At 43.1% G+C, this 71,908-nt stretch overlaps 4 protein-coding genes and 2 pseudogenes across 4 annotated transcripts; 3 read left to right on the top strand and 3 right to left on the bottom strand.

Moving 5' to 3' along the window:
- Positions 1–1,941: 1,941 nt before the first annotated feature.
- On the bottom strand, positions 1,942–5,940 carry LOC113916086 (annotated as a pseudogene).
- Positions 5,941–8,939: 2,999 nt separating this feature from the next.
- LOC113918055 (olfactory receptor 10H3-like) lies at positions 8,940–9,896 on the top strand. The gene has a single exon (XM_027586214.2). It carries the CDS (start codon positions 8,967–8,969, stop codon positions 9,894–9,896), a length of 930 nt encoding a protein of 309 aa, XP_027442015.1. The 5' UTR covers positions 8,940–8,966.
- A 7,099-nt stretch (positions 9,897–16,995) lies between these two features.
- LOC113916087 lies at positions 16,996–20,949 on the bottom strand (annotated as a pseudogene).
- A 9,366-nt stretch (positions 20,950–30,315) lies between these two features.
- LOC113918097 (olfactory receptor 10H3-like) lies at positions 30,316–31,356 on the top strand. Its single transcript, XM_027586287.1, has one exon. It carries the CDS (start codon positions 30,316–30,318, stop codon positions 31,354–31,356), a length of 1,041 nt encoding a protein of 346 aa, XP_027442088.1.
- A 13,090-nt stretch (positions 31,357–44,446) lies between these two features.
- On the top strand, positions 44,447–45,613 carry LOC113917964 (olfactory receptor 10H1-like). Its single transcript, XM_035722667.1, has one exon. It carries the CDS (start codon positions 44,447–44,449, stop codon positions 45,611–45,613), a length of 1,167 nt encoding a protein of 388 aa, XP_035578560.1.
- Positions 45,614–55,578: 9,965 nt separating this feature from the next.
- Positions 55,579–56,587, bottom strand: LOC113917937 (olfactory receptor 10H1). Its single transcript, XM_035722609.1, has one exon. The coding sequence runs from the start codon at positions 56,524–56,526 to the stop codon at positions 55,579–55,581; it is 948 nt and encodes a 315-aa protein (XP_035578502.1). The 5' UTR covers positions 56,527–56,587.
- Between the last annotated feature and the right edge of the window lie 15,321 nt (positions 56,588–71,908).

Here is a 71,908-nt window from a genome sequence, read left to right as displayed (position 1 = left end):
CTCAAGTCCTTGGGGTCAGGGCAAGGTCAGAGGGAAGGCAGGAGCTGAGCAGCCCAGAGTGGGAATCCAGAGCTCTGCCCTGGGATCAAGGCAGCTGGAAGGCTTCCCAGAATAAGGGTAATTTAGAGCTGGGTCTTGGAGACTGGTTTCTCTTGGTCATCAGAAGTGTTTAGAGTCTTCTGACCAAACTGGATAGCTCTACTTCTCCTCTTGGTGGATTTACCCTGTCTCTTTTCTCATGGTAATCCAGCCAGAGAATCCACCTTAGTATGTGCATCCTTGGGCTCTAAAAAAAACATTTGGTCTTTGTCCAGTTTCTGAGACACAGCCCCTAAGCCCCTGTCTCAGGAGTGAGAATAGTGGCTTCTGTATGTCAATGGAATGAGTGGGGCCTGGGGGCCCTACCTCTCCCTCTGGTCAAGTTCTTCCCTACCCCTGTTGTCCTGGTGGTCCAAGCCAAAGAATCCACATTAACATATGCTTCTCTGTGAGATGATCAAACTAATATTTGGTCTCTTGTGTGTTTACTGACAAGAGAGTTACTACAAGAGAGTTTACTCTCTCTTTTTTGCTGACCCTCTGATGAGAGTCTTTGTATACTCACAAGATGACTGGTGGCTGTGGGTTTAATGTTACAACACATCTTCTGCCTCCAGCTCCAATATCTGGCCTCACCTTTGAGTAATAGTTTAGATCCACAGAAGGCCCCCTTCCTGGATCCTCAGACATATGCTTTTCCAAACCCCAGCATGGGAGTCAGACAGACATAATTTTCCATGGGACCCCTTCACTCATGTATTCTGTGACCTCCACCAACATTTCTCATCTGCATAGTAAGGATACCCATACCCTTGACCTCCCTTTGTGCCATCTTGAGATATCATTGTGCCTACAACACAGCCCCCGGAGAGATTCAAGTAAAATACAGGAAGGAGAAATTGATGTTCTTCTGAAAGTAATGTGGGGAAAAGGAGAAGGATTTCCACAGATGTCAGATAGCAACATGTTTTACCATCTTTTATGTTCTAACCCAAGCATGAACTCTCTCCCCCTTCCAGCCATCATTTCTCTCTGTCTGCACCCTTCTCCTTCTGGTCCTTTCCTCTCTCTTTCTCCCTTTCCTTTCCCTTCTCATTGGAAAATTGCCCTGTTACCAACATCCTTCTCCTTCCTCATTCCTTTCCCAGATTTTCACCATATCCAATTTTAGGCAACTTTCTGTTCAGATCAGTTTAAAGGTCTCCCATCCCATTAGTCCATTCTCTCTCTTCTATCTCTCTCCCTCTCTCTCCCCCTCTCTCTCTCTTCTTCACCTTCTAAACTCTCAAGATAGAAAGCCTCCCTTAGGGTCTATCCTTTCTAAAGCAGAGAGCAATTATAAATAGTAAACCATCTTCTTGGAGACAAATAGTTCATTTTCTTTTGTGCATTTGTTATAATTTAAAAGATAATACTATAAGACACTGGATACAATGCTTGATAAGAGAAGGATCAGGCTTTGGGCATTTATTATTATGCTTTTTTTTTATTATCCTTATGGTGGAGGAGGGGAAAGTCTTCTGTTGCTTGTCCAATCAAGAATAACCCTGTGCATAGGTGCCCAGACATACCCACATGATGCTGCCCTCCCGCCATTAGGTAGGTAACATGTTCTCTGATGGAGGTAAGAGGATGGACTTCATCACACAGGGTCAAGAACAAGAGATCATGATCACTAGATCCCATGCAAGGGGGGAAACAAATTGGAGAAAAACAAATACCAAGCATGCATCCATCACCTATGGATGTGTGTATTTTCATATCCTTGAAAACCTACAAGTCTTATAGAGACAGATGTTGTTATTCCCAGCCCTCCTGGTGGTCCAAGCCAAAGAGTCCACATAAACACATGTTTCTATGTGATATAATCAAACTAATATTTGGTCTCTTGTGTGTCTTTGTTTACTGACCAACTGATGAGCGTCTCTCCTTACCACCAAACTGACCATAAGAGCTTAGGGGACTGAATTTTCTCTGGAAGTTTTTTGTTATGGTGTTCTTGAGCTCCTTATTCCTGAGGCTGAAAATGATCGGGCTGAGAAAGGGAGTGACGACTGTATAGGTAGTGACCATCAGAGTGTTATGGTCCATAGAAGGGGGGGCCCTTGGGCTTGAGGTAGATAACGGAGGCAAAACCCTAGTGTATAATGACCACAGTGAGGTGGGACACGCATGTGGAGAAGGTCTTGTGCCTGCCCTCAGCTGAGGGGATCCTCAATATGGTGGCCACAATGAAGACATAGGAGAGGACAATGAGGAATAAACAGCCCATCAGAGATGTGACACACACCAGGACCACAGCCAAGGTGAGAGAGGATGTCTCCTTCACATAGGCCAACTTTAGGAGGGAGAGCACTTGGTAGATAAAATGGTGAATCACGTTAGACTCACAGAAGGTGAGGTGAAAAACTATCAGGGTCACCATCATCCCCATGACTGAGACCAGCCCAGCGCCTGGACACGAGATGGCACAACCATGGGGACTCATGAGCACATTGCACCTCAGGGAGAGGCAGATGGCCACATAGCAGTCATTGCCCATGATCATGAACAGAAAGGGGTGCTATATGTTCTCACAGCACTATGCCCTCATTTATTCATTCATATAGTCAAGAAATGTTATTCAAGGCTTATTTTATATGGAAATATTCTAGGTACTCGAATCCAGCAATAACCAATGCCTAGGGCTCTGCTCTGTCCTTTTCATGGTCCACTGAGGGAAGCTGTCATATAATCAAAGCTGACATCACAGAGTGGTCAGTCGTGTGTTGGGGACAGCCTAGGGATCTGCAGAAGCTAAGTGTGGGTCTCAGACCCAGCCTGGGATTTAGAGACTTTGAAATTGGTGATGTCTACAGGGATACCTGAAGGGTGAGTAGGTATGATTCAGGGGGTGAGGCAGGGAGATGGAAGAGGGATTTCTAGACAGAGGGGACAACAAGTACAAAGGCTCAGGGTGAGAGAGGCATAGTGCATTTGGGACAATGGTATGTTCAGTGCACCAGGGAGAGCTGGAAGTCGTTAGTGTGGTTCTGGATTAAAGGCAGACAGACAGGTGAGTAGAGCGAGAGCATGCAAGACCATGGTGTGCACTTGAGGAGTTTGTTCTAAGGGCAATGGGGACCCCTAAATGTTTTTTAAATACATAGAGGAAAGAGCTGTATTCCATTACGTGAAAGTATTCATGGATGTTTCCATTTGGGGCTTCCTATGAGGGTGTTCTTATGACATCTAGTACATGTCCTTTGGTGGATTGATACTTATGTGTTCTGCTGGGTCTATAGTTAGGTGTGTAAAAATACCAACTCATAGGGAATACCTGTGTTCAGCTTGAATAGATACTGCCAAACAGTTTTCCAAACTGGTTGTACCAAGAGGTACATTTTAAGCACAAGCAGCATGGTCAGATACCTGTTTGTAGAGACCCCCTCTAGTTGATGTGATGAAAGCAGCTGCTGAGGGCGGGTGGGAACGGCAGACTCAGGAAGAGATGGGGAGAGGTGCATGAGGGCATCCTGGATGGGGTGAAGTGGCAAACTGAGGTTGATTTCAGGCATAGAATGGGCAGTGTTGCTGATTGGACAAAGGGAGACAAAGTGAACTATTTCTACTTCTAACACTCAAGACACCAAATGTGTGAGTTCTTTCCACACCAACGACCAATTCTCCGACTACCCAGACACCACCTTGGTGTCCTATAATTCAATTTTGATACTTACTCCCTGGAGATGCCAGTCACAAGTGTTGGGTGCCAGGGTACCTGCACTTCTTTCCAATGTGGTTACAAAGGTGAGGGTTTCCACATTCCCCCTTTCAGTTTGGGTACTTTCCTAGAATAACTCACAAAAATCAGGAAAATGCAACACTTACTCTTCCCAGTTTATTATGAAAGAACAACTCAGGAACAGCCAAATAAAAGAGATGAATCCTACAAGGTATGGAGGAAGGAGCAAGGAACTCCCATGCCCTCTCTGGACATGCCACCATTCTAGCACCGCCATGTGTTCACCAGCTGGGAAGTTCTCTGAATCCCATTGTTTAAGGAGTTTTTATGGGGGTTTGATTACACAGACATGATTGATTAAATCTTTCATCCTTATTGAGCATCAATCTGTAGCTCCTCTCCCCTCCCTGGAGGTTGCAATTCTCTAATCACCCCTTGGAAGTTCTGGTGAGCAGCCCCTTTCCTAAAACTATATAGGAGTCCTAAGCCACCACTCATCTCATTAACATACAGAAGCCACTATTCTCACTCCTGAGACGGGGGCCTAAGGGCTGTGTCTCAGGAACTGGGCAAAGACCAAATGTGTTATTAGAGCCCAGGTATGCAAATACTAACGTGGATTCTCTGGCTGGATCACCATGACAACAGAGATAGGTAAGTCAACCAAGGGAAGAAGTGGGGCTATCCAGTTTGGTCAGAAGACTCTGAACACTTCTGATGACCAAGAGAAACCAGTCTCCAAGACCCAGCTCTAAATTACCCTTATTCTGGGAAGCCTTCCAGCTGCCTTGATCCCAGGGCAGAGCCCTGGATTCCCACTCTCAACTGCTCGGCTGCTCAGCTCCTGCCTTCCCTCTGAACTTGCCCTGACCCCAAGGACTTGAGGGCATCTAATTTTGCCCTGTCTCCCCCAAGACTGGGAACCCCTAGTCCTCAGCAGGGGCTGGGACTCTCTGGGCAGAGAGAGAAGCAGGAAGCCTTGGTTGTGTTGCGTTATTGGAGGAAGGAGTAGAGGCTTCAGGTCCCTGGAGGCCCTCTGATGATCCTCTTGGTCTCTCCAGACCCTGAGGGCAGCCTTGCAGGTTGGTGTCCCAGGGAAGCCCTGGGGAGCAGCCTGCTGGGAAGCTGCAGCAGGGATAAAGCACACAGCATCAGTTCCAGGTGCCCCGAGGTCTGGCCCCACACCTGCCCCTGTGTGCTGTTGACAGCCACGGGCAGGAGAGCTTCTTCTGCCCTCCCCTGCTGGCTGCTTCCTGGAAGAGGCTGTGCAGGCTGAGGGGGACCAGGAAGGACAGGGTAGGTAGCAATCCTTGGACAACTGTAGAGAGCAAGACCCAGACTAGGGATGGGGACAAGGCCTGGGAGAAGGGTCTTAAGACAGGCTCTTAGCCTTGGGCAGCTGCTGGGGATCTCAGGTTGCCCATTCTGGGTCATGGGTTCTCTCTCAGCCTAGTACCCTTTGTTGCTTCTAAGTCCGCATTCTTGTTTGGGGCTCCTACTGCCCCCTGAAATGTTTGTACATGACTGGAGGACCTTTTGGTTGTCAGAGCTCATGGGGAGGGAGGGAATGCTACTGGCATCTGGTGGGTGGGGGCCAGGGTTGCTGCTAAAGATTGTACAGTCTGGTGTTCTTGTGGTGCATTTGTTCCAGTTGCTGAACCAATATGGATACATTATTATTAACTCAGCCCACAGGTTAAATTAGGGCTCACTGTCTGTGTTGCACATTCTTTGGGTTTCACAGATGTATAGTGACTTGTACACACCATTACAGAATCATGCAGAATACTTCAGGTGCTCTAATTTTCATGTGCCCAAATGGATTATGCTACAGTGTACATCTTTTGCTTCTTTCACTCAAGATCATTTTACAGTTTCATTTACGCTACTGTGTGTGCATCAAACTCTTGTCTGGAGCTCCAGTAGTTTCATCCAGCCCTTGTGACCTGTCTCTTCCCACTTATGGACAAGCAACTTTTCCCATTCTTCACCGCCAGCAATGCTACAAAACATCCCCTGACATGTTCCCCTATAAATACCTGTAGGCAGTGGAGATAGATGCTGGAGCACATGTGCTGGTGCACAGAGCACAGGAACTCTTAATTTTCACCCTCTAATTCTCACAGGCAGTGCATGAATATTGCTTTCTCCCCATACCTGATCAGCACTGGGAACATCCTAATTTGGGGCATTGAATAGGTAGACACTGAATTTCCACTGCATTTCCCTTTCTCTCCCTCCCTCTCACTTTTTTTTTCTTTTTAGCATGTTTTCTTTCTTTTTTTTTAAAGATTTTATTTATTTATTTGAGAGAGAGAGAATGAGAGATAGAGAGCATGAGAGGGAGGAGGGTCAGAGGGAGAAGCAGACTCCCCGCTAAGCAGGGAGGCAGATGCGACCCTCGATCCCAGGACTCCAGGATCATGACCTGAGCTGAAGGCAGTCGCCTAACCAACTGAGCCACCTAGGCACCCTCTTTTTAGCATGTTTTCATTTGCCTGTGCTACACCCTCTGTGAGTTCTCTGCTCACACCTTTGCTCATTTCTGTAGTGAGCTTTCTACTTGTTGTAGATGGAACTGGTTTCTTGTTTATTCTACATCTTATTCCCTGGTCAGTTGTGGACAATGAAAATGATCTTTCCCCACCTTTCCATCTCCCCTTAACTGGATCCAGGACATCATTTTTTTTTATTTTATTATGTTATGTTAGTCACCATACAATACTTCATTAATTTTTGATGTGGTGATCCACGATCCATTGTTTTCGTATAACACCCAGTGCTCCATGCAGTACGTGCCCTCCTTGATACCCATCACTGGGCTAACCAATTCCCCCTCCCCCTCCCCTCTAAAACCCTTTTTGTGTCTCAGAGTCCATAGTCTCTCATGGTTCATCTCCCCCTCCGATTCCCCCCCCATTTTTCCCTTCCTTCCCCTAATGTCCTCCCTGCTATTCCTTATGTTCCACAAATAAGTGAAACCATATGATAATTGACTTTCTCTGCTTGACTTATTTCACTTAGCATAATCTCCTCCAGTCCCATCCATGTTGATGTAAAAGTTGAGTATTCATCCTTTCTGATGGCTGAGTAATATTCCATTGTATATACGGACCACATCTTCTTTATCCATTCATCTGTTGAAGGGCATCTTGGCTCTTTCCACAGTTTGGCTATTGCGGACATTGCTGCTATGAACATTGGGGCACATATGGCCCTTCTTTTCACTACATCTGTGTCTTTGGGGTAAATACCCAGAAGTGCGATTGCTGGGTCAAGTGTAGCTCTATTTTTAAAACAGGACATCATTTTTTGACAAACACTTTTCGTGTTGCTATTTTCATTCTTTCAAAATCACCTAATGTTTGTGCTTCTGAAGTTTGCTTAAGAAGTCCTTCTCCACTCCTATATCAACAAAATTCTTCTCCTACACCTTCTCCTATTAACTTCCCAGTGTCCTATTTTGTATTTATGTCTTGAATTCTGGAATCCACCTTTGTGTGTGGTCTTGGACAGATATTCAGATTGACTTTCCTTCATAAAAGGAAAGTTTTCCTACCACAAACTCCTAAATAATCCACCATTTCCTTTTGATTTGTGCTCCCACCTTTATCACATGTTGAGCTGTGAATCATGGGGGGTTATTTTCTGAGGCATCCAATCAATTTGATCAGTGTCTGTGTCTGTTCCAGATTCACACTTAAAAAAGACTATGATGTCTATGATGAGTCTCCTCCCTGCCAGAGCATTTCTTTCCTATTGACTCCATTTTAGGAAGATTAGTATAGTTTTGCACTGACCTCATTTTTCAGAAGAAATTTGAGGAAACTTTTATGAGATGTACAGCTGATTCACTGGAAGTGTAAATGCAGTCAACCTGATGCTATAATTTGAGGAAGAAGTATTATCATTACCATATTCTCTGACCTCAACTGAGAATGTAGACTGTTCTCCATGTATTCAAATTGCCTTCTACATTTTTATTAATGGTAAAAATTTCTGATTTGCAGGTATTGCATGTTTTTGATTGATTCCTAGATATTTTCTAACAGAGGGTTCCAAAGTGTGCTATGAGTTCCCTAGGGTCCCAGTGACCCTTCTGGGGGAACCATCAGGTCTTCACTTTTCCAATGAAGGTGAGGATGTATTTTTGTCATATGCTTCAACTAAAACCACATACTGCCACAGGCTGAATGAAGAAGCAGCTACAAGCATCATCTTGTCTCCCACCCAGCCAGCATGGGACAAATATGCTAAAATGTAAAAAAAAAAAAAAAATGCCATTCTTGTCACTAAATGTTCATTTTGTAAAAGTAGTTACTTTCCTAAAAATATGTTGCTTACAAAGACATTGAATAGGTTGACTCTTCTGAATGTATCCAAAACTGAATATTGTCAGAGAACCTCAGTGTTCCTTTCTAATATGGTGAACATGGGGAGTGATAATGCACCAAACAAAAGCCCATTAGAGGCTCAAATTTTCTTGCGTGTAAAGAAATCGCCAGACCAAAATGTTAGAAAGCTGTATCTTTACATTTTGTGTCACTCTTGGGAATGGTATCTTACTTTTTACTTCAAATTCATAATTTGAGCGATTACTACTGGTGTAATTCTATGAGAAATACTGGTTTTGGAAGTGGATCTTCTGCATCTCTGTGCTCTCTCTCGCTGTGGTATGTTCTGACTTCATTCTTTGCTTTTTCTGGGTGCACAAGCCGGTCTCTTCCTGTCAAATCCTCACATACCTTCTTTCTTTCTTTTTTTTTTTTTAAGATTTTATTTATTTATTTGAGAGAGAGAATGAGAGAGAGAGAGTATGAGAGGGGATTGGGTCAGAGGGAGAAGCAGACTTCCCGCTGAGCAGGGAGACTGATGCGGGACTCGATCCCAGGACTCCAGGATCATGACCTGAGCTGAAGGTAGTCGCTTAACCAACTGAGCCACCCAGGCGCCCATCATATACCTTCTTTCTTTTTCTTTCCTCAGAGCACCGCTCAGGGCTTTCAAGTTCCATGCTAAAGAACAGCAGAAACAGTGAGTATCCTTGTCATTTTCCAAATCCTAACACACTGCATTTAAAGTTCTTCCATTTTGTAGATTTTTTAGGGTATATTGTTACATAGATTCATGATCTTTATTCTGGTCACCTTCATTCCCTGTGATCTGAGCAGATGCAGCATTGGAGGCTGGTCAGAACTATAGCATGGTGTCTGAATTCATCCTCGTGGGCTTCTCCAACTTCCCACAGCATCTCCTGCCTGCCTTCTTCCTGCTGTACCTGCTGATGTACCTGTTCACTCTGCTGGGGAACCTGATCATCATGGCCACTGTGTGGAGTGAGCGCAGCCTGCACACACCCATGTACCTCTTCCTGTGTGCCCTGTCCACCTCCGAGATTCTGTTCACTGTTGCTGTCACCCCTCGAATGCTGGTTGACATGCTCTCTAGCCACCGCTCCATCACCTTTGTGGCCTGTGCCAGCCAGATGTTCTTCTCCTTCACATTTGGCTTCACCCACTCCTTCCTGCTCATGATCATGGGCTATGACCGCTACGTGGCCATCTGCCACCCCCTGCGCTACAACGTGCTCATGAGCACCCACACCTGTGCCCGTCTAGTATCCTGGACCTGGGCTGGTGGCTCAGTCATGGGGATGATGGTGACCCTGATAGTTTTTCACCTCACCTTCTGTGGGTCAAACATGATCCAGCATTTTGGCTGCCATGTGTTTTCCCTCCTAAAGTTGTCCTGTGGGAAGGAGACATCCTCTGTCACCTTGGGTGTGATCCTGGTGTGTGTCACAGCTCTGATGGGCTGTTTATTCTTCATCATTCTCTCTTATGTCTTCATTGTGGCTGCTATATTGAGGATCCCCTCAGCTGAGGGCAGGCACAAGACCTTCTCCACATGTGTGTCCCACCTCACTGTGGTCATTGTGCACTACGGTTTTGCCTCCATTATCTACCTCAAGCCGAAGGGCCCCCATTCTATGGACAGTAACACTCTGATGACCACCACCTATACAGTCTTCACTCCCTTTCTCAGCCCAATCATTTTCAGCCTCAGGAATAAGGAGCTCAAGAATGCCATAAAGAAAAGCTTCCAGAGAAAATTCAGTCCCCTAAGCACCTGATGGCTAGCTTTGTGGTGAGGAAATATGATAGCAGGGCTAGGAATAATACCGACTCTCTCCATAGGACTGCTGTAGAGATTCAATATATGAGAATACTAAACAGGTATTGTTGGATGCATCCATAGGTGTTGGATGCATGGTAGGTGTTTGTTTTTCTTCAATGTGTTTGCCTCCCTCTTACATAGCCTCTAGTGATCACCATCTCTAGTTCTTGACCCCATGTGATGAAGTCCATCCCATTACCTCTGTCTAAGAATGTGTTATCTACCTATGGGTTGGTGGGGCACATCACAAGAACGTGTCTGTACACTCATACACAGCGCTCTTCTTGCATGGACAAGGAAGGCAGACCCTCCCCTCCTCCACCATAAGAATAACAGGAGTAAGCATCATAATGAATGCCATCATCATTGGGGCTTTTCTTACCAGGCACTGTGTCCAGCGTTGTATAAGTATTATTTTTAATTATGACAAATGCACAAGAGAAAATAAATTATTCGTCTCCAAGAAGATGACTGACTCTTTATAGTTCCTGCTGTCTTGGGTGGTGTTGACCTTAAGGAAGTTTCTATGTTGATCTGAGTTGAGTGAAGGATGTCTGAATGTGAAGTAAAAGAGAAAGAGGGAGGGAGGGAGGGAGGGAGAGGGAAAGAGTGGAAGGAAGAGAGCGTTCAGTGTTTGGATAAGAACATACAGAATATTAAAAGTGTGTTGCTGTCTGACATCTTATGGAAATCCCTTTCCCTTTTCCCCACATTACTTTCCTTTTTTTTTATTAATTTTATTTTATTATGTTAGTCACCACACATTACATCATTAGTTTTTGATGCAGTGTTCCATGATTCATTATTTTCATATAATACCCAGTGCTCCGTGCAATACATGCCCTCCTTAATACCCATCACCAGGCCAACCCATCCTCCCACCTCCCTCCCGTCTGAAACCCTCAGTTTGTTTCCCAGAATCCATAGTCTCTCACTGTTTTTCTCCCCCTCCGATTTCCTCCCCTTCACTTTCCCCTTCCTTCCCCTAATGTCCTCCATGCTGTTCCTTATGTTCCACATATAAGTGAAACCATATGATAATTGTCTTTCTCTGCTTGACTTATTTCCCTTAGCATAATTCCCTCCAGTTCCATCCATGTCGATGCAAGTGGTGGGTATTCATCTTTTCTGAAAAGGATGAGTAATATTCCATTGAATATATGGACCACATCTTCTTTATCCACCACATTACTTTGGGTAAAACATCAAGTTCTCATTCCTATGTTTATTTGACTCTATCTAGGGGATGTGTTGTAGGGTAAGTGCTATCTCAAGATGGCAGAAGAGAGGTCAAGGGTATGCGTACTATTATTATGCAGATGAGAAATGTTGGTGGAGGTCACACAACACGTGAATGAAGGGGGTCACAGGGAACATTAGGCTTGTCTGATTCCTATGCTTGGGGTTTGGAAAAGCATATGTCTGCACATCTGGGAAGGAGTCCTTCAGTGGATCTAAACTATTACTCAAAGATGAGGCCAGATACTGGAGCTGGAGAGAGAAGATGCTTTGTAATATTAAACCCACAGCCACCAGTCATCTCGTGAACATACAAGGACTCTCATCAGAGGGTCAGTAAACAAAGACACACCAAATATTAGTTTAATTATATTTCAGAAAGGCATATGTTAATGTGGATTCTTTGGCTTGGACCACCAGGACAACAGGGGTAGGGAAGAACTTGACCACAGGGAGAAGTAGGGTCCCCAGCCACCACTCATCTCATTAACATAGAGAAGCCACTATTATCACTCCTGAGACAGGGGCTTAGGGGCTGATGTTTTGTATGGTGACTAACATAACATAATAAAACTAAAAAACAAATAAAGTTTCCTTCTGAAATAAAATAAATAAATAAAAAATATAAAAGGGAAAAAAATTTTTTAAAGTTTTTCTCAACCTGATACCAACTGAGACTTTCTTAGCTAACTGAGAATATATACTGCAAAACTAGCAAATAGTATATGAAGTGGTGAACTATCGATGCTTTCATTTAGAATCAGAAAACATGACAAGGTTACTCACTGTCTCTGCTGGTCATTAGCAGGGAACTGAAAGTCTGGAGTGGTACTTGAGAATGTCAAGGAAAGAAAGAATATCGGGACAGAAATGGAAGAGATGTGGTCATCTACCTAGAAAAGTAATAGAATGAAAGTAAAATATTTTTGAGCAAAGACACAATACAAGCTGCAGAAGACTAGATCAATTTCCCAAACTCATAGCATTGCCCATAGAATTAAACACATAATACCCATGAAAACGTAGATTTTTTAACTTTTATTTTATTTTATTATGTTATGTTAGTCACCATATAGTACATCATTAGTTTTTGATGTAGTGATCCACGACTCATTGTTTTCGTATAACACCCAGTGCTCCATGCTGTACATGCCCTCCTTAATACCCACCACTGGGCCAACGCATCCCCCCACGCCCCTCCCCTCCAAAACCCTCAGTCTGTTTCTCAGAGTCCGTAGTCTCTCATGGTTCATCTCTCCCTCCGATTCCCACTCCCTTCATTTTTCCCTTCCTTCTCCTAATGTCCTCCATGCTATTCCTTATGTTCCACAAATAAGTGAAACCATATGATAATTGACTTTCTCTGCTTGACTTATTTCACTTAGCATAATCTTCTCCAGTCCCATCCATGTTGGTATAAAAGTTGGGTGTTCATCCTTTCTGATGGCTGAGTAATATTCCGTTGTATATATGGACCACATCTTCTTTATCCATTCATCTGTTGAAGGGCATCTTGGCTCTTTCCACAGTTTGGTTATTGCAGACATTGCTGCTATGAACATTGGGGTGCATATGGTATAAGGAAATACACCGTCTTTTCACTACATCTGTGTCTTTGGGGTAAATACCCGGTAGTGTAATTGCTGGGTCATAGGGTAGCTCTATCTTTAGTTTTTTCAGGCACCTCCACACTGTTTTCCAAAGTGTCTGTACCAACTTGCATTCCCACCAACAGTGTAAGAGGGTTCCCCTTTCTCCACAACCTCTCCAAAACATTTGTTGTTTCTTGCCTTGTCAATTTTTGCCCTTCTAACTGGTGTAAGGTGGTATCTTAATGTGGTTTTGATTTGAATTTCCCTGATGGCCAATGATGATGAACACTTTTTCATGTGTCTGTTAGCCATTTGTATGTCTTCTTTGGAGAAGTGTCTGTTCATGTCTTCTGCCCGTTTTTTTACTTGATTATTTGTTTTTTGGGTGTTGAGTTTGAGAAGTTCTTTATAGATCTTGGAAATCAGCGCTTTGTAGGGTCATTTGCAAATATCTTCTCCCATTCTGTGGGTTGCCTTTGTTTTGTTGACTGTTTCCTTTGCTGTGCAGAAGCTTTTTATCTTGACGTATTGTATGGTGACTAACACAACATAATAAAATTAAAAAAAAGTAGTCTCTTATGGTTTGTCTCCCTCTCTGGTTTCATCTTGTTTTATTTTTTCCTCTCTTGCCCTATGATCCTCTGTTTTGTTTCTCAAATTCCTCATATCAGTGAGATCATATGATAATTGTCTTTCTCTGATTGACTTATTTCACTCAGCTTAATACCCTCTAGTTCCATCCATGTCATTGCAAATGGCAAGATTTCATTTTTTTGATAGCTGCATAATATTCCATTGTGTATGTATATATGTGTGTATATATATATATATATACACCACATCTTCTTTATCCATTCATCTGTTGATGGACATCTAGGCTCTTTCCATAGTTTGGCTGTTGTGGACATTGCTGCTATAAACATTGGGGTTCATGTGTATCTTTGGAGTAAATACCCAGCAGTGCAACTGCTCGATCATAGGGTAGTTCTATTTTCAACTTTTTGCGGAACCTCCATACTGTTTTCCAGAGTGGCTGCACCACCTGCATTCTCACCGACAGTGTAGGAGGGTTCCCCTTTCTCTGCATCCTTGCCAACATCTGTCTTTTCCTGACTTGTTAATTTTAGCCATTCTATACACCAAAAACAAGACAGAAGAAAGAGAAATTAAGGAGTCAATCCCATTTACAGTAGCACCCAAAACCACAAGATACCTAGGAAAAAATCTAACCAAAGAGGCAAAGAATCTGTACTCAGAAAACTATGCAACACTTATGAAAGAAATTGAGGAAGACACAAAGAAATGGAAAAACTTTCCAAGCTCATGGATTGGAAGAACAAATATTGGGAAAAAAAATCTGTGCTGCCTAGAGCAATCTACACATTTAATGCAATCCCTATCAAAATACCATCCACTTTTTTCAAAGAAATGGAACAAATAATTCTAAAATTTGTATGGATCCAGAAAAGACCCCGAATACCCAAAGCAATGTTGAAAAAGAAAAGCAAAGCTGGTGGCATCACAATTCCGGACTTCAAGCTCTATTACAAAGCTGTCGTCATCAAGACAAAATGGTACTGGCACAAAAACAGACACATAGATCAATGGAACAGAATAGAGAGCCCAGAAATGGACCCTCAACTCTATGGTCAACTAATCTTTGACAAAGCAGGAAAGAATGTCCAATGGAAAAAAGACAGTCTCTTCAACAAAATGTGTTGAGAAACTTGGACAGCCACATGCAGAAGAATGAAATTGGACCATTTTCTTATACCATACACAAAATTAAACTCAAAATAGATAAAAGACCTAAATGTGAAACAGGAATCCATCAAAATCCTTGAGGAGAACATAGGCAGCAACCTCATCGACCTCAGCCTCAGCACCTTCTTCCTACAAACATCACCAAAGACAAGGGAAGTAATGGCAAAAATGAATTACTGGGACTTCATGAGGCTAAAAAGCTTTTGCACAGCAAAGGAAACAGTCAACAAAACCAAAGACAACCAAAAGAATAAGAGAAGATATTTGCAAATGACATATCAGATAAAGGGCTAGCATCAAAAATCTTTAAAGAACTTATCAAACTCAACACCCAAAGAACAAATAATCCAATCAAGAAATGGGAAGAAGACATGAAGAGACATTTCTGCAAAGAAGACATACAAATGACCAACAGACACATGAAAAAGTGCTCAACATCACCGGCATAAGAGAAATCCAAATCAAAACTTCAGTGAGGTACCACCTCACACCAGTCAGAATGGCTAAAAAGATGGTTTTAAGACAAGGAAAAGACAGAGGAAAACCACCATGGACTTTCACTGTATACCTATTTATTTCCCCAGACTAGAAATTGCCCACTGCTAATTGAAATATGGGGAGGAAGCAATCCTTGTGGACTGCTGGAAAGAACCAAGAATGGAGAAGCATAAATTTCACATGCTCTGTGCACCAGGTCATGGTCTCCTGAGCATCAATCTCGATTGCTCACACTTGTCTAAAGGGGGCATGTCAGAGGATATTTAGGTAGCATTACCTGTAGTGGGGAAATGGACAAGCTGCTTGGGAAACGAAACTGGGAAAAGGGAGGTCGCATGGGCTGGATGCAAACACTAGAGTCTAGGTAGGAGTTCAATGCACACACAGCAGTGTAAATGAACCTATAAAATGGTCTTGAGTGAATGAAGCAAAAGCAGATGAACACTCTAGCATAATTCCACTGGGCACATGAAAATTAGAGCACCTTGAAACTATTCTGGTTGATGCTGTAACAGTGCATACATGTCATTATACATTTTCAAAACCCAAGATGTGCAATACAGACTGAGAACCCTAATTTAACCTGTGGGCTTAGTTAATAATAACGTAACCATATTGGTTCACCAACTGGAACAAATGCACCACAAGAATACCAGATTGTACAACCATTAGCAGCAACCCTGGCCTCAACCCACCAGATGCCAGTAGCATCCCCCCCCTCCTCATGAGCTCTGACAGGCAAAAAGATCCTCCAGGCATGTACAAACATTTCAGGTTGAGGGGCAGAATCAGCCCCAAGCAAGAATGTAGACTTAGAAGCTGCAAAGGGCACTAGGTTGGGTGAAGAACCCATGACTCAGAATGGGCAACCTGAGAAGACCCCCAGCAGCTGCCCAAGGCTAAGAACCTGTCTTATGACCTTCTCCCAGGCCCTATCTTCATACCCAGTCTGGGTCTTGCTCCCCATAACTGTTCGAGTATTGCCACCTACCCTGTCCCTCCTGGTCCCCCTCAGCCTGGGCTACCTCTTCCAGGAAGCAGCCAGCAGGGGAGGGCAGAAGAAGCTCTCCTGCCCATGGCTGTCAACAGCACACAGGGGCAGGTGTGGGGCCAGACCTCGGGGCGCCTGGAACTGATGCTGTGTGCTTTATCCCTGCTGCAGCTTCCCAGCAGGCTGCTCCCCAGGGCTTCCCTGGGACACCAACCTGCAAGGCTGCCCTCAGGGTCTGGAGATGCCAGGAGGATCATCACAGGGCCTTTAGGGACCTGAAGCCTCTACTCCTTCCTCCAATAACCCAACACAACCAAGGCTTCCTGCTTCTCTCTCTGCCCAGAGAGCCCCAGTCCCTGCTGAGGACTAGGAGCTCCCAGTCCTGGGGGAGACAGGGCAAGAGTAGATGCCCTCAAGTCCTTGGGATCAGGGCAAGGTCAGAGGGAAGACAGGAGCTGAACAGCTGAGCAGTAGAGAGTGGGAATCCAGGGCTCTGCCCTGGGATCAAGGCAGCTGGAAGACTTCCCAGAATAAGGGTAATTTAGAGCTGGGTCTTGGAGATGGGTTTCTCTTGGTCATCAGAAGTGTTCAGAGTCTTCTGACCAAACTGGATAACCCCACTTCTCCTCTTGATCGATTTACCCTGTCTCTGTTGTCATGATGATCCAGCCAGAGAATCCACCTGAGGATGTCATCCTTGGGCTCTAATAAAACATTTGGTCTTTGTCCAGTTCCTGAGACACAGCCTCTAAGCCCCTGTCTCAGGAGTGAGAATAGTGCCTTCTGTATGTTAATGAGATAAGTGGTGCCTGGGGGCCCCACCTCTCCCTGTGGCCAAGTTCTTCCCTACCCCTGTTGTCCTGGTGGTCCAAGCCAAAGAATCCAAATTAACATATGCCTCTCTGTAATATAATCAAACTAATATTTGGCCTCTTATGTGTCTTTGTTTACTGACCATCTAATGAGAGTCTTTACCACCATACTGGCCAATAGGAGCTTAGGGGACTGAATTTTCTCTGGAAGCTTTTCTTTATGGCATTCTTGAGCTCCTTATTCCTGAGGCTGAAAATGATCGGGCTGAGAAAGGGGGTGAAGACTATATAGGTGGTGGTCATCAGAGTGTTACTATCCATAGAATGGCGGCCCTTGGGCTTGAGGTAGATCATGGAGGCAAAACCATAGTGTACAATGACCACAGTGAGGTGGGACACACATGTGGAGAAGGTCTTGTGCCTGCCCTCAGCAGAGGGGATCTTCAGTATGGTGACCACAATGAAGACATAGGAGAGGATGATGAGGAATAAACAGCCCATCAGAGCTGTGACACACACCAGGGACCACACCCAAGGTGACAGAGGATGTCTCCTCCCCACAGGACAACTTTAAGAGGGAAAGTGCATGGCATAAAAATGGTGTATCACATTAGACTCACAGAAGATGAGGTGAAAAACTATTCAGTACCACCATCATCCCCATGACTGAGCCACCAGCCCAGGACCAGGACATTGGATGGGCACAGGTGTGGGTGCTCATGAGCACGTTGTACCTCAAAGAGTGGCAGATGGCCACATAGCAGTCATTGCCCATGATCATGAACAGAAAGGAGTGCTATATGTTCTCGCAGCACTATGCCCTCAATTATTCATTCATTTAGTGAAGAAATGTTATTCAAGACTTATTTTATATGGAAATATTCAAGGTGCTTGAATCCAGCAATGACCAAGGTCTAGGGCCCTGCTCTTTCCTTTTCATGGTCCACTGAGAGAAGCTGTCATATAACCAAAGATGACAGCACAGAGTGGTCAGTGGTGTGTTGGGGACAGCCTAGGGATCTGCAGAAGCTAGGTGTGGGTCTCACACCCAGCCTGGTATTTTGAGACTTTGAAATTGGTGATGTCTACAGGGAGACCTGAAGTGTGAAGTCTGATTCAGGTGAGGCAGGCAGTTGGAAGAGCGGTGTCCAGACAGAGGGGACAGCAAGTACAAAGCCTCAGGGTGACAAAGGCATAGTGCATTTGGGACAATGGTATGTTCAGTGCACAGGGAGAGTTGGAAGTCACTACTGCAGTTCTGGAATTAAAGGCAGATGGGTAAAAAAAAAGAAGAAAAAGAAAAAAAGGGACACCTGGGTGGCTCAGTTGGTTAAGTGTCTGCCTTTGGCTCAGGCCATGATCCCAGGGTCCTGGGATCGAGTCCCACATCAGGGTCTCTGCTCACTGGGGAGCCTGCTTCTCTCTGCCTGCCACTTCCCTTGCTTGTTCTCTCTCTCTCTCTGACAAATAAATAAATAAAATTAAAAAAAAAATACAGGCAGACAGGTGAGTAGGGCAAGAGCATGCAAGACCATGGCATCCACTTGAAGAGTTTATTCTAAGGGCAGTGGGAACTCCTAAATGTTTTTTAAATACATAGAGGAAAGAGCTGTATTCCATTATGTGAAAGTATTCATGGATGTTTCCATTTGGGGCTTCCTATGAGGGTGTTCTTATGACATCTAGTATATGTCCTTTGGTGGATTGATACTTATGTGTTCTGTTGGGTCTATAGTTAGGTGTGTAAATACTGACCCATTGGGAATAGATATTTGAATAGATACTACCAAACAGTTTCCCAAACTGGTTGTACCAAGAGGTACATTTTAAGCACAAGCAGCATGGTCAGATTCCTGTTTGTAGAGACCCCCTCTGGCTGGTGTGATGGAAGCAGCTGCTGAGGGCAGGTGGGATGAGCAGACTGAGGAAGAGATGGGGAGAGGTGCATGAGGGCACCCTGGATGGGGTGAAGTGGCAAACTGAGGTTGATTTCAGACATAGAATGGACAGTGTTGCTGATTGGACTGAGGGAGACGGGAAGTGAAATTTCTACTTCTAATGCTCAAAACACCAAATATGTGAGTTCTTTCCACACCAATGACCAATTCTCCAACTACCCAGACACTATCTTGGTGTCCTATAATTCTGTTCAGTTCTGATACTTACTACCTGGAGATGCCAGTCACAAGTATTGGGTGCCCAGTGTACCTGCACTTCTTTCTGACGTGGCTACAAAGGTGAGGGTTTCCACATTCCCCCTTTCAGTTTGGGTACTTTCCTAGAATAACTCACAAAAATCAGGAAAATGCAACACTTACTCTTCCCAGTTTATTATGAAAGAACAACTCAGGAACAGCCAAATAAAAGAGATGAATCCTACAAGGTATGGAGGAAGGAGCAAGGAACTCCCATGCCCTCTCTGGACATGCCACGGTCCTAGCACCACCATGTGTTCACCAGCTGGGAAGTTCTCTGAATCCCACTGTTTAAGGAGTTTTTATGGGGGTTTGATTACACAGACATGATTGATTAAATCTTTCATCCTTATTGAGCATCAATCTGTAGCTCCTCTCCCCTCCCTGGAGGTTGCAATTCTCTAATCACCCCTTGGAAGTTCTGGTGAGCAGCCCCCTTCCTAAAACTATATAGGAGTCCGAAGCCACCACTCATCTCATTAACATACAGAAGCCACTATTCTCACTCCTGAGATGGGGGCCTAAGGGCTGTGTCTCAGGAACTGGGCAAAGACCAAATGTGTTATTAGAGCCCAGGTATGCAAATACTAACGTGGATTCTCTGGCTGGATCACCATGACAACAGAGATAGGGTAAGTCAACCAAGGGAAGAAGTGGGGCTATCCAGTTTGGTCAGAAGACTCTGAACACTTCTGATGACCGGAGCGCCTGGGTGGCTCAGTTGGTTAAGCGACTGCCTTCGGCTCAGGTCATGATCCTGGAGTCCCGGGATCGAGTCCCACATCGGGCTCCCTGCTCAGCAGGGAGTCTGCTTCTCCCTCTGACCCTCTTCCCTCTCGTGCTCTCTGTCTCTCATTCTCCTCTCTCTCAAATGAATAAATAAAATCTTAAAAAAAAAAAAAAAAAGAACACTTCTGATGACCAAGAGAAACCAGTCTCCAAGACCCAGCTCTAAATTACCCTTATTCTGGGAAGCCTTCCAGCTGCCTTGATCCCAGGGCAGAGCCCTGGATTCCCATTCTGGGGTGCTCAGCTCCTGCCTTCCCTCTGACCTTGCCGTGACCCCAAGGACTTGAGGGCATCTAATCTTGCCCTGTCTCCCCCAAGACTGGGAGCCCCTAGTCCTCAGCAGGGTCTGTGGCTCTCTGGGCAGAGAAAGAATCAGGGAGCCTTGGTTGTGTTGGAGTGTTGGAGGAAGGAGTAGAGGCTTCAGGTCCCTGGAGGCCCTCTGATGATCCTGCTGGCCTCTCCAGACCCTGAGGGCAGCCTTGCAGGTTGGTGTCCCGGGAGGCCCTGGGGAGCAGCCTTCTGTTTGCTCAGGAGCACATGTCCGGTGCACAGAGCAAGTGAAGTCTTGGTTCTCACCAGCAGGGATAAAGCACACAGCATCAGTTCCAGGAGCCCTGAGGTCTGGCCCCACACCTGCCCCTGTATGCTGTTGACAGCCTCAGGAAGGAGAGCTTCTTCTGCCCTCCCCTGCTGGGTGCTTCCTGAAAGAGGCTGCCCAGGCTGAGGGGGACCAAAAGGGACGGGGTAGGTGGCAGTACTCGGACAGTTGAGGGGAGCAAGGCCCAGGCTGGGGACGGGGACAGGGCCTGGGAGAAGGTCGTAAGACAGGCTCTTAGCCTTGGGCAGCTGCTGGGGGTCTTCTCAGGTTGCCCATTCTGGGTCTTGGGTTCTCAGCCATCCTAGTGCCCTTTGCAGCTTCTAAGTCTGCATTCTTGTTTGGGGCTGATTCTGCCCCTCAACCCAAAATGTTTGTACATCCCTGGAGGACCTTTTTGTTGTCGGAGCTCATGGGGAGGGAGGGGATGCTACTGGCATCAGGTGAGTCGAGGCCAGGGTTGCTGCTAATGATTGTACAATCTGGTATTCTTGTGGTGCGTTTGGTCCAGTTGGTGAACCAATATGGATACATTTTTTTTCACCGTTCAAAATTTATTTGGGTACAGATCCTTTGCCTCTTTGGTTAAATTTATTCCTAGGTATCTTATGGTTATGGGTGCAATTGTAAATGGGATCGACTCCTTGATTTGTCTCTCTTCTGTCTTGTTGTTGGTGTATAGGAATGCCACTGATTTCTGTGCATTGATTTTATAGCCTGCTACTTGACTGAATTCCTGTATGAGTTCTAGCAGTTTTGGGGTGGAGTCTTTTGGGTTTTCCACATACAGTATCATATCATCTGCAAAGAGTGAGAGTTTGACTTCCTCTTTGCCGATTTGGATGCCTTTGATTTCTTTTTGTTGTCTGATTGCTGTGGCTAGGACTTCTAATACTATGTTGAATAGCAGTGGTGAGAGAGGACTTCCCTGCCGCGTTCCTGACCTTAGGGGGAAAGCTCTCAGCTTTTCCCCATTGAGAATGATATTCGCTGTAGGTTTTTCGTAGACGGCTTTTATGATATTGAGGTATGTACCCTCTATCCCTATACTCTGAAGAGTTTTGATCAAGAAAGGATGCTGTACTTTGTCAAATGCTTTTTCTGCATCTATTGAGAGGATCATATGATTCTTGTTCTTTCCTTTGTTAATGTATTGTATCACGTTGATTGATTTGTGGATGTTGAACCATCCTTGCAGCCCAGGGATAAATCCCACTTGGTCGTGGTGAATAATCCTTTTAATGTACTGTTGGATCCTATTGGCTAGTATTTTGGTGAGAATTTTTGCATCCATGTTCATCAAGGATATTGGTCTGTAATTCTCCTTTTTGATGGGATCTTTGTCTGGTTTTGGGATCAAGGTAATGTTGGCCTCATAAAATGAGTTTGGAAGTTTCCCTTCCATTTCTATTTTTTGGAACAGTTTCAGGAGAATAGGTATTAATTCTTCTTTAAATGTCTGATAGAATTCCCCTGGGAAGCCATCTGGCCCTGGGCTTTTGTTTCTTGGGAGATTTTGGATGACTGCTTCAATTTGCTTAGTGGTTATAGGTCTGTTCAGGTTTTCTATTTCTTCCTGGTTCAGTTTTGGTAGTTGATACATCTCTAGGAATGCACCCATTTCTTCCAGGTTATCTAATTTGCTGGCATAGAGTTGCTCGTAATATGTTCTTATAATGGTTTGTATTTCTTTGGTGTTGGTTGTGATCTCTCCTCTTTCATTCATGATTTTGTTGATTTGGGTCATTTCTCTTTTCTTTTTGATCAGTCTGGCCAGGGGTTTATCAATCTTGTTAATTCTTTCAAAGAACCAGCTCCTAGTTTCGTTGATCTGTTCTACTGTTCTTTTGGTTTCTAGTTCATTGATTTCTGCTCTGATCTTTATGATTTCTCTTCTCCTGCTGAGTTTAGGCTTTATTTGCTGTTTTTTCTCCAGCTCCTTTAGGTGTAGGGTTAGATTGTGTATTTGAGACCTTTCTTGTTTCTTGAGAAAGGCTTGTATTGCTATATACTTTCCTCTCAGGACTGCCTTTGCTGTATCCCAACGATTTTGGACAGTTGTGTTTTCATTTTCATTGGTTTCCATGAATTTTTTTAATTCTTCTTTAATTTCCTGGTTGACCCATTCGTTCTTTAGTAGGATGCTCTTTAGCCTCCATGTATTTGAGTTCTTTCCGACTTTCCTCTTGTGATTGAGTTCTAGTTTCAAAGCATTGTGGTCTGAAAATATGCAGGGAATTATCCCAATCTTTTGGTACCGGTTGAGACCTGATTTGTGACCTAGGATGTGATCAATTCTGGAGAATGTTCCATGGGCACTAGAGAAGAATGTGTATTCCGTTGCTTTGGGATGGAATGTTCTGAATATGTCTGTGAAGTCCATTTGGTCCAGTGTGTCATTTGAAGTCTTTCTTTCCTTGTTGATCTTTTGCTTAGATGATCTGTCCATTTCAGTCAGGGGGGTGTTAAAGTCCCCCACTAGTATTGTATTGTTGTCAATGTGTTTCTTTGCTTTTGTTATTAATTGCCTTATATAATTGGCTGCTCCCATGTTCGGGGCATAGATATTTACAATTGTTAGATCTTCCTGTTGGATAGACCCTTTAAGTAGGATATAGTGTCCTTCCTCATCTCTTATTACAGTCTTTGTTTTAAAATCTAGTTTGTCTGATATAAGGATTGCCACCCCAGCTTTCTTTTGGTGTCCATTAGCATGGTAAATGGTTTTCCACCCCCTCACTTTCAATCTGGGGGTGTCTTTGGGTCTAAAATGAGTCTCTTGCAGACAGCATATGGATGGGTCTTGTTTTTTAATCCAATCTGATAGCCTGTGTCTTTTGATTGGGGCATTGAGCCCATTTACATTCAGGGTAACTATTGAAAGGTATGAATTTAGTGCCATTGGATTGCCTGTAAGGTGACTGTTACTGTATGTTGTCTGTGTTCCTTTCTGATCTTTGCTGCTTATAGGCTCTCTCTTTGCTTAGAGGACCCCTTTCAATATTTCTTGGAGGGCTGGTTTCATGTTTGCAAATTCCTTTAGTTTTTGTTTGTTCTGGAAGCTTTTTATCTCTCCTTCTATTTTCAATGATAGCCTAGCTGGATATAGTATTCTTGGCTGCATATTTTTCTCGTTTAGTTCTCTGAAGGTATCTTGCCAGTCCTTTCTGGCCTGCCAGGTCTCTGTGGATAGGTCTATTGCCAATCTAATATTTGTACCATTGTAGGTTACATATCTCTTCTCCCGAGCTGCTTTCAGGATTTTCTCTTTGTCTCTGAGACTCGTAAGTTTTACTCTTAGATGTCGGGGTGTTGACCTATTTTTATTGATTTTGAGAGGAATTCTCTGTGTCTCCTGGATTTTGATGCCTGTTTCCTTCCTCACATTAGGGAAGTTCTCTGCTATTATTTGCTCCAATATACCTTCTGCCCCTCTCTCTCTTTCTTCTTCTTCTGGGATCCCAATTATTCTAATGTTGTTTCATCTTATCGAATCACTTATCTCTCGAATTCTGCCCTCGTGATCCTGTAGTTGTTTCTCCCTCTTTTTCTCAGCCTCTTTACTTTTCATCATTTGGTCTTCTATATCACTGATTCTCTCTTCTGCCTCATTTATCCTAGCAGTTAGGGCCCCCATTTTTTATTGCACCTCATCAATAGCCTTTTTGATTTTGACTTGGTTAGATTTTAGTTCTTTTATTTCTCCAGAAAGGGTTTCTCTAATAACTTCCACGCTTTTTTCAAGCCCAGCTAGTATCTTTAAAGTCATGATTCTGAACTCTAGGTCCGACATCATACTAATGTCCGTATTGAGTAGGTCCCTGGCTGACGGTACTACCTCTTGTTCTTTTTGCTGAGGTGATTTTTTTCGTCTTGTCATTTTGTCCAGAGGAGACTAGATGAATGAGAGAACAAAATGCTAACAGGTTAACAACGTCCCCAGCAAATATACTGTATACAAATCAGAAAAGACCTGAAACCAGGGGAAAAGAAAGGGAAAGAAAGAAAAAAGAAAGAGAAAAAAAAATTTAAAAAAGATAAAAACAAAAACAGAACAATACAAAAAAGAGCAGAATGTGATCAAATATGATCAGGCTAGTGCATAGATCAGTGCCACACACTAGATTTTGGGCGTATTTTGGTCTGTTAGAAAAAAGTGCCTCCTAAAATTTTAAAGGAAGAAAGACATATGTACAAAATAAGGGTTGATACAATGAAGGGATAGAAGATGACTGTAAAGATAAAAATTATAAAAGATTTTATAAAAGGACTTGATAAGATAAGAAGTTGTTTGAAAAAAGAAAGAAGATTTAAAAAAGAAAAAAGGGAGAGAATGTGATCAGGCAGGAGACTAGAACAGAGCCATACACTAGTGATTTAGGGTATATTTTGATCTGTTAGAAGAAACTGTATCTCAAAATTTTAAAGAGAGAACAACTTATATATATATGCCAAAAATAAGGGTAACTACTATGAAGGGATAAAATATGACTCTAAAAATGAAAAATAAAAAAATGTTTTGTTTTTTTTTTAAAAAAGAGATTGATAAGATGTTGGTTGAAAAAGGGAAAAAGAAAAAGAAGAAAAAAAAACAGTTAACAAAAATTAACTTTGATGAACTAATGAATCATGGTAAAAAAAAGCCCTGAATTCTATGTGCAGTATTCCCCTAGCACTGGAGTTCTCCCGTTCTCCTTGATCGGTAAACTTGGTCTTGGCTTGCTGGCTGTTCGTGCTGATATTCTGGGGGAGGGGCCTGTTGCTGTGGTTTCCAAATGTCTTTGCCCGAGGCTGAATTGCCCCGCCCTTGTCAGTCCGGGCTAAGCAAGCTGCTCGGGTTTGATCTCAGGAGCTTTTGTTCCCTGCAAGCCCTCCGTACAGCCTTGGAGGACCAGGGCAAAAATGGTGGTCTCCCAATCTCCACCCGGAGGAGCTGAGAATTCGGGGCCCCACTCCTCAGTGCGCCCCCAGAGAAAAGCAGTCACTCCCTTGTCCCCGGTCTCCGGCCGCACTCCGTGCTCACCCGGCCTGTGACCGAGCGTTGCTATCTCTGGCACCCGACCCCGTGTGGAGTCTCCAAACCCAGCAGATCCGTGCGGTTCGTTCCAGCGCCGCTCCTCCCCGGGAAGGAAGGGGAGTCTCCCCGGATCTGCCGCCTGTTGGGTCCCTGCTGGAGGAGCAGTGGCCCGACTGGGCCGCAGATCACAGTTTATGGCAACCCCGAGCTGAGAGCCCGCGCCTCGGCTCCGTCTCTGCAGCCGGCTTCCCCGCTCCGGTACCTGGGAGCTCTGCCGCACTCAGGCTCCCCCGGTCTTTCTGTGACCCCAAGGGTCCTGAGACCCCACTGTCCCGCGAGGGTTCCATCCCCGCTTAGCCACTGCAGCGACGTCCCTCAGCGGAGCCGACTTCTAAAAGGTCCGATTTTGTGCTCCGCGGCTCTATCACTTGCCAGAAGCGGCCGACGGAGGCCCCTCCCCCGCCGTCTATCCTCCCGAATATCGCCTCGGATTCACTTCTCCGCACGTCCTACCTTCCAGTAAGTGGTCGCTTCTCTGTTCAGAGAGTTGTTGCTACTCTCCTCTTTGATCTCCTGTTGAGTTCGTAGGTGTTCAGAATGGTTTGATCCCTATTCAGCTGAATTCCTGAGACCAGATGAAATCTGGGTCTCCTACTCCTCCGCCATCTTGCCTGCATCAATCCTGAGGAATTCTTAATCTCAGGAAACAAACTGAGGGTTGCTGCAGTGGTGGGGAGTGGGAGGGATGGGGTGGCTGCGTGATAGACATTGGGTAGTGTATGTGCTATGGTGAGCGCTGTGATTTTTTTTTTAATTTTTTTATTGTTATGTTAATCACCATATATTACATCATTAGTTTTTGGTGCAGTGTTCCATGATTCATTGTTTGTTCATAACACCCAGTGCTCCATGCAGAACGTGCCCTCCTCAATACCCATCACCAGGCTAACCCATCCCCCTACCCCCCTCCCCTCTAGAACCCTCAGTTTGTTTTTCAGAGTCCATCATCTCTCATGGTTCGTCTCCCCCTCTGACATACTCCCCTTTTCTTCCTCTCCTGTTATCTTCTTCTTTTTCTTTTTTCTTAAAATATGTTGCATTATTTGTTTCAGAAGTACAGATCTGTGATTCAACAGTCTTGCACAATTCACAGTGGTGAGCGCTGTGAATTGTGCAAGACTGTTGAATCACAGATCCGTACCTCTGAAACAAATAATACATTATATGTTAAAAAAGAAGAAGAAGAAGAAGGTAGCAGGAAGGGAAGAATGAAGGGGGGCAAATCGGAGGGGGAGGTGAACCCTGAGAGACGATGGACTCTGAAAAGGAAACTGAGGGTTCTAGAGGGGAGGGGGGTGGGAGGATGGATTAGCCTAGTGATGGGTATTAAAGAGGGCACGTTCTGCATGGAGCACTGTTATACACAAACAATGCATCATGGAACACTACATCAAAAACTGATGATGTAATATATGGTGATTAACATAACATAATAATAATAAAAAAAGACCTTCTCAAACTCAACACCCAAAAAACAAATAATCAAGTCAAAAAATGGGCAGAAGACATGAACAGACACTTCTCAAAAGAGGTTTCTCCTTCTGAATGTAACTGGCTTCTTATTTCTTCTAGATAGTATTTCCTGGCCAATTTTCAGCAAAGTATAGGTGCTTTTCCCAAATTCCACCTGCCTGTTCATGGATCCTTGATATCCTTGTTGAACAAAATCCTTGGGGAACTTTTCGTGTCTGTTTCCTTTCCTGATCAGTTAACTTTTATCTCCAGAGAATGGCATCAGCACTTACAGAAGATACACTTATGAAATTCAAATATTCCTTTATACATAAAACATACATATACACATCTTGTGTATTTTTTAAGTTGTTATTTCAATCTCCCTAGTTAACACATGATGTAATATTAGTTTCAGGTGTTCAATATACTAATTCAACACTTCCATACAACACCCGGTGTTCATCACAACAAGTGCACTCCTCAATCCAATCACCTATTTCTCCCACCCCCCGACCCCTCTCCCCTCTGGTAACCAACAGTTTTTTCTCTATAGTTAAGAGTCTCTTTCTTGGTTTGCCTCTCACTCTCTCTTTTTTTCCCTCTGCTTCTTTGTTTGTTTCTTAAATTCCATATATGAGTGAAATTGTGTGCTATTTGTCTTGCCTAACTGGCTTATTTCACTTAGCATAATACTCTCTAACTCCATCCATGTTGTTGCAAATAGCAAGATTTCATTCTTTTCGATGGCTGAATAATATTCCATTGTGTATATAAACCACATCTTCTTTATCCAACACTTGAACTGTTTCCATAATTTGGCTATTGCAGATAATGCTGCTATAAACACCGGGGTGCATGCAGCCCTTTGAATCAGTATTTTTGTGTTCTTTAGATAAATATGTAGTAGTACAATTGCTGGATATAGAGTAGTTTCATTTTTAACTTTTGAGAAATCTCCATACTGTTTTCCAAAGTGGCTGCACCAGTTTGCCTTCCCACCAACAATGTAAAAGGGTTCCCTTTTCTCCACATCACTTTAATATTTGTGCTGTTGAGCTTTGGTTAAGAAGTCCTTCTTCACTCTAAGATCGCACAGTTATTCTCCTACACCTTCTATTAACTTTATATTTCATCTTGTGTGTGAAATCCATCCACTTTGGGTGTTGTTTTAGGCAGGAATTCAGATTTGCACCGCTTCATAAAATCACCAGTTTTCCCACCACAAACCTGTAAACAATCCATTTTTTTCCGTTTGACTTGTGCTACCCGCTTTATCACATATTGGGTTTAGAGTCAGGCAGGGATATTTTCTGAGATATCCAACCAGCGTGATCCATGTATCATCCATATCATACACATCTGTTCCATTGTCACACTTTTTTAAATGATTCCAAGCCTATAGTGAGTCTCAGTGCAGGGAGGGAGATCGCTATCTCTCTGTGTACTCTATTTTTAGAAGACCAGTATAGCTTTATGCTGACTTTATTTTTCAGAAAGAAGTTTAAGAAAGTTCTTAAGTTTAACTCTTAAATTGTAAATGGAGTTGCACTGACTATAATTTGGGAAAGAACTGACATAATTGCTCTATTAGCTCATCCCATCCAAGAGAGCACATTGGTTTCCATATTTTCCGTGTATCCAGACCATCGTCTGCATATCTACCCGAGGTTAAAATTTCTGTCCTTGGAGATATTACATGTGTTTGGTTCATTCCTAGATATTTTAAATCAGAGGCTTTCAAAGTGTGAGATGAGGATCCCTGGGGTCCTGGAGACCCTTTTGGGGGGCCATCAGGTCCTCACTTTTCCAATGAAGGTGAGGATGTATTTTTGTCATATGCTTCAACTAAAACCACATATTGCCACAAGGCTGAATGAAGAAGCAGATACAAGTATCATCTTGTCTTCCATCTAGCCAGAATTGGACAAATTTGCTAAAATGTAAAACAAAACCACACCTCTCACTAAATGAGTTTTTTTTTATCTATTTTATTATGTTTTGTTAGTCACCATACAATACATCATTAGTTTTTGATGTGGTGATCCACGATCCAGTGTTTTCATATAACACCCAGTGCTCCATGCAGTACGTGCCCTCCTTAATACCCATCACTGGGCTAACCCATCCCCCCACCCCCTCCCCTCTAAAACCCTCATTTTGTTACTCAGAGTCCATAGTCTCTCATGGTTCATCTCCCCCTCCGATTTCCCCCCTTTATTTTTCCCTTCCTTCTCCTAATGTCCTCCATGCTTATGTTCCACAAATAAGTGAAACCATATGATAATTGGCTTTCTCTGCTTGACTTATTTCACTGAGCATAATCTCCTCCAGTCCCACCCATGTTGATGCAAAATTGGGTATTCATCCTTTCTGATGGCTGAGTAATATTCCATTGTATATATGGACCACATCTTCTTTATCCATTCATCTGTTGAAGGGCATCTCAGCTCTTTCCACAGTTTGGCTATTGTGGACATTGCTACTAAATGAGTTTTTTAAAATGCAGTTACTTTCCTAAAATGTTCCTTATGTTAACAGGAGTTGATTGTTCCTTTAGGTTGTATCAAAGGTTGATTATTGTCCTTTTAAATGTGTTAATAACTAAATATTTTCAAAGAATCTCAGTTTTAATTGTTAATATGGTAAGAATGGAGAGTTATAGCTCTCTCAAACAAACGCCCTCTAGGGGACTCAATAGGTTTCTAGTGTAAAGAAATGCTGAGGCCAAAATGCATGAACACTATCTCATTATAGTTTGTGTCACTATCGGTAATGTTATCTTTTGTTTTCCTTAAATTCTATCTTTAACATGATTATTATAGGTGCAATTCTATGGGAAATACTGTGAGTTTGGGAAGTTGATCTAGTCTTCCGCAATTTGCATTCTGTCTTTGCTCAAATATGTTCCACCTTCATTCATTTACCTTTCTAGGTAGATGATCACATCTCTTCCCTTTCGATCCTGATATTCCTTCTTTCTATATCTTTCCTCAAGCACCACTCCTGGCTTTCTGTTCCCTGCTAATGAGCAGCAGAGAAAGTGAGTAACCTTGGCTTTTCCTGATTCTAAAACAATGCACCCCTGCTTTCCCACTTCGTGTACTATTTCCTAGTTTTGCAGCATATATTCTTAGTCAGCTAAGAAAGTCCTAGTCAATTTTATGTTGAGAAGAAGCTTTTCAAAAACCTTTAATATATGTGCATATATCATTATGCTGTATATCTAAAATAATGCAATGTTATATATCAACTATATATCAATTTTTAAAATCATAAATAGGAATTGAACTTTAGTAATCCAGGACTGCTGCCTAGATTGATATAATTGTATGACATTTTCTTTTTAGTTTATTCATGCAACTAACCACATGATAGGTTTTCAGATGCTGAACTACGCTTCTCCTTCATGGATTAAGCCATGTACTTTCATTCCTTTTCTGGTCTCACCAGATGCAGCATCTGTGGCTGGTAAGAACTATAGCATGGTGTATGAATTCATCATCGTGGGCTTCTCCAACTTCCCACAGCATCTCCTGCCTGCCTTCTTCCTGCTGTTCCTGCTGATGTACCTGTTCACCCTGCTGGGGAACCTGCTCATCATGGCCACTGTCAGGAGTCAGCGCAGACTGCACACACCCATGTACCTCTTCCTATGTGCTTTGTCCATCTCTGAGATCCTCTACACCTTGGCCATTGCCCCGCGCCTCTTGACTGACCTGCTCTCCACCTGCCACACCATCACCTTTATGGCCTGTGCCAGCCAGATGTTCTTCTTCACATTCGGCTTCACCCACTCCTTCCTGCTCACTGTCATGGGCTATGACCTTTACATGGCCATCTGCCACCCCCTGTGGTACAATGTGCTCATGAGCCCCCGCACCTGTGCCCGTCTAGTGTTCTGGTCCTGGGCTGGTGGCTCCATCATGGGGATGATGGTGGCCCTGATAGTTTTTCACCTCACCTTCTGTGGGCCTAATGAGATCCACCACTTTGGCTGCCATGCCCTTTCCCTCCTAAAGTTGGCCTGTGGGAAGGAGACATCCTCTGTCACCTTGGGTGTGGTCCTGGTGTGTGTCACAGCTCTGATGGGCTGTTTATTCCTCATCATCCTCTCCTATGTCTTCATTGTGGCCACCATACTGAGGATCCCCTCTGCTGAGGGCAGGCACAAGACCTTCTCCACATGTGTGTCCCACCTCACTGTGGTCATTGTGCACTACAGTTTTGCCTCCGTTATCTACCTCAAGTCCAAGGGTCCCCATTCTATGGACAATAACACTCTGAAGGCCACCACCTATACAGCCTTCACGCCCTTTCTCAGCCTGATCATTTTCAGCCTCAGGAATAAGGAGCTCAAGAATGCCATAAAGAAAAGCTTCCAGAGAAAATTCAGTCCCCTTAGCTCCTGATGGCCAGTTTAGTCAAGAGGAAATATGATAGCAGGGCTGACAATAATAACGACTCTCTCCATAGGACTGTTGTAGGAATTCAGTGTATGAAAATACTGAATAGGTATTGTTGGATGCATCCAAAAGTGTTGGAGCAGGCTATGTATTTGTTTTTCCCCAATATGTTGCCCCCTCTTGCATAGACTCTATCTCTTGTCTTGACCCTTTGTGATGAACTCTGTCCCATTACCTCTGTCTAAATATGTGTTGTCTACCACTGGATTGGTGGGAGACATCACATGGATATGTCTGGGCACGGATGCTAATGGTTTTTCTTGAATGGACAAGCAAGGGAGGACCTTCCCTCCTCCACCATAATGATAAACAGAAATAAGCATAATAATAAAGACCACAAGCATTGGGGCTTTTCTTATCAGGCACTTTGTCCAGTGTTGTATAAGAATTATCTTTTTTTTTAAAAGATTTTATTTATTTATTTGACAAAGAGACACCCAGCGATTGAGGGAACACAAGCAGGGGGAATGGGAGAGGGAGAAGCAGGCTTCCCGCCAAGCAGGGAGCCCGATGCGGGGCTCCATCCCAGGACCCTGGGATCATGACCTGAGCCGAAAGCAGACGCTTAATAACTGAGCCACCCAGGTGCCCCCCCAAAAAAAGAAATCTTTTGATGTGGCTTTGTTCCCCCCTGAGGAGTTTACATATAAATACAGATTTTTGTGTCACCTCTATCCTGAAAGGGAATGCCCTTGGGTGACATCAAGTCATTGGTACTTCTTATTCACTCCCTAGATGAATCTGATGCACCTAGTCCACAGACTGGCACTGGGGAGCCTCTGCATTATCTTTTAATTATAACATATGCACAAAAGAATATAAACTATTTGTCTCCAAGGAGATGGTTGACGGTTAATAGTTCCTCAATGTCTTTGGAGGGTATAGACCCTAAGGAGGTTTCTATGTTGATCTGAGTTTAGTCAAGTATGTCAGAATGTGAAGTGGAGAAAGAAAGAGACAGAGAGGCAGAGACAGACAAAGGGGAGACAGTTCAGTGATTAGGTAAGAACATACAGAATGTTAAAAGTGGGTTGTTACCTGACATCTTATGGAAGTCTTTTTCCTTTCCCCCCACATTACCTTTAGTAAACAGCAAGTTCTCATTCCTGTGTTTCCTTGAGTCTATCTGGGGGATGTGTTGTAAGCACAGTGCTATGCCAAGATGGCACAAAGAGAGGTCAGGATATGAGTACTCCTAATATGCAGATGAGAAATGTTGGTGGAGGTCATACAAAACCTGAATGAAGGAGTCACGTGGAGGTCTGTCTGACTTCCATGCTGGGGTTTGAGAAGCATATATGTGAGGGAGAGGGCTTTCCACTGGTGTAAATTCTTACTCAAAGCTGTGTCCAGATATTTAGGCTGCAGGCAGAAGATGATTTATAAAAATAAATGTAAGAATGGCTATCACATATGAGTGCCTGCTGCTTCCAAATGTTGTGGGAAGGGTTTCCTGTGCATTCATTCTTCTAAATCTCAAAATAAATTATTATTTTTGCACATTTAGATATGACCCACATCTATTATTATTCACATTTTTGAAATGCAGGAGAAATCAGAGAGGGAGACGAACCATGAGAGACTATGGACCCGGGAAACAAACTGAGGGTTTCAGAGGGGAGGGCGGCGAGGCGATGAGGTAACAGGGTATTGAAGAGGGCACGTGTTGTGATGAGCACTGGGTGTTATATGCAACTAATGAATCATTGAACACTACATCAAAAACTAATGATGTACTATACAGTGGCTAACTGAACATAATAAAAAAAGAGAAATTCCAAAGACTATAGAAATTGTTGTCATATTCTGAGAAAGTAAACTTTAAAGAGAAACCCATAACTCTGATTGGTTGTCCCAATAATTTCTTGCCTTAGAAATAATATTAAAATTGAAAGATTGCTGTTTCTAAACAATATAAATACATTAAAAATTGCTCTGTAAGTCAGAGGAGGACCATCAGCACTTTCTTCTTTTCCCTCATGTATATGGCAAAAATAAAAGCCTTCAATACTGAAAAAAAAAAAAGAATATCCAGTGGAAAAAAGACAGTTTCTTCAACAAATGGTGCTGGGAAGATTGGACAGCCACATGCAGAAGAATGAAACTGAACCATTCTCTTACACCATACACAAAAATAGACTCAAAATGGATGATAGACCTAAATGTGAGATAGGAATACAACAGAATCCTAGATAACACAGGCAGTAACCTCTGTGACCTGGCTGCAGCAACTTCTTGCTAGACACATCGCCAAAGGCAAGGGAAGCAAGGGCAAAAATGAACTATTGGGACTTCATCAAGATAAAAATCTTTTGCACAGCAAAGGAAACAGTCAACAAAACCAAAAGGGGAACAACAGAATGGGAGAAGATATTTGCAAATATCTTATCAGATAAAGGGCTAGTATCCAAAATCTGTAAAGAACTTACCAACTCAAAACCCAAAGAACAAAGAATCCATAAAAAATGGGCAGAAAACATGAACAGACATTTCTCCAAAGAAGACATACAAATGGCCAACAGACATATGAAAAAATGCTCAACATCACTCAGCATCAGGGAAATGCAAATCAAAACCACAATGAGATAGAATGTCACATTGGTCAGAATGGCTAAATTTAACAAATCAGGAAATGACAGATGTTGGTGAGGATGCAGAGAAAGGGGAACCCTCTTACACTGTTGGTGGGAATGCAAAGTGGTACAGCCACTCTGGAAAACAGTATGGAGTTTCCTCAATAAGTTAAAAATAGAGCTACCTTACGACCCAACAATTGCACTACTAAGATATTTATCCAACGGATACAAACATAGTGATTTGAAGGGGCACCTGCACCCATGTTCATAGCAGCAATGTCCACAATAGCCAAAGTATGGAGAGAGCCCAGATGTCCATCAACAGATGAATGGATGAAGAAGGTGTGGGTATATATATATATATAAAAGAGTGAAAGACAATTATCATATGATTTCACTCATACATGGAATTTAAGAAACAAAACAGAGGAGCATAGGGGAAGAGAGGGAAAAATAAAACAAGATGAAATCAGACAGGGAGGGGCACCTGGGTGGCTCAGTCGCTAAGCGTCTGCCTTCAGCTCAGGTCATAACCCCAGGGTCCTGGGATCGAGCCCCGCATCGGGCTCCCTGCTCCACCGGGGGCCTGTTTCTTCCTCTCCCACTCCCCCTGCTTGTGTTCCCTCTCTTGCTGTGTCTCTCTCTCTGTCAAATAAATTTTTTAAAAAATCAGACGGGGAGACAAGCCATAAGAGACTCTTAATCACAGGAAAGAAACTGAGGGTTGCTGGAGGGGAGGGGGTGAGGGGTTGGGGTAACTGGGTGATGGGCATTAAGGAGGGCACGTGTGGTGATGAGCACTGCGTGTTATATAAGACTGATGAATCACCGACCTCTACCTCTGAAACTAATAAAACACTACATGTTAAAAAAAAAAAAGAAATGCAGAAAATGCAAATCTGAGAGATGATTTGTCCCCAGCCACACTGCCCTGAAGTGTGAAGCAGGAATCCATTACAATCTGCATGTGTGTGCAGTTGGTGATCAGGAATGCATCCCTCTCAGGTGCCTGCAGAGAGAAGTATGGTCCTGACTGGGAGAGGAAGGCTGTCAGGAATAGACACTTTTCAGGAAAGGAACAGACACCTTTCAGGAAAGAAGACAGGTGCAGCCCCAGGCACACACCCCTTTCACACAGCCAGAGAGAAACAGACTCCAGAGAAGTTACAGAGACACTTTGTCACATCAACACTGACAATGAGACCCTCGGGTTCCATTTTATTATTTTAGAATTATTGGTGTTAATGACTAATGTCACCTAAGATGTCCTTTTCCAGAGCCTGTGACTATGTTCCCTTACCCAGCAAAAGGGACTGCATGCAGATGATATGCAGTTAAGGATCTGAGACAGAAGAATTAGTCCAGATCATCCAGATGGGCCTGCTATAATTGCAAGTCTCCTTCTAAAAGTGCGCAGGAAGGGTCAGACATAGAAGTAGGGGATGTGACACTGGAAGGAGGCATTGGAGTAACTGAGCCAGGAACCTTGTGCCAAGGAATGCCTGCTGCCTCTGGAAGCTGGGAAAGCAGGAGACAGATTCTCCCCTGGATCCCCCGAAGGATGCGGCCCTGCTCACACCTTGACTCTCACCTGGTGACCCTGATTTTGTCTTCTGGCCTCCAGCACAGAGGAGGATAGATGTGTGTGGCTTTAAGTCACTAGGTTTATGTGCTTTGTTACAGCAGCCCTAGAAAACTGACCCGTGAAACGGCATCCTGTCATTCTGTGTGATTTGGTTTCATGACAAAATTAGTTTCAAGCCAGATTCTTAGGCCACTCTTCTCTATGGAGAAGACTTAGGGCATTGAGATCGCTCATGAGAAGGGTTGAATATCCTTGGAAGTCCATCAGCAAAGGTGAAGGAGCCCTGATAGCCCGGCTGCAGGATTTGCTCTTTGGCAGCAAGGCCCTTGGGGTGTGTTGTGAGGATACATGTGACTGTGCAGCTGTAGGGTACCCAGCCCAAGGCCTATGGTCTACACCTAATGAACTCAGCGGAGTAGGAACTGGAGGATACCAGCAACATTCTCGGTGCTCGGTGTGGACTGTGTGAGCTCTGAAGAGATGCTAAAACTCCTGTGTGATGAGGCCTCTGCATTATAATAAGTATACATGAACATGCACATCATCAGAGAGAACGCTGAGTTGCCGGGGCCTGACCTGGTGGAAATACTTCCACAAAGGAAAAACCACCAGGGATCCAGAGATCTGGAACTCATCTCTTTAGATGGAAAGGTGATATTTTTACAAGGCTTCTTTTTCTTTTGGATTTGTGGATTAGTCAGAGTTCTCCAGAGAACTACCAGGATGGATGTGTATACATATCTGTGTGTTATATACATACGAGTATATATTATATAACATATGTAATAATGTTACAGTATGTTTTGAATTCATCTTTTTACTGCTTGTTTCTATTTTTTTTAAATACACAATCTTATTGCACATATAACATTTTTTCCTTGGTACTATAACAATAGTCTTGCAGCTAAAGACTAAGTAGCTCCAACTACTAAGCTAATGGGTTATAAGGTGTGTAATTTCATTGACAAATTATAATGCTTTTCCCTTTTGGCACTAATTTTAAAAACAAAGAAAAAACTTTGAAATAGTATCAAAAAGGAAAAGCTTGCTTGGCACATAGTAGGAGTTTATTAAATATTTGTTAATTGAGTGAAAAACTCAATGTAGAGAGTAAATAATGTTCTTGTGCAATTACAATATATTATAGATTAACACAATGGAATATTATGCAGCCATCAAAAGGAATGAGATCTTGCCATTTGCAACGACGTGGATGGAACTGGAGGGTGTTATGCTGAGTGAAATAAGTCAATCAGAGAAAGACATGTATCACATGACCTCACTGATATGAGGAATTCTTAATCTCAGGAAACAAACTGAGTGTTACTGGAGTGGTTGGGGGTGGGAGGGATGGGTCGGCTGGGTGATAGACATTGGGGAGGGTATGTGCTACGGTGAGCGCTGTGAATTGTGCAAGACTGTTGAATCACAGATCTGTACTTCTGAAACAAATAACGCAACATATTTTAAGAAAAAAGAAAAAGAAGATAACAGGAGAGGAAGAAAAGGGGAGTATGTCAGAGGGGGAGACGAACCATGAGAGATGATGGACTCTGAAAAACAAACTGAGGGTTCTAGAGGGGAGGGGGGTAGGGGGTTGGGTTAGCCTGGTGATGGGTATTGAGGAGGGCACGTTCTGCATGGAGCACTGGGTGTTATGAACAAACAATGAATCATGGAACACTGCACCAAAAACTAATGATGTAATATATGGTGATTAACATAACAATAAAAAATAAAAAAAAACAATATATTATAGATTATAACACATTGTTATACTGTTGCATTTTATGTAATGTAATACATCTGCATCCAGCTCTGCTTCTCCCTAGACAGAGGGCTCTTTTAGGGTTACAGCAGTGTTCTTTTTGGGTTCCAAGATTCAGACCAAGTTCCTTAGCTAGGGCTCAGTAAAGATGTGATGGATGGAGGAAGGAGGGAGAGAGCATGAAAGACAAGAAGAGAGGGAGGAAGGAAAGAGAGAGAAAGATCCAAAGAAGGGACATTCCCAGAGCCCCAGCCACCCCCCTTGGACTTCAAAGAGCTGGCATCCTGCATCCCAGACTCTGGGGAGAGACCTCTGGGAATCCACCACAAGGGAGGGCACCAGGGAGATAAAGCTCCTGCCTGGCTTACCAGTGGCCCTGGCCCATCGCTGGCCCCTCACGTAGCAGGAGGCGTAGCCCCAGGCCCGGCTGCAAACGGGGCATCCCAGGCGGACAGTCTGCAAGCAAGGCAAGAGGAACTCTCTTTCCAGCAATGTTTTCCAGGAACAGGTGGCAAGAGCGAGGGGAGCTGGAAGGGAGAAAGCATGGGGACCATGGAAAGCCAAAGCAGAGGGAGGTGGGGTGGAGGAGGGGTTACAGTCCCAGCAGCCTGATCCCACACTGAGTCCATCTACTGCCCACGCTGCCTCCTTCCCCCAAAGCCTGGACCCACAGCAGTCAGGGATGCCAGGGTCCATTCCCCGGCAGGAAATGTTCTCTGTACCAGGCGTGGGGAGAGTGGTCTTGAGCCAGAGGGTGACACTGAGTTTGTCACCATGTACATGTGTTTGTTCATTTATGCGGCGCTGTGTGTGCTTCTGCATGCACCGTTTGTGTTTGTGCACTTGTGTTTGTCCATATTCATTTCCTGTGGTTGCTGTGACAAAGTCCCACAACCAGGTGGCTTTAAACAACAGAAATTTATTCTCTCACAGTTGTGGAGGCTAGAGTCTAAACCCAAGGTATTGGTTGGGTCATGCTCCCTCCAAAGGCTCTAGGGGAGAATCTTTCCTGGCCTCGTCCAGCTTCTGGCAGCCCCAGGCATTCCTTGGCCTCTGCCTCTGTCTTCATATAGCCTGCTTCCCCCTGTGTGTCCCTTCCTATTCCTGTGAGGACACCAGTCATTGGATTTAGGGCCTACCTGTATCCAGAAAGATCTCACCTTGATCCTTACCTTGATTACATCTGCAAAGACCCTATTTCCAAATAAGGTCACGTTCTGACATTCCAGTGAACATGAATTGGAGGGGGATGCTATTCAACCCACCATGGTACCCTCATTTGTGTGTCTCTGGCTTATCTCCATCCCATACAAGCTCCAGGCACCTGGTTCACACTCAGTAGAGGGGTGCAGAATGAGCAACAGTGTCTCTGTTCCCGGCCGAGTCTCTCCTGGGTTTCACTGACAGTACGTATTTCAGAACCCACGTGTACCTGTTTGTTGGCGCTCAGCTCTGTCTGCTTACGCTCCTGGGAGCCTGATCTTGAGTCTCTGACACAGGTGCATAAGCAGAGAGAGCTGAGTGGGTTGAATAGTGTCCCTTCAAGGAGGAAAGAAGGGCACAGGGGCAGGATGTGGGAGCTAGCCCGAGTGTGCCCTGGCTGGGGGTTTTGGCTGAGAGCCCATAGCTAGGATGAGGCCTTGGCCTTTCTCCTCCCTTAAGTCACACCTCTACAGGTCACTTGGAGACACCCCCCCCTCCCATGGAGAGTATTGCACAGGTGCTGTTCTGGGAAGGGTGACACAGAACAAGTGCCAGACAGAGACACAGAGCCAAGAGAGACCCCCTTTTTTGGTACCATTTATACATTTTAGAGCACATACCCCTGGGGTAGGGGGCATTCACAGTGTAGATAAAGAGTACCCCAGAACAGGGTTTGGCACCAATATGCATCACCTGGAAGAGAAAGGTGACTGACAACCAGCCCAATAATGACGATAAAAAATGACCACAATGCCAACTAGCATTCCTTGAGAACTTTCTCTGTACTAATCACTTGGCATCAATTTCCCACAGGGAACCCATGAGGGCAGTTCTCTGGTTATCCCAACACATGGTGAGGACACAGGATTTGAACCGTGGGTTGGCATGACTCCACAAGGTGCATGTGTCTCAGAGGCTGGACTCGCAGCCAGCAGAGGGGTGGAGTCGAAAGGGGAGGTGGGCAGGCACAGTTCACCAGGAGACAGGGAATGAGGCCAGAGCCAGGGCTAGCCATGGCCAGAGAGGCTGGGAGTCAGAGTCAGAAAGGTGGCCAAGGCATGAGGCAGAGAGGGAGTTGAGACTGGTACTCCTGGAATTGCTGGGCTTCCCCAGGCCTCTGTAGCCCACAAACGCTGCTTTCCTGTATGAGGGACCCCATTCTGACACTCAGCCGAATTGTCCATTTTCCACATGGGATTCTGGGTCCTCCAAGCTTTGGCTCACCATGGATCTGAGATAAAACTTAATGACAATCTTCTGGGGGAGGGGAGTCAGGAGGATGGAAGCAGTGTTGTAATATTGGGGTGAGGCCTGCCCTGGGTAAGTACTGGGTAAGTACCTGAAAGCTTGTTATTAAATGTATGTAATATATGTATATGATAGATATGTGTATCATGATATATATGCGTGTATCATTGAGATATATATTATCAGTGATACAGGTATAAATATGAATATATATACTTCTTTTTTTTAAAGATTTTATTTATTTATTTGACAGACAGAGACTCAGAGAGAGAGGGAACACAAGCAGGGGGAGTGGGAGAGGGAGAAGCAGGCTTCCCGCCGAGCAGGGAGCCCGATGTGGGGCTTGATCCCAGGACCCTGGGACCATGACCTGAGCCAAAGGCAGACGCTTAACGACTGAGCCACCCAGGTGCCCCAAATATATATACTTCTTTTCTAATTTATCACCCAGAGCTACAGTTTAAGAGCCATCCATGTTGCTATGTGGACGTCAGGTTTGTTTTTTTCCTATATGTTGTTTAGAACTTCATGGTTCACACACACATGTTACTTTTCCACGCCCTCAGGTGATGGGGGTCTCTTAGACTGCCCCTGACTCTCTGCCATCACAGACAATGCTGCAATGAATGGCCTTGACCATGTCCCTTCACTGAGCTGTGTGCGAGTTTCAGATGGAGACCTTGGAGCAGTGTTTGTGGGACTTCAGGTAAGTGTCCCCTTAATCTGACCATGAACCACCAAGTACCCTCGAGAGTGACTGCAGTCCACTTATCTCACATCTGGGCCAACACATAGCAGATCCAGCTTTCTAAGTCTTGCTGCTCTAGCAGTTGGAAGGGGATGCCTGTACTCACTGTTCACAGAGTGTTGCTGTTTTAAATTGAATTCCTCTAATTGCTAATCAACTGCTCATGTGTTTGCTGCTTGCCTATTGCATTTCCTCAGCTGTAAATCTCCTGTGCCCCGCCCTGTTGCTCGCTTTCTATCATGATCCTTTTTTCTCCTTGGTTTTCTCATTTCTCTTTCTTCTCATTGTAGATTCTAGATATTGGTTTCTTGTCAGTGGATTTTTTTGTTTGTTTGACTGAAGTATACATAACATACAAAAATCTGCATATATTTAATGTATACATTTTGATGAGTTTGGACATATGTGCCTATAATTGTGATACCATTGCCACAATCAGGGTAATAAACATATCCATCGACTCCAAAAGATTCCTTGTGCCCCCTTCCTCTGTGTGTTTGTGTGTTAATAACATTAACAAAATTTATCATCTTAACAAGTTCTTTTTTATTGAAATATATGCAAATAATGAATCATTGAACACTACATCAAAACCCAATGATGTACTGTATGGTGGTTAACTTAACATAATAAAAAAAGTGAAATATAGTGACAGATAACATTGTATCAATTTAAGGTGTACAACATGCTGAGTTGGTATGTTTATATATTGTAATATGATTGCCCTTGCAGTGATAGTTAGCACTTCTAATCAGGTCACAAAATAATTATTTCTTTTTTGTGTTAGGAATAATGAAGATCTAATCTCTTAGCAAGTTTGAGGATTATAATACAATATTGTTGTCTATATTCTTTTTTTTATTTAATTTAATTTTATTATGTTATGTTAGTCACCATACAATACATCATTAGTTTTTTGACATAGTGATCCATGATTCATTGTTTTCGTATAACACCCAGGGTTGTCTATATTCTTAAGAAGTTTTGGTTTTTTTTTAAGATTTTATTTATTTATTTGTCAGAGAGAGAGAGAACACAAGCAGTGGGAGTGGCAGGCAGAGGGAGAAGCAGGCTCCCTGCCGAGTAAGGAGCCCGATGTGGGACTCGAGCCCAGGACCCTGGGATCATGACCGGAGCCAAAGGCAGCCTCTCAACTGACTGAGCCACCCAGGCACCCCTATTCTTAAGAAGTTTTTAATTGCACACTATCATATTGTTAAGTATAGGCTCTAGGCTCTACAGCAGAGCTCTAGAACTTACTTATATTGCAAATAGCATCCTGTTCTCTGTCATCTGTTAACTTTATCTGTGATGCTATTTGTTAATATGATTCATAAATCTTATGTAAAAGCATGAATCTTTTTTGTTTAAGGTTTGTGCTTTTTTTTCTGTTTAAGGATCTTCTTTCTTGTTCTTAGAGCACAAAGATCCTGTTACATTGGCTCTCATTAGCTAGGTTTTTATCTATCACAATTATGTTACTAATCTATCTTGATTCTCTTTTCATTGGGATATTGAGAGTCTAGTTTTGGTTTTTGTTTGTACAGAGAGATACTTTCCTCAACAGCATCCCCTAAACAATTCATGTCTTTCCAAAAGATCTGTGCTGTGACTTTAACCATATACAAATGGCTGGCTCTGTTTCGGAGGTCTGCATTCGGAACCACTGGTCATCTGTCTGTCCTTGCACTAATCCTACACTGCTTTGTTTCCAAGACTCTGTAGAATGTCTCCGTACCTCAGAAGGCAATTTCCCCCACTCCCCCACCTCCTTTCACTCTGCCTTTCAAAACTTCCTCAGTGATTCATGGGTCATTGCTTTTCATAAACTCTTTGGAATAAGTTTATCATCTTTCTCAAGCAATCCTACTAGATATTTCTGCCAAGATTACATTGCATGTATAGATTAAATGTGGGAGAGAATGAGCATCTTTATTATATTGTCTTTTCTTTTCATCCATTTATTTATATGATCTGTCATGTTTTCTATCTAATAGAGGTTTAATTGTTCTCCATGAAGCTCTTGTGCGTTCTTGTTTAAAGTAATTCCTAGATTGTTAACAGGTTTTGTACAACTTTGAGTGATATCTTATTTTGTAATGTTTTATTATTAACGATTTTAAACTTATGAAAAAGTTGCAAAAATAATACAAAAAAATTCTTATCCTCCCCTCACCAACCCCTTCTAATGACAGGATCTTACAGAACCCCAGGACAATGATCAGACCCAGGAAATGATCATTGGTATATAACACTATATAGCAAACAACAGATCTTACTATAATTTTTCTGGCTCTCCACTCATATCCTTTTTCTATCCCAAAACACAATCCATTTAATTTAGTTATTTCAACTTTTCATTATCATGCACTTCTTAGTCTTTCTTTTTTTTAAATTTTATTTTATTATGTTATATTAATCACCATACAGTACATCACTAGTTTTTGATGTAGTGTTCTATGATTCATTGTTTGCATATAACACCCAGTGCTCCATGCAATACGTGCCCTCCTTAATACCCATCACCAGGCTAACCCATCCCCCCACCCCCCTCCCCTCTAACACCTCAGTTTGTTTCTCAGAGTCCGTAGTCACTCATGGTTCGTCTCCCCTCTGATTCCCCCCTTCATTTTTCCCTTTCCTCTCCTAATGTTCTCCATGTTATTCCTTATGTTCCACAAATAAGTGAAACCATCTTAATTTTCCTTTCAACCTGAAGAATAATGAGTATTATGTAACTGTGGTAATGTCAAATGGTTCAACCTAATATTTACATTCTAAGTATTTGGGAATTTTGAGTTATCCTCTTCTTATTAAGTTCTAGTTTCATTGCCAAATAGTCAGATACCTGGGTCTTTGTAATATTGGTACTTGGGAATGTACCTGCGCTTCCTTTATGGCCTCACACAGGGTCTTTTATGGTGATAATTACATGCTCTTAGTGTTTGGGTTTTTTATCTTATTGTTTGTTTGCTTTTGGTGTAGTAAATAGGAATGTATGTGTGTCTGTGTGTATTTGTACAGATTAAATAGACATATGTAAGTATATATTAGCTATGTACATTAATATATATATATAACAGCTCAAGTATTAAATAATGTGACAGAATTAAGTCTTAAAACACCAGTAATTACAAAAGAGGTAAATGTATTAAATACCCAATTAAAAGAGAGATACAACCATAAGTTGCTACATTTTAAGAGAATCTGATTCTGGTCACTCATGCCTGTCCTCACTCTTAACTTCTCCAGTGTTTATGATCTATTCCATACCCTATAGTAAGTACATTATATGTATAATCTTATTTAATCCTTATAACAACTTTGTCAGCTAGGTATTATTATGATCAACTTCCTTTTAGGGATGAGGAAACTAAGCTCAAAAAGATTAAGGAACCAACCCAATGTTGTTGCTGTTGGTGTAGTTGTTGGAAGCACTGTTTTAAAACAACTTCTCAAATTTATTTAACTCATGTGGACAACATGGTAGAGTTTTATCATTAAAGAAAAAAAGCCACCACGTAGTACTTGCTAAGCCTTGCAAACAGACCCGAGTTGATGCAGCAAACTGGGGATACTAATGGCAAGATCTGCATTAACCTTTCAAAGATGGAATTCCAACCAGCACCAGATTGTTCCAATTTGAAAATTTTTATTGAAGACCCTTGCATAATAACTTTTCTTAAAAAGAAGACTGAATTGTTGCTTTTTCCTTTAATTTTCCATTCCTACTTAGAAACATGGCTGGAGGCACTGACAAGCTCTGAAGAGGGACTCAACCCAGGTGTGGCTGAATAGAGACCCTGAGCTCTTTCCACTGAGATTTTAAAATAGTAGTTATTATTATTATTATTATTATTACTATTATCATCATTTCCTGAGTTCTTATATGCGCCAGGCCCTGTACTATGCACTTGAGGCTCACGATCTTCCGTGAACCCCAAGCAGCTCCGAGGAGCACTGACAGTCATCATGAGCAGCAGGTGGTGGAGGGACTGGCCATGGTCTGCAGGGAGAGGGCCCCCTCTCCCTCTGGGAAGTCCTTCCGGGCCGGGCTTAGCACAGACCCGGAGCTCCTGCCCACCGGGCTGCCTTCCCTCTCTCCCCACCCAGGGATGGCCACCACGCTGGACCTAAACCACAGCTCCGTGTCTGAATTCATCCTTGTGGGCTTCTCCACCTTCCCACCACATCTCCTGCCCGTTTTCTTCCTGCTGTTCCTGCTCATGTACGTTTTTATGCTGCTGGGGAACCTGCTCATCATGGCCACTGTCTGGAGCGATCGTGGCCTGCACACACCCATGTACCTCTTCCTGTGTGCCCTGTCCATCTCCGAGATCCTCTACACCTTGGCCATCACCCCGCGCCTGCTGGCCGACCTGCTCTCCACCAGCCGCACCATCGCCTTTGCAGCCTGTGCCAGCCAGATGTTCTTCTCCTTCACATTCGGCTTCACCCACTCCTTCCTGCTCACCGTCATGGGCTATGACCGCTATGTGGCCATCTGCCACCCCTTGCGCTACAACGTGCTCATGAGCCCCCGTGGCTATGCCTGCCTGGTGGCCTTGTCCTGGGCTGGTGCCTCGGTCATGGGGCTGGTGGTGACCACAGCCATTTTCCACCTCAATTTCTGTGGACCCCGTGAGGTCCACCATTTCTTCTGCCACATGTCACCTCTTGTGAAGCTGGCCTGTGGAACTCACATACCAGTGGTGGCCCTGGGCGTGGGTCTGGTGTGCATCATCACCCTGCTGGGCTGCTTTCTCCTCATCCTCCTTTCTTATGCCTTCATTGTGGCTGCCATCTTGAAGATCCCCTCAGCTGAGGGTCGGCACAAAGCCTTCTCCACCTGTGCCTCCCACCTCACTGTGGTGGTCATGCACTATGGCTTCGCTTCTGTCATCTACCTCAAGCCCAAGGCTCCCCAGTCTCTGGAAGGAGACACCCTGATGGGCATCACCTACACAATCCTCACACCTTTCCTCAGCCCCATCATCTTCAGTCTCAGGAACAAGGAGCTGAAGACTGCCATGAAGAAGACCTTCCTCAGCAAACTCTATCCCCAGAGCTCCTGAAGTGGTTTCTTTTGTGGCAGGGAATGTGTTGGGTAGAGTCACCTCAGGCTTCCATCTATAAAATGGGAATGATTATGCTTCACTGGTGATGATTCTTTTTTTGTAAGATCTTATTTGTTTGAGAGAGAAAATGCACAAGCAGGGGGAGCAGCAGAGGGAGAGGGAGAAGCAGACTTCCCTCTGAGCAGGGAGCCCAATGCAGGGCTCGATCCCAGGACCCTGGGATCATGACCTGAGCCGAAGGCAGACGCTCAACCGACTGAGCCACCTTGGGTGCACCTGGTGGTGATTCTTCCATGTGAATTCCCCCACCTGCCTTCTTGGCAAGTACTCTATATTCTAGGTGTGTTTTCTCTCCTTTCCCCCGGTCTCAGTGACCTCATTCCTCCTGGATTCACTGGGGTCACAACCTCCCCAGTATTGGTCATGTATGTCAGCTTCCTCCTGGTTCCTGTGCCTCAGGGTGGCTGGGGGTGGTGGGTGGGGGGGTCATGCCCACATCGGTGTGTTGGGAAGCTTATGTGCATGGTTTATTGCAAATATGTGAATGAGGGACACTTGCTTTGCCCAAAATACATAAACTGTGATTGGGCACCTACTGCGTGCCGAGCATTGTCCTCGGCTCCAGACACATCATTGCTCTCATTCTGAATACCATGTTGAGGAAAAGGAAGCACTTTTGATGAAGAAAATGATTGTTCATTTTTCGTTCTTCACATTTTTGGTGGAAAGGTGTCTCCCCCAAGTGTTGCCTTTGTTGGCTGAGCCAAATGACTGAGGATACAAATTACAGAAAGAAAGAGAGGCAATCTGAATTTCTTTTTGGGAGAAAAGATGTGTGGACATGTGGTGCAAAGATGTGGGAGAGGACTAAGGAAGTGAGGACTGGGCTGAGGGAAAGGACTGGGACAGGAGGAAAAACCAGTTGCTGGAAGTAGACCAGGACATAAAGGAGGTGTTGGGCCCAGTGACTGGCGAAGAAGTTTGAGGAAAGAACAGGCATGTAAATGGGCATTTTATAAGGTTTATGAAGTTGCCATTAAGCGCTTGATGTAAATTCCCCTTCCCTGACTCCCTTGAAATCCTCAATTAATATCCATTTCTCTTTCATGTGTTGTGGAGTCAGGTATATTAAGGGGAAGCATCCACAGGCTGGGTCCTGCTTCAAGGGAGGTGCTCAGGCAGATTCAGGCAGCCCCTTGGGGTTGTGCTTCGTTTTTAAATGAGGAAATGGGTAAAGTGAGGTTTGGGACTTGCTCTGGGTTGCAAAGCCAGCAAGGTGCAGGGATGCAGTATGGGGTCAGCCCAGTGAGTCCTCTGGGGTAATGGGTCTCCAAGGTGGGGACACATCACAGGCACCTGGAGGGTTGGTTAGGACACAGACTGCTGGGCCCCCCTCCAAAGTGTCTGATTCGACACATCTGTGAAAGGGCTCTAGAATCTGTATTTTTTTTAATTTTATTATGTTATGTTAGTCATCATACAATACATCATTAGTTTTTGATGTGGTGATCCACGATCCATTGTTTTCCTATAACACCCAGTGCTCCATGCAGTACGTGCCCTCCTTAATACCCATCACCAGGCTAACCCATCCCCCCTCCCCCCTCCCCTCTAAAACCCTCAGTTTGTTTCTCAGAGTCCATAGGCTCTCATGGTTCATCTCTCCCTCCGATTTCCCCCTGTTCATTTTTCCCTTCCTTCTCCTAATGTCCTCCGTGCTGTTCCTATGTTCCACAAATAAGTGAAACCATATGATAATTGACTTTCTCTGCTTGACTTATTTCACTTAGCATAATCTCCTCCAGTCCTGTATTTCTAACAAGCTCTCGGGTGCTGAGGCTGCTGGTCTGATGATGACAGTTTGGAAACCCCTGCTCTACAGAATCTTTAGCTCAAAGATAGAGCCAGATATTTGAGTTGGAAACAAAAGTAACTTTCTTTCTTTTTTTCTTTCTCCCTTCCTTCCTTCCTTCCAATCTTCCTTCTTTCCTTATTAATAGTTAGGCTGATAACAGCTTCCACTTTTTCCCCCATTTTGGGGGCCATTTATCATCAGCTAGGTGTGGTCTTTTAAAAAACAGCTCTATGGAGATGTACTTCACATACCATATAATTCACCCACTTAAAGATATGTGTAATCATCACCACAGTCAATTTAGAACATTTTCATCACCTCCAAATAAAACCTTGTACCATTTAGCTGTCATCCCTCTTTCCTCCCCCCCCTCCAGGCTTAAGCAGCTACCAATCCACTGTCTTTATAGATTTGCCTGTTCTGGACATTTTTTTTATAAAGGGTCATACAATATTGATCTTTTTGTGTTTGGCTTCTTTCACTTAGCATGTTTTCAAGGTTTACTCACATGGTAGCATGAATCAGTGTTTCATTCCTTTTTATGGCTGAATGATATCCCATTGTTTGGATAGATTGCACTTTGTTTATCCATTCATCTGTTGATAGATATTTGGTCTGTTTCTGACTTTGGCTATAATGAGTAATGCTGCAATAAACATTCATGTTCAAGTTTCTGCGTGGATATACATTTTCTACATTTTCATTGTGGGGGGGTATATACCTAGGAGTGGAATTGAGGGATCGTATGGTAACTCTATGCTAAATCATTTGAGGAACTGCTAGACTGTTTTCCAAAGTGGCTGCATCATCTTACATTCCCACCAGCAGTGTGTGAGGGTCCCAGTTTCTCTACATTCTTGCCAACACTAACATATCTAACTTTTTGATCATAACCATTCTAGTGGTATCTTATTGTGGTTTTGATTTGATTTTCCCTGATGACTACTGATAGGTACAGTCTTAAATGATCTAATACACATCAGTTCCTTTACTTCACAAGGAAGATCATATTATCAGCTCCATTTGGAAGATGAGGAAACAGAGATATAAAGAGATTAAATCCATTGGTTAAAGTTCTTCCCCTGAAGTGGAAAAACTAGAATTCTCTAAGTTGGAACTGGGGATCAGGAGCATACATTTCTCAGGGGTTACAAGGAGAGGAAGCCAGTGTGTTCCAAGAAGGGATGAAGACCTAGATTGGAAAGGAGGGACCAATTTTGGCAAGCACTAATGAAATGAGGCAGAACTGGAGATATGCTGTTCTGGGGGGAGTGGGGAGGTTAGGAAGAAACACCTAGTGTGAAAGGATGGGAGAGCCACGTTATAAGCTTGACAAAACTGGCTATAGCATTTCTGGTTTTGGTTTTCATTAATAGATGTATTAATATAGAAAATATTGTCATGTTCAAACACCAAATTGTTTGCTCTAAAAAAACTTGGAACCAAACTGAGGGTTACAGAAGGGAGGGGGTGGGGGGTTGGGGTACCCAGGTGATGGGTATTAAGCAGGACACGTGTGGTGATGAGCACTGGGTGTTATATGCAACTAATGAATTGTTGAACACTACATCAAAAACTAATGATGTGCTATATGCTGGCTAAATGAACATAGTAATAAAAAAATTAATTAATTAAATTGAATTCCACAAAAAATTAAATAAATTTTCTATAAGAAAAAAGAAACTCTGACCCCTTTTGAAGCCAGGTTCCTGGGTTATATTGAGAAGATTCGAGATAGTTGATTAGCAATATTTGGCAACATCCTTTGCCTCCCTTACAAAATGAGAAAGAGTCCCGGATGGTAAGAGCCGCCCCTCTTAGAGTTGTCATATACAAGTTATGCATAAGTGACCAGCACAAGTCTTGGGGTGTAGCCAGAATTTGTCTGGTCACAGATCCAGAAACATCTTGGAGTATACTGGTTGACCTGGGAAATGGGTAAGAGACTGTGAATTTGGAAGAGCTGATGGCAAAAATGGCTTCTGGATTATATCCGAGAAGTGTCAGTGTGGCTCCCTGTGGTCATCAGAAAATCAACTTACTCTAGTTTGATTGATCAATGTCAACGCATCCTGAAATTTAAATAAACCATGTGTTTAGTCCTTTGCTTTATTTAGTATTAGTTGTTTTGAAAATTTTAAAACAACCAGAGAAATTGAACTTAGTGAATGTATGTTGTTTCTGTAAGTGACGTATTCTAAACTCCAAGGGCTGGGTCAGGACAGATGTTTGAGGCAGGGCTATGAAAGCACAGCGTTGCATCCCATCTTTATTTAAAATGTTGATGTGCTGTTCATCATAAATTTTTTGCATTAATTTTGACTTTTAAAATGCTGCATTAATGGGCACCTGGGTGGCTCAGTTGGTTGCGCGACTGCCTTCGGCTCAGGTCATGATCCTGGAGTCGGGCTCCCTGCTCGGTGGGGAGTCTGCTTCTCCCTCTGACTCTCTTCCCTCTCGTGCTCTCTGTCTCTCATTCTTTCTCTCTCAAATAAATAAATAAAATCTTAAAAAAATAAAAATAAAAAATGCTGCATTAAATATGATCTATCTAGATAACTGAATTTTTTGGTGGCCCCCTAAATTTGGTGGTCAAGGTGAATGCCTCATTTGCCTGACCCTAGTCCCTGCCCTGCTAGACTCTCCCTGCCTTGCCCCACCCCCAATAACCTTGCATTTGTTTTTCCTGAAAAGGACCAAAAAATAGAAGCCATCATTAACTTATCTGGTGACAGAAAATAGGAATAGGAATATATGCCAGAAAGTCAATGTAAACACAACAGGGTCTTAGGTGATGATCCTTGACATCACAGAGTTGGAGACAGCCCCCACCCCTCTGCTCACTAGTGCTGACCAGGACCGGTCCCCACACCCAGGGGCCCTGTCCCACCTCCCCTCTAGTATTCAGCTCCCACTTTCTGAAGTTCCCCCTACCTGCTCCATTCTTAACTGTTTGCCATTCCTTGCTAATGGTCCCCTTTGTGCCACATTCTTTGGTATCCCCCAAGACAGAGCCAGAGCCCAGAGAGGTGATTAAAAGGCCTGGAGCACAGAGAAGGGCTGTTGTTGGGGAGATCTCCAGACTTTAGGGGACCCTTCCCTCCCTGCACTAATTGGAGTGTTTCAGTGCTAATTGCTGGAGGCAAAGGCCAGCTTAAGAGATGCAATTTACTGCCTTCACCTCTATTGTTCTGTTCTCCTCCAATGTTGACTTTGACCCCCTTGCCCTTGCCAGCTCCTTACTCAAGGGTGTTTTCCTCTTCCTCCCCCTCACCCCCACCCCAGGCTATCTCTGTCCAGAGGCCAGAGGTATCTTTCTAAAGGGAAAACCTGAAAAATCACCAGTCGGTTTGTACACTCTTGAGATACAGTACAAACTCTAGTGTGATTGGATCACTGCTTCATCTCCAGTTCCATCCCCCAGCCCTCCCGTGCTCTCCAGCCCCACTAGTCCCTTGGCTGTTCTGTAATAAATCAAGCATGCTCGGACCTCAGGAACTTTGCATAGGTTGTTGCTTCTACCTGGGACACCCTCCCCCTACTCTTACACATCCTTAGGTCTGACCTTAAATGCCGTGTCCTCAGGAAAGCCTTTCCTGATTTCCCCATACTAAGTTGCCACCCCTATTATAAGCAACTCTTATCATAGCAACTTCTTTCTTTTTCTTCATAGCATTTATCACAGTTTGTCATATATATTCACTAGGTTGATTATTTGTTTAATATCCACGTCTTTCTCTCTCAAGTACAAGCACTGAAATCAGGGGTTATGTTTAATCAGTTTAACATTGTATCCCTAGAGGCATCTAAAAAAGTGCCTGGCTCACAGTAGATGCTCAATAACTGTTTGTTGAATAAATACAACAAGGTTTGTCATCATTGGTACTATTGACATTTGGGGATGGCTCATTCTTTGTGGTAGGGGCTGTTCTGTGCATTGTAGGATGTTGAACAGCATCCCTGGCCTTCACCCACTAGATATTGTAGAGCATCTCACCCTCCTTCAGCTGTGATAACCAAAAATTCTCCATAAACTTCCAAGTGTCCTCTGGGGAGCACTGGTGAGAGTCATGCCCCTTTTGGTGGCCGTTAGTGCTTGGTCCATATCTTGGTGAGAGCCCTGGTATTTCTCTGTGTGTCATTCCATCAAGAACCTAGAAACTCTTCAAAGACAGAGAATAGCAATGGATCCATCTCTGTACTACGAAAACTAGCACAGGATTTGAGACAAAGAAGGCTGCAAATAATTATTGAACAGGTCTTAAAAAGTTGGTATTAACTGAGTGCCATTGCATGCCAGTCATTGTCAATTGCCCAACATAGATGATGTTATTTAATTCTCAGAACTATCCTAAGGGATGACTACATTATTATTAAACCCATTTTAACGATAGGAAACTGAGGCCAAGAGATGGGATGTGATTTAACCAACACCACTTTGCTTCATCACTTAACCACTGCACAGACCTGTTCGCAATTCAGAGCATCTTTTTATCTCTTGAGAGACCTAGGTTTCACCGATCTCTAGTGCCATTAGCTGTTGCCATGGTGATGAGTCATGGGGACCATTCATGGAGGCTAAGGAGCCATGGAGAGGAGGATATTCCAGGAGAAGACAATTCTGGGAGAAGAGGGTTAGATCAGGAAGCTTAGTTGGAGCAGCACTTCTCCCAATGGTGCCCCCTGCTGGACCCCAATCCTCTCCACTGAAGACCTACTCCTGCAGCACTGATAACAAAGATGGATACATCAAAGTTGGTGGCTCCAATTGGTCATTGCCTCAACTCACACCTCTCTCTGATCCCAAGCTCATCAAACAAAACTTGAAATTATAAGGTCATCCTAACTACTGTGGACATCCTTGTGCCAGGCACCATGCTAAACCCTTTACAAGCATTGTCTTACTTCAGTCTTTTTTTTTTTTAAGATTTTTATTTATTTATTGAGAGAGAGAGAATGATAGAGAGAGAGCATGAGAGGGAGGAGGGTCAGAGGGAGAAGCAGACTCCCCGCTGAGCAGGGAGCCCGATGCGGGACTCGATCCTGGGACTCCAGGATCATGACCTGAGCCGAAGGCAGTCACTGAACCAACTGAGCCACCCAGATGCCCCAATGTCTTACTTCAGTCTTAAAACTATCTTAGAAGGTAGGTGCTGTGCATTCTTTCCGGGTAGGCTCAGAGAGAGGAAGTGAGCTGCCTAAGCACAAAGAGCAACGTATGAGAGCCAATTTCCCCACCCCACTGCAACAGTGTTAACAAACTTGAAAATTTTTTTGGACTTCTGCTTGGATAGACAAAAATATACCTCACAGTTACCCTTATTTGCCGTCCTTCTTCTAAATTGATTTATTCAACAAATATTTGAGAACTTACATATGCTGTGTAGGCATATAGCAGTTTACAAAATGGGCCAAGAGTCCCTGACTACCTCAAACAACATTCTGGGGGCAGAGACAGACCATATCCAACAAGCAGATATATGCAGGTGGTAATAAGCACGTGTCAGATAAGTAACGCAGATCAAGAGACACAGGACATGGCCAGGGTGTTTCTATTTTGTGTGGTATGGTTAGAGAAGGGCTCTATGATTTTTGAGCCGAAATGTTTTCAGGGAATTGAGATCGAGTTGCTGTTTTCTGAGATAAGAAAGATTGTGGAAGAACTGTGTGTGTGTGAGAAAGAGACGGACAGACAGAGAGAGAGATAATGATAACAGCAATGAGGACTTCCAAGAGTTAGGTTTTGGACACATTAAGTTTGAGAAGCCTACTAGATATCCATGTGGAGATACTGCGTAGGCAGTCGGATAGGGATGAAGATAGGAATTTGGGGGTCACCTGTGTGCAGAGTGTACATAAAGCCCTGCTTTATGTGAATTTATCTGCCCTGATCCCTCATTGCGAGGCTATAATGAGATAATGGACATGAGGGGTAACAGGAAATATGCAGTGCAGTGTACATTCTGCAAAGGAGGATGGTCTGGGTTTCCCACTTTTGACTGAAGTTGTTTCCTACATCCTCCCACTTCCTGATAACATGGGATATTTTTAGTGCTCAAGTTACAGAGAAAAATTGAATTCAACTTTAGGACCAGTGAAGAATAGTTTACTATTCAACTTAAATATGAATAAACATATTTTCTTTTTTTTTAGCTTTGGCTAATTTGACTAATTTATTGCTTGTGCATTTTAATTACATGTGTTGTTGTGTAAAACAGTATCACCATAAACTAATGTCCATTAGTATTATGATAAATTGCTCTTTTAAAATAACTCATAAATTCATATTCAGAAACAACTTAAGGAAAACTTTTTAAAAAATTTTATTTATAAGTAATCCCTACACCCAACATAGGGCTGAAACTCACAACCCTGAAATCAAGTCACAGGCTCTACCAACTGAACCAGCCAGGTGCCTAAAGAAAACATTTTTTTATTGAGATATAATTGACGCATAACATTGTGTAAGTTTAAGGTGTACTATGTGTTGATTTGATACATTTACATATTGCAATATGATTACAACTGTAGCGTTAGCTAATACCTCTATCATGTCACATAATTACCATTTCATTTTTGTGGTGGGAACAACTAAGATCTAGTCTCTTAGCAACTTTTAAGTTACTGGTACAGTATTGTTATCCATAATCACTATGTTATGGGTGAGACCTCCAGGACTTATTTATCTACTGGTTGCAAATTTGTACCCTTAAGCAACATCTCCCCAAACCCCCCTCAGTCCCTGGTAACCAACAATTTTACTCTGTTTTTACGAGTTCGGCTTTTTTAGGTTTTGCATATAAGTGATATTATACAGTATTTGTGATTCTCTTAAATATACATATTTTCAACAAATTATAAATACTATGTAGTATGGTCAACCTTAAATACCCCCTCATGCCCACGGGGAAGCATTAAGCCGGTCTGATCATGAGATACACCTTTATCCTGGACTCTGCACTCATTGTGGCCCAACAAAGAGTTCCCCACTGGCCTGTGTGCCACATCACTCTCTAACACAACAGGGAATTTCTCACGGTGGGACTTTTTCCCTGAACTTATTGTGAAGATGTCTCTGTTTCTCTGCAGCTGCTCAAAATGCACACTTGAAATGCAGAGGTTTCCTTGATTTTGTGTGTGTGTGTGTGAGTCTGCTTTATTACTGTTTCTAACTGCTATTGCACAGATCTGTATAATGCCGAAATTTTGGGTCCTTTGCTCTCCTCTGTTATAATCTAGCTTAGTCTTTTGTAGCCTTGCAAAATCCATGCTGTAGGTACCCATTGCTGCCTAGTAGAAGGTGGAGACCTGACATCTTCCATTTCTCCTCAAAATATGGATTAAAGGTCACGGGAGTAATTAGACCACCCTGGCTTCTGGCAGGAGAAGAACAGATCCTAGGTTTGATGCTGCCTCATAAAGTGTCCTGCAGCAAGTAAGAATCATGAAATCTGATTTTCTCTGTGTGTCATCATCTCATACATCTTAATACACTCTTAATGCTGATTAACCATTGTGTGTACGTTTGGATATTGCCTTCAGGAGTACTTGTAAACCTGAAAGCATCAGATAAATATAGGTTATTACATGTTTACAGGGTGCCATTTCTTTTTTTTTTATGTTATGCTAATCACCATACATTACAGCATTAGTTTTTGATGTAGTGTTCCATGATTCATTATTTGCGTATAACACCCAGTGCTCCATGCAGAACGTGCCCTCTTTAATACCCATCACCAGGCTAACCCATCCCCCCCACCCCCTCCCCTCTAGAACCCTCAGTTTCTTTTTCAGAGTCCATCGTCTTTCATGGTTCATCTCCCCCTCCGATTTCCCCCCTTCATTCTTCCCCTCCTGCTATCTTCTTCTTCTTCTTCTTCTTCTTTTTTTTGCTGGAGTGGTGGGGGGGTGGGAGGGATGGGGTGGCTGGGTGATAGACATTGGGGAGGGTATGTGCTATGGTGAGTGCTGTGAATTGTGCAATACTGTTGAATCACAGATCTGTACCTCTGAAACAAATAATATGTTATATGTTACAGGGTGCCATTTCTAATGGTAGCATCTGGTAATACAATTTAGCTGTTTCCAAGTAATTCTTCCCAGATCATCATATTTTTTCTGGGTAGAGTTTGCTAAAGAAGGTCTTCTTCATGGCAGTCTTCAGCTCCTTGTTCCTGAGACTGAAGATGATGGGGCTGAGGAAAGGTGTGAGGATTGTGTAGGTGATGCCCATCAGGGTGTCTCCTTCCAGAGACTGGGGAGCCTTGGGCTTGAGGTAGATGACAGAAGCGAAGCCATAGTGCATGACCACCACAGTGAGGTGGGAGGCACAGGTGGAGAAGGCTTTGTGCCGACCCTCAGCTGAGGGGATCTTCAAGATGGCAGCCACAATGAAGGCATAAGAAAGGAGGATGAGGAGAAAGCAGCCCAGCAGGGTGGTGATGCACACCAGACCCACGCCCAGGGCCACTATTGGTACATTAGTTCCACAGGCCAGCTTCAACAGTGGTGGCACATGGCAAGCAAAATGGTGGATCTCTTTGGGTCCACAGAAGTTGAGGCAAAAAATGGCCATGGTCACCACCAGCCCCATGACCGAGCCACCAGCCCAGGACAAGGCCACCAGGCACGCACAGCCACGGGGACTCATGAGCACGTTGTAGTGCAGGGGATGGCAGATGGCTACATAGCGGTCGTAGCCCATGACGGTGAGCAGGAAGGAGTGGGTGAAGCCGAACATGAAGGAGAAGAACATCTGGCTGACACAGGCCGCAAAGGCGATGGTGTGGCATGTGGAGAGCAGGTCCGCCAGCAGGCGCGGGGTGATGACCAAGGTGTAGAGGATCTCGGAGATGGACAGGGCACACAAGAAGAGGTACATGGGTGTGTGCAGGCCACGATCGCTCCAGACAGTGGCCATGATGAGCAGGTTCCCCAGCAGGGTGAACAGGTACATCAACAGGAACAGCAAGAAGAACATTAGCTGAAGGTGGGGGAAGGTGGAGAAGCCCACGAGGATGAATTCAGTCACCACTGAGAAATTGCCTCTCTGCATGGAGGCTGCCTGGGGTGAAGTGTGACAGAGAGAGGTCAGCTACTGGATGGAGAAAGGCTTTCACTATACCTGGACTTGTTCAGGAGGCTGCCCATGATCAATGACAGCTGACATTTGTGAAAATTAGTAGAGGGAAACCTCACTAAAATGCACTGGGAGGTTTCAGCAGGGAGAGCTCTCATATCCTGCCCCTCCTGGTGGATTGCAAACTGGACAGCCAGATACATCCTTGACCTCTTCCAGCGCCTGCTTAGTCGTGACAACCAAAAATGTCTCCAGGCATCGCCAATGTTCCCATGAGGGCAAACTCAACCCCAGTTGAAAGCAATGATCTAGATTGTGCAGTTGCGATTCCTTGGCATGTTCCCTCTGCCTCAATCTTGGTTCCTTCCTTCTCCATCCATCAAATGCCTATTTATCTTTAAGATTCAGCTTAAATGTCATCCTGGAATTCTCTTCCCAAAGCAGATTTAATCACTCATTCTTGCGTGCTTCCAAAACAATGACTCCTGAATGAGTTTAAAACTCCTTACTCCTAACTTTATCATGACCCTCATCACAATGGGTCATGCTGGAGATACAACTATCTCTGGCACTGGATTTTGAGTTCTTGATGAGAACAGCTACCCTTTATTGGATGTATCCTATAGACCCAGCACCTATGCTCATGCATTTTGTATTAAATCTTTACTCCAACATTATAAGGCATCTGCTATGATCCCCATTTTATAGATGTGGCAGCTGAATCCCACAGAAGACATATCAATTGCCCAAGGGACCACAGCTCTGGAATAAGAAAGCCAGGATCTGAACCTACATTTGAATGACCCCCAAATTTATCTCTTTCTAACCTCTCTGTCATACTCACCACTTACTGGTGGCAGTTAATGAATGTCAGAGGCCACTCCCAGGACCTGGGAGATGTCAGTTTCACCATGCTAGACCATTCACACACTCCTTCCCCATATCAGTTAAGATCACAAAAATCCACAGCCATGAAGAAAGAAAGGGAGAGGAGGTATGAGAAGACAAGAAGTCACCATGTCCCAAGGGGTTGGCCCAGAGCTGCATAAAGCACCCTCTGAAATGAGGGGGATGCAGAATGCACCTAAGAGGGGTGCTTGTTCATTCTGGAAAAGACAAAACTATGGAGACAGTAAAAAGATTGGTGGTTGCCAGAGGCTCAGAGGGGAGAGAGGAAGGGATAAATAGGTGGAACTCTGGGGTGGTGGGGTAAACTGGTGAACTGTTCTGTATGATACTGTAATGGTGGGTACATTACATTGTGCATTTTTCAAAATTCATAGCATGTACAACACCAACAGTGAACCTAATGTAAACTGTAGGCTTTTGTTAATAATAATGTGTTAATATTACTTCAGCAACTGTAATAGAGGTACCTCACTAATGCAGGATATTAAGGGGGAAACTGTGCAGGGAGACAGAGGGTCTATAAGAAATCTCTGCATTATCTGCTCAATTTTTTATTATTTTTTATTTTATTTTATTACTTATTTTATTTAAATTCAATTAGTTAACATATAGTATATTATTAGTTTCAGATGCATTGAGGAGGGCACGAGATATAATGACCACTGGGTATTATATGCAACTGATGAATTCTCAATTTTTAAAAAGATTTTTGAAATTCAGGGGTACCTAGGTGGTTCAGTCATTGGGTGTCTGCCTTCAGCTCAGGTCATGATCCCAGGGTCCTGGGATCAAGCCCCACATCGGGCTCCCCGCTCAGCGGGAAGCCTGCTTCTCCCTCCCCCACTCCCCCTGCTTGTGTTCCTTCTCTCGCTGTGTTTCTCTCTCTGTCGAATGAATGAATGAATGAATGAATGAACGAATAAATAAATAAATCTATCTTTAAAAAAATTTTTTAATTCATTTATTTGAGAGAGAGATTGAGCATGAGCAGAGGGAGTGGAAGGGGAGAGGGAGCAGCAGAATCCCCACTGAGCAGGGAGCCTGGACATGGGCCGATCCCAGGACCCCAACATCATGACCTAAGCCGAAGACAGACGCTTAACTGACTGAACCAGCCAAGCATCCCTCTGTTCAATTCTTCATAAACCTGAAACTGCTCTAAAATGTGAATCCCATTAATTTTTTAAGTAGAAAATAAAACATAGACCCATGATGGGCGTGGGTCCAGGACAGCAGAGAGGGGGACTAAAACCTTCCTGGCACTGATCTACCAGAACACCTGGTGAATTCTTCTTTAGATAAACTAGACTGTCCCAGAGAAAGAGAGAGAGAGAGTGTGTGTGAGAAAGAGAGAGAGAGATCTGGCTAACTGGAACTTAGAAGAAACCATGGTGGGGCCAGCTCCTGTCCATATACACCCCTAAGGCTGGGTTTCCTGCCATCAACATTAGGGACATTTGGGGCTGGATCGTTCTTTGGGGTGGGGACTGTGTGTGCAGGATTGAGCTGCATCTCTGGTACCCATAGATGCCAGTAGCACCTCTCAGTTGTGCTAATCAAAAGTATCTTTGCATATTGTCATATGTCTCCTGGGGGGCAGAAGTGCCCCTGGCTGAGAACCACAGGCTAGGTCTGTCTTGCCCCTCAGACCCCATGTTTCTTTACCTGTCTGCCCCCACCCTGGCTGTCTCTTCTTAGTCAAACTGTTGGTTTCCCTTCTTTGCATCTTCCTTCCCACTTTAGACATCTCCTACCTGCCTTGTTCTCTCCTTCTCTTCATCCTTAATTCCTCACCATCACCCCATCTGTCCCTCGGGCCTCCGTGATAGTTTACACCCCTGGAGGTGGCCGGAGACTCTCAATCCTGAACCCTCTTATCTCTCTCTTTCTTTGCCTCTCCCTGATCCTTTACCACTGGTTTCTGGGCAGGACAGAGAGGGGAGAGAGGTGAAAAGTCAGAAAGGCATCCTGGGTAACTTTGAGTGGGTAACTTCTATCTCTGTACCTCAGCTTCTCACCTATACAATGAACCTCCCTCATAAGGTAATATGAGCTCCAAAAAAGGTAATGCCTGCAAAGCAATCATCACACTGCCTTGAAGCTAGAAAGTGGAGCCCCACCTGTTGCCCCCACGCCATAGACTCAAGTTGCACAACGGATTGTATAAACAGGGTGGTTTCACTGAGTCCGGGACAGATGCTGTTTCCCCAGGTCTCTCCTAGTCAGGTGGAATGTGGGAAAGGTGACTCACCTGGGGTTGAGGCTCTGCGTCTGCCTCTGCCTCACTCCAGCAGGAGATCCTGGGTTAGCGTTGCTCTGCAGGTGAGGGCTGGACTGCAAAGCAAGGAGTTGTTGCCCTGAGCGTGCCAGCTGGGCTGGGGTGGAGGGGGGGTTACCTGAGCCTGCCTCCATTATTTACGCTGCCTCTGTTCCCTACCTGCTGCCTTCTCTCACTGTGGTCCTACTGCTTCTGCCTCTGCTACAGGGATGCCACAACCCCTTGGGATTCTGCAAGGGAGGGGGCAACCTCAGAGAGACTATGTCCTCACTTTCCTTCCCTCCTTGCCTGCCAGAGGTGAGTCAATTACCTGAGCTTCTCAGGGACTTAAGCAGAGTCTAATGCTCTGCAAATTTGGGATTTGGGGCCTGGCTTCTGATGTTGAGAGGAGAGTAGCCCTACCATGGGTCACTGGGGCCAAGGAATCTGCCTAACATGCCCTCTTGACCTTCATCTTTCCCCATCCAGGTCACTTGCACAATTAAAGGTCTTTTTAAAGATTTAAAACATAAAAAAACCCCACAACTATTTGTTTCTTCTTATTAAATAATTGAAATGCCACAACTAAAGCTAAAAGTCATGCAATGGCCAGCCATGCAGTTGTGGTGGTGAACTTGATGGGCATCCTTCCAGAACTTTGTATGCATGTGGCATGTGAACAAACATAAAATAAGATTACTATTATGAGTTTTTGTTGTGGTTTAAGGTAGGTATCTTTCTGTAACTTGATTTTTTTTCACTCAACATCACAAAGTGAAATCCATGTAGTTTACAGAGACCAAGGTTTCCAGACCTTGGCAGTACTCACATTTGAGGCTGGATCATTCTTTGTGGTGGGGGTTGTCCTGCACATTGCAGATGTCCTGTACATTGCAGAACAGGACAACCTGTTCTCTACCTGCAAGATGCCAGTAATCTCCCCACCCAAGTCATAAAAAAATGTCTCCAGATATTGCCAAAATTGCCCCTAGGTGAGAACCAATGCTATAGAACCACCCCATTTTTATAAAATCAGTTTAATATTCAATTTTATGAATATGCACAGTATATACTTAGCTAATAGACACTTCAGTTGCTTCTAATTTTTCACTGTTATTAGGAATATTGTAATACGTATCTTTGTATGTCATTTACTACCCACAGGCACTATCAAATACAAATTAAGTAGCAAGATGATCAGGTCATAGGAAATATGATTCTTAAATTTAAGAAGAATTGTCAAATTAAACTCCCAAGTGGCTGTGTTAATTCACACTCCCAGCACCTCTGTGTCAGAGGATTTATTTCCCCACATCCTCACTAACGCTTGATCGTGTAAAACTTAATTTTGCCAATATGGTCGCCAAGTGGTCTCGTCTCCTGTTGTGGCTTTAATTTACATTTCCCTAATTACTGGTGGGGTTGAAAGTCTCCATTGGTTTCTAACCATATGAGTTTCCTCTTTTTGATATGTCTGTCCAAAGCCTTTCTTCATTTTCCTGTTAGATTGTCTTGTTCTTATTGATTTGCAGATATTTTTGAAGAGATTTTAAATACTAATTTTGTCTACCATTTTTTCCTTTGCCTTCTGTTTCTTATGCCTTACTACTTTTCCTGTCAGAAACATTCTCTTTGGTTTCTTCTTTTTTTCATGATTTATATTTTTTTATTTAAATTCAATTAGCCAACATATGGTACATATTTAGTTTCCAACGTAATGTTCAATAATTTATCAGTTGCGCATAACACCCAGTGCATCGTCCTTGGTGTCTTCTAATGCTTTTATACTATAGTGTTAGGGTTGAAAAACTACCCCTCATAAATTTTGTTTCTATAAGTTTTACTGGAATACAGCCATGCCCATTCATCAACTATGACCATTTTTGTGCTATGAGGGCAGAATTGAGTGGTTGTGACAAAAATAGTGTGACCCGCAACATTGAAAATATTTACCATCTGTCCATTTACAGAGAAGGTTTGCCAGCCTCTCAAACTTTCTACCAAAAAATACCATGCAAACATTTCAGGCTGGATTTCAACTTATTTTTTAAGACTTTTTTTTTAGAGCAGTTTTAGGTCCTCAGCATATTTAAGAGGGAGGCACAGAGATTTCCCATATACCCCTTGCCCTGCATAGACTCGCATTATCAATATCCCCCACCAGAGTGGCTCTTTTGTTATAATCAATGAACCTACATTGACACATCATCATCACCCAAAGTCTATAGTTTACATATGGTTCGTTCTCATTGTACATTCTAAGGGTTTTAACAAATGTATAATGAGATGTATTCATCATTATGGTATCATACAAAGTATTTCCACTCCCCAAAAATCCCCTGTGTTCACCTTTTCATCCTTCCCTCACCCCTCCAACCCCTGGCAAACACTGATCTCCTTACTGTCTCTATAGTTTTGGCTTTTCCTGAATATAATGTAGTTGGATTCATACAGTCTGTAGCCTTTTCAGATTGGCTTCTTTCACATACTGATGGCATTTAAAGTTCCTCCATGTTTTGTATGGCTTGATAGCTCAGTTCTCTTTAGTGCTGAATAATATTCCATTGTCTGGATGGACCACAGTTTATCCATTCACCTACTGAAGGACATGTTAGTTGTTTCAAGTTTTGGCAATTATTAATAAATCTGCTATAAGCATCCATGTTCAGATTTTTATGGACCTAAGTTTTCAACATCTTGGGATCAATACCAAGGAGTATGGTTGCTGGATTATGTGGTCAGAATATATATAGTTTTGTAAGACACTGCCAAACTGTCTTCCAAAGTGGGGGTACCATTTTGCATTCCCACCAGCAGTGAATCAGAGTTCCTTTTGCTCCACATCCTAGTCAGCGTTTGATGTTCTCAGTGTTCTAGATGTTAGCCTTTCTAATAGGTCTGTGGTTGTAATACTTATTTTTGAATGTCTAACTAGTGTTCTAACATAAGTTAATAAATAGTCCACTGATATGAAGTGCCACTTTTAACATAAGTTTACTTATATGTGAATCTGTTCCATGACTCTTATTCTGTTCCACTGTTTTATACATCTATTCCCATATAATATAATGCTGTCTTAAAAAATTATTTTAGTAATATATTTATAACATGGCATATATCTTTGATAGTAACAGTAGTTGTAGCAGTTAATAATGACTAAGATTTGGTCAGTACTTACTCTGTTCCTGGTACTCTTCTAAGATTATAATTACATAAACAGATATATATGTGGGTCATCAATTCTCACAACTCTATGAGCTAGGTACTCCTGGCATCCCCAGGTTCCAAATTTAAGGAACAGAGGCATAAGGAGGTTAAATAACTTGGCCAAGGTCTTTAGCCATGAAGAAGTGGATATTTGAATCCTCCATATTGTTCTCATCTCTAATTTTGTCATCTGTTCCCTGTTCTTTTTTGTTCATATTTGCATCAGATATTCTTACACATGTATATGTTCATGTGAATTGTGAACTAGCATTTCTTTTTTTTTATTTTCTTATTGTTATGTTAATCACCATATATTACATCATTAGTTTTTGGTGCAGTGTTCCATGATTCATTGTTTGTTCATAACACCCAGTGCTCCATGCAGAACGTGCCCTCCTCAATACCCATCACCAGGTTAACCCATCCCCCTACCCACCTCCCATCTAGAACCCTCAGTTTGTTTTTCAGAGTCCATCATCTCTCATGGTTCGTCTCCCCCTCTGACATACTCCCCTTTTCTTCCTCTCCTGTTATCTTCTTCTTCTTCTTTTTTCTTAAAATATGTTGCGTTATTTGTTTCAGAAGTACAGAACTGTGATTCAACAGTCTTGCACAATTCACAGCGCTCACCGTAGCACATACCCTCCCCAATGTCTATCACCCAGCCACCCCATCCCTCCCACCCCCAACCACTCCAGTAACACTCAGTTTCTTTCCTGAGATTAAGAATTCCTCATATCAGTGAGGTCATGTGATACATGTCTTTCTCTGATTGACTTATTTCACTCAGCATAACACCCTCCAGTTCCATCCACGTCGTTGCAAATGGCAAGATCTCATTCCTTTTGATGGCTGCATAATATTCCATTGTGTATATATACCACTTCTTCTTTATCCATTCATCTGTCGATGGGCATCTTGGCTCTTTCCACAGTTTGGCTATTGCTGCTATAAACATTGGGGTACACGTACCCCTTCGGGTCCCTACATTTGTATCTTTGGGGTAAATACCCAGTAGTGCAATTGCTGGATCGAACAGTAGCTCTAATTTCAACTGTTTGAGGAACCTCCATACTGTTTTCCAGAGGGGTTGCACCAGCTTGCATTCCCACCAACAGTGTAGGAGGGTTCCCCTTTCTCCACATCCCCGCCAACATCTGTCATTCCCTGACTTGTTAATTTTAGCCATTCTGACGGGTGTGAGGTGGTATCTCATTGAGGTTTTGATTTGGATTTCCCTGATGCCGAGCGATGTTGAGCACTTTTTCATGTGCCTGTTGGCCATTTGGATGTCTTCTTTGGAGAAATGTCTGTTCATGTCTTCTGCCCATTTCTTGATTGGATTATTTGTTCTTTGGGTGTTGAGTTTGATAAGTTCTTTATAGATTTTGGATACTAGCCCTTTATCTGATATGTCATTTGCAAATATTTTCTCCCATTCTGTCGGTTGTCTTTTGGTTTAGTGGACTGTTTCTTTTGCTGTGCAAAAGCTTTTTATCTTGATGAAATCCCAATAGTTCATTTTTGCCCTGGCTTCCCGTGCCTTTGGCGATGTTTCTAGGAAGAAGTTGCTGTGGCTAAGGTCGAAAAGGTTGCTACCTGTGTTCTCCTTTAGGATTTTGATGGACTCCTGTCTCACGTTTAGGTCTTTCAACCATTTGGAGTCTATTTTTGTGTGTGGTGTAAGGAAATGGTCCAGTTTCATTCTTCTGCATATGGCTGTCCAATTTTCCCAACACCATTTGTTGAAGAGACTGCCTCTTTTCCATTGGACATTCTTTTCTGCTTTGTCAAAGATAAGTTGACCATAGAGTTGAGGGTCCATTTCTGGGCTCTCGATTCTGTTCCATTGATCGATGTGTCTGTTTTTGTGCCAGTACCATACTGTCTTGATGATGACAGCTTTGTAATAGAGCTGGAAGTCCAGAATTGTGATGCCGCCAGCTTTGCTTTTCTTTCTCAATATTCCTCTGGCTATTCGGGGTCTCTTCTGGTTCCATACAAATTTTAGGATTATTTGTTCCATTTCTTTGAAAAAAGTGGATGGTATTTTGATGGGGATTGCATTGAATGTGTAGATTGCTCTAGGTAGCATTGACATCTTCACAATGTTGATTCTCCCAATCCATGAGCATGGAACGTTTTTCCATTTCTTTGTGTCTTCTTCAATTTCTTTCATGAGTATTTTATAGTGTTCTGAATACAGATCCTTTGCCTCTTTGGTTAGATTTATTCCTAGATATCTAATGGTTTTGGGTGCAATTGTAAATGGGATCGACTCCTTGATTTGTCTCTCTTCTGTCTTGTTGTTGGTGTATAGGAATGCCACTGATTTCTGTGCATTGATTTTATAGCCTGCTCCTTGACTGAATTCCTGTATGAGTTCTAGCAGTTTTGGGGTGGAGTCTTTTGGGTTTTCCACATACAGTATCATATCATCTGCAAAGAGTGAGAGTTTGACTTCCTCTTTGCCGATTTGGATGCCTTTGATTTCTTTTTGTTGTCTAATTGCTGTGGCTAGGACTTCTAATACTATGTTGAATAGCAGTGGTGAGAGTGGACATCCCTGCCGCATTCCTGACCTTAGGGGAAAAGCTCTCAGCCTTTCCCCATTGAGAATGATATTCGCTGTAGGTTTTTCATAGATGGCTTTTATGATATTGAGGTATGTGCCCTCTATCCTTATACTCTGAAGAGTTTTGATCAAGAAAGGATGCTGTACTTTGTCAAATGCTTTTTCTGCATCTATTGAGAGGATCATATGATTCTTGTTCTTTCTTGTGTTAATGTATTGTATCACGTTGATTGATTTGCGGATGTTGAACCAGCCTTGCAGCCCAGGAATAAATCCCACTTGGTCGTGGTGAATAATCCTTTTAATGTACTGTTGGATCCTATTGGCTAGTATTTTGGTGAGAATTTTTGCATCCATGTTCATCAAGGATATTGGTCTGTAATTCTCTTTTTTGATGGGGTCTTTGTCTGGTTTTGGGATCAAGGTAATGCTGGCCTCATAAAATGAGTTTGGAAGTTTCCCTTCCATTTCTATTTTTTGGAACAGTTTCAGGAGAATAGGTATTAATTCTTCTTGAAATGTCTGATAGAATTCCCCTGGGAAGCCATCTGGCCCTGGGCTTTTGTTTCTTGGGAGATTTTGGATGACTGCTTCAATTTGCTTAGTGGTTATAGGTCTGTTCAGGTTTTCTATTTCTTCCTGGTTCAATTTTGGTAGTTGATACATCTCTAGGAATGCACCCATTTCTTCCAGGTTATCTAATTTGCTGGCATAGAGTTGCTCATAATATGTTCTTATAATTGTTTGTATTTCTTTGGTGTTGGTTGTGATCTCTCCTCTTTCATTCATGATTTTGTTGATTTGGGTCATTTCTCTTTTCTTTTTGATCTGTCTAGCCAGGGGTTTATCAATCTTGTTAATTCTTTCAAAGAACCAGCTCCTAGTTTCGTTGATCTGTTCTACTGTTCTTTTGGTTTCTAGTTCATTGATTTCTGCTCTGATCTTTATGATTTCTCTTCTCCTGCTGGGTTTAGGCTTTATTTGCTGTTCTTTCTCCAGCTCCTTTAGGTGTAGGTTTAGGTTGTGTATTTGAGACCTTTCTTGTTTCTTGAGAAAGGCTTGTATTGCTATATACTTTCCTCTCAGGACTGCCTTTGCTGTATCCCAAAGATTTTGAACAGTTGTGTTTTCATTTTCATTGGTTTCCATGAATTTTTTTAATTCTTCTTTAATTTTTTGGTTGACCCATTCATTCTTTAGTAGGATGCTCTTTAGCCTCCATGTATTTGAGTTCTTTCCGACTTTCCTCTTGTGGTTGAGTTCTAGTTTCAAAGCATTGTGGTCTGAAAATATGCAGGGAATTATCCCAATCTTTTGGTACCGATTGAGACCTGATTTGTGACCTAGGATGTGATCAATTCTGGAGAATGTTCCATGGGCACTAGAGAAGAATGTGTATTCCTTTGCTTTGGGATGGAATGTTCTGAATATGTCTGTGAAGTCCATTTGGTCCAGTGTGTCATTTAAAGTCTTTCTTTCCTTGTTGATCTTTTGCTTAGATGATCTGTCCATTTCAGTCAGGGGGGTGTTAAAGTCCCCCACTATTAGTGTATTGTTGTCAATGTGTTTCTTTGCTTTTGTTATTAATTGCCTTATATAATTGGCTGCTCCCATGTTCGGGGCATAGATATTTACAATTGTTAGATCTTCTTGTTGGATAGACCCTTTAAGTAGGATAGAGTGTCCTTCCTCATCTCTTATTACAGTCTTTGTTTTAAAATCTAGTTTGTCTGATATAAGGATTGCCACCCCAGCTTTCTTTTGGTGTCCATTAGCATGGTAAATGGTTTTCCACCCCCTCACTTTCAATCTGGGGGTGTCTTTGGGTCTAAAATGAGTCTCTTGCAGACAGCATATGGATGGGTCTTGTTTTTTAATCCAATCTGATAGCCTGTGTCTTTTGATTGGGGCATTGAGTCCATTTACATTCAGGGTAACTATTGAAAGGTATGAATTTAGTGCCATTGGATTGCCTGTAAGGTGACTGTTAACTGTCTGTTGTCTGTGTTCGTTTCTGCTCTTTGCTGCTTTTAGGTTCTCTCTTTGCTTAGAGGACCCCTCTCAATATTTCTTGGAGGGCTGGTTTCGTGTTTGCAAATTCCTTTAGTTTTTGTTTGTTCTGGAAGCTTTTTATCTCTCCTTCTATTTTCAACGATAGCCTAGCTGGATATAGTATTCTTGGCTGCATATTTTTCTCGTTTAGTTCTCTGAAGATATCTTGCCAGTCCTTTCTGGCCTGCCAGGTCTCTGTGGATAGGTCTGTTGCCAATCTAATGTTTCTACCATTGTAGGTTACATATCTCTTCTCCCGAGCTGCTTTCAGGATTTTCTCTTTGTCTCTGAGACTCGTAAGTTTTACTATTAGATGTCGGGGTGTTGACCTATTATTATTGATTTTGAGAGGGGATCTCTGTGCCTCCTGGGTTTTAATGCCTGTTTCCTTCCTCACATTAGGGAAGTTCTCTGCTATAATTTGCTCCAATATACCTTCTGCCCCTCTCTCTCTCCTCTTCTTCTTCTGGGATCCCAATTATTCTAATGTTGTTTCGTCTTATCATATCACTTATCTCTCGAATTCTGCCCTCGTGATCCTGTAGTTGTTTCTCTCTCTTTTTCTCAGCCTCTTTATTTTCCATCATTTGGTCTTCTATATCGCTGATTCTCTCTTCTGCCTCATTTATCCTAGCATTTAGTGCCCCCATTTTTTATTGCACCTCATCAATAGCCTTTTTGATTTCGATTTGGTTAGATTTTAGTTCTTTTATTTCTCCAGAAAGGGTTTCTCTAATAACTTCCACGCTTTTTTCAAGCCCAGCTAGTATCTTTAAAGTCATGATTCTGAACTCTAGGTCCGACATCGTACTAACGTCCGTATTGAGTAGGTCCCTGGCTGACGGTACGACCTCTTGTTCTTTTTGCTGAGGTGATTTCTTTCGTCTTGTCATTTTGTCCAGAGGAGAATAGATGAATGAGAGAACAAAATGCCAACAGGTTTACAACGTCCCCAGCAAATATACTGTATACAAATCAGAAAAGACCTGAAACCAGGGGAAAAGAAAGGGAAAGAAAGAAAAAAGAAAGAGAAAAAGAAAAAAAAAGATAAAAACAAAAACAAAACAATACAAAAAAGGCAGAATATGATCAAATATGATCAGGCTAGTGCATATATCAGTGCCACACACTAGATTTTGGGCATATTTTGGTCTGTTAGAAAAAAGTGCCTCCTAAAATTTTAAAGGAAGAAAGACATATATGTACAAAATAAGGGTTGATACAATGAAGGGATGGAAGATGACTGTAAAGATGGAAATTATAAAAGATTTTATAAAAGGACTTGGTAAGATAAGTTGTTTGAAAAAAGAAAGAAGATTTAAGAAAAAAAAAAGGAAAAAGGGAGAGAATGTGATCAGGCAGGAGACTAGAACAAAGCCATACACTAGTGATTTAGGGTATATTTTGATCTGTTAGAAGAAACTGTACCTCAAAATTTTAAAGAGAGAACAACTTATATATATATGCCAAAAATAAGGGTAACTACTATGAAGGGATAAAATATGACTCTAAAAATGAAAAATAAAAAATGTTTTTTTTAAAAAAAAAGGGATTTATAAGATGTTGGTTGAAAAACGGAAAAAGAAAAATAAAAAAACAGTCAACAAAAATTAACTTTGATGAAATAATGAATCATGGTAAAAAAAAAAAAAAAAAAGCCATGAATCTATGTGCAGTATTCCCCTAGCGCTGGAGTTCTCCTATTCTCCTTGATCGATCAACTTGGTCTTGGCTTGCTGGCTGTTTGTGCTGATCTTCTGGGGGAGGGGCCTGTTGCTGTGGTTTCCAAATGTCTTTGCCGGAGGCGGAATTGCCCCGCCCTTCTCGGTCCGGGCTAAGGAAGCTGCTCCGGTTTGCTCTCAGGAGCTTTTGTTCCCTGCAAGCTCTCGGTACAGCTTTGGAGGACCAGGGCAGAAATGGTGGCCTCCCAATCTCCACTTGGAGGAGCTGAGAACTCGGGGCCCCGCTCCTCAGTGTGCCCCCTGAGAAAAGCAGTCACTTCCGTGTCCCCGGTCTCCGGCCGCACTCCGTGCTCACCCGGCCTGTGACCGAGCGTTGTTATCTCTGGCACCCGACCCCGCGCGGAGTCTCCAAACCCAGCAGATCCCTGCAGTGCGTTCCCGCACCGCTCCTCCCCGGGAAGGAAGGGGAGTCTCCCCGGATCTGCTGCTTGTTGGGTCCCTGCTGGGGGAGCCGTGCCCCGACTGGGTCGCAGATCACAGTTTATGGCAACCCCGAGCTGAGAGCCCGCGACTCTGCTCCGTCTCTGCAGCCGGCTTCCCTGCTCTGATACCTGGGAGCTCTGGCGCACTCAGGCACCCCCGGTCTCTCTGTGACCCCAAGGGTCCTGAGACCACACTGTCCCGGGAGGATTCCACCCCCCGCTTAGCCACTGCAGCGACGTCCCTCCGCCGAGCCAACTTCTAAAAGGTCCGATTTTGTGCTCCGCGGCTCTATCACTTGCCAGAAGCAGCCGGCGGAGGCCCCTCCCCCGCCATCTATCCTCCCGAATATCGCCTCGGATTCACTTCTCCGCACGTCCTACCTTCCAGTAAGTGGTCGCTTCTCTGTTCAGAGAGTTGTTGCTACTCTCCTGTTCGATCTCCTGTTGAGTTCATAGGTGTTCAGAATGGTTTGATCCCTATTCAGCTGAATTCCTGAGACCAGACGAAATCTAGGTCTCCTACTCCTCCGCCATCTTGCTCCGCCTCCGTGAACTAGCATTTCAAATTTCATGTTAAAATTTTTTTTATGTTAAGTTAGCCACCATACAGTACATCACTAGTTTTTGATGTAGTGTTCAATGATTCATTAGTTGCATTAAAATTTTTATCAGGTTTTCATCATTTTACAGATTAATTAATTTTTACATTATTACATCTTTGATATCTCTTTCCATTTATCTAGAAATTCTTTTATGTCCATTAGCAAAATGTTATAGTTTCCCCCATAAATGTCTTGCTCATTTCTTGCTAGTGTTATAGATAGATGACTCATAAGTTTTGTTGCTTTTGTGAGTGGGATATTTTTTTCCTATTATATTGTGTTCATGGGGTTAATTATATAAGAAAGCTATATCGTTAGTTAATTCTCAAAGCTTTCGTAGATAATCACTATTGGAAAATATTGACAACACAGATTCTCCCTGTCCAATCCTTATACCCCTTTTTTGTTTTCTTGTTCTAGTACATTGTCTAGGTCCTCCAGTACAATGCAGAAGAGAAGTAATGATGGTGAGCATTCTTTTCTTTTAATTGAGATATAATTGACATATAACATTATATTAGTTTCAGGTGTACAACATAAGGATTCAATATAGGTATATATTGAAACTAGGCATTCTTATCATTTCTCATGTTAATGGGAATCTTTCTGTATCTCACCATTAGGTAAATTGCTTGATTCTTTCAGTTCTCTACACCTGGGTGCAGAAGGCCTCATCTTTTAATGTCCTCTGTCCCTTCTTGGCAGATTCAAACTCTATCTGTTGTATTTCCTATTATAAACTGTTAGTGGTTAAAGGTAGAAGCTTGATTGGATTCAGGTTCTAAATTTTAGGCAACATTACTTCATAAGGGGTGTTGTGTGTTTTCTATTGCTTCATATCAGGAGGAATGTAATGTCTGACAGACATGCTTTTAGTGGTACTAGGATTGATCAGTGTGTTCTGATGTGTGTCTGGCCTATTCATTCTACTTTCCTTTCATGGAATGGTTGCAGCTTTCATTGATCATCATTGCCTACAAGACTAGAGCTTTTATTACAAAAGGTACACAGTCTCTGCTGAAAGCTGTGCCTAGCAGGACTGTGATGGGGAGCAATTGCCAACCTTTCTCTGGTGAGTCCAGAATATCTGGATACAGCCACAGATCCCTGTGTGAATGGGGAGGGCAAGAATTCAGCCACATGTGGTCCTACTCATAGGAATGGCCATACCCAAGAAAGTTTATTCCCTTGTACCTTGGAGGAGAAGGGTTTATTTAGATTTGTCAACTTGGAGACTTCATCTTGGCCTTGCTCCAGTTAAAGGCTATCTTATGAGCTGTGTCCTTCCAAAACTCATATGTTGAAGTCTTAATCCCCAGTACATCAGAACGTGACTGTTTTTGGAGGTAGGATCCTTAAAGAGGTGATTAAGGTAAAATAAGGTCATATGGGTAGACCCTAATTCAATATGACTGGCGTCCTTATAAGAAGAGGAAATTTGAATGCAGATACAAAGGAAAGACAATGTGAACACAGAGGGAGAAGATGACCATTTACAAGCCATGGAGAGAGGCCTTAGGAGAAACAACCCTACTGACAACTTGGTCTTGGACTTCCAACCTCCAGAACTGTAATAAAATAAATTTCTGTTA

Source organism: Zalophus californianus, chromosome 1, assembly GCF_009762305.2.
Source record: "Zalophus californianus isolate mZalCal1 chromosome 1, mZalCal1.pri.v2, whole genome shotgun sequence".
Lineage (NCBI taxonomy): Eukaryota > Metazoa > Chordata > Mammalia > Carnivora > Otariidae > Zalophus > Zalophus californianus.
The sequence above is the reverse complement of the archived record's forward strand: the minus strand, read 5'-3'. Positions and strand labels throughout refer to the sequence as shown.

Bases quoted from the DNA above. Each gene is read 5' to 3' on its own strand.
- LOC113918055 (XM_027586214.2), top strand. From the start codon at position 8,967: ATGGTGTCTGAATTCATCCTCGTGGGCTTCTCCAACTTCCCACAGCAT.
- LOC113918097 (XM_027586287.1), top strand. From the start codon at position 30,316: ATGATAGGTTTTCAGATGCTGAACTACGCTTCTCCTTCATGGATTAAG.
- LOC113917964 (XM_035722667.1), top strand. From the start codon at position 44,447: ATGCACTTGAGGCTCACGATCTTCCGTGAACCCCAAGCAGCTCCGAGG.
- LOC113917937 (XM_035722609.1), bottom strand. From the start codon at position 56,526: ATGCAGAGAGGCAATTTCTCAGTGGTGACTGAATTCATCCTCGTGGGC.